General features: G+C 48.0%; 3 protein-coding genes across 3 annotated transcripts in view; 1 reads left to right on the forward strand and 2 right to left on the reverse strand.

Moving 5' to 3' along the window:
* The first annotated feature begins 14,191 nt into the window (after positions 1-14,191).
* Positions 14,192-24,176, forward strand: AQP11 (aquaporin 11). The gene is made up of 3 exons (XM_061351373.1): positions 14,192-14,966; positions 20,926-21,042; positions 23,402-24,176. Exons 1-3 carry the CDS (start codon positions 14,372-14,374, stop codon positions 23,452-23,454), a joined length of 765 nt encoding a protein of 254 aa, XP_061207357.1. The 5' UTR covers positions 14,192-14,371; the 3' UTR covers positions 23,455-24,176.
* Positions 24,177-26,806: 2,630 nt separating this feature from the next.
* CLNS1A (chloride nucleotide-sensitive channel 1A) lies at positions 26,807-38,661 on the reverse strand. Its single transcript, XM_061351374.1, has 7 exons — positions 38,488-38,661; positions 35,939-36,075; positions 33,391-33,504; positions 32,058-32,168; positions 31,460-31,633; positions 30,076-30,160; positions 26,807-27,431 (listed from the first exon to the last, which is right to left on the reverse strand). The coding sequence occupies exons 1-6, from the start codon at positions 38,604-38,606 to the stop codon at positions 30,093-30,095; spliced, it is 723 nt and encodes a 240-aa protein (XP_061207358.1). The 5' UTR covers positions 38,607-38,661; the 3' UTR covers positions 26,807-27,431; positions 30,076-30,092.
* Positions 38,662-46,063: 7,402 nt separating this feature from the next.
* The window catches only part of RSF1 (remodeling and spacing factor 1), a 56,971-nt gene continuing 32,582 nt past the window's right edge, over positions 46,064-70,452 (reverse strand). The window contains exons 6-16 of the mRNA XM_061351381.1: positions 69,396-70,452; positions 68,444-68,641; positions 67,192-67,296; positions 65,570-65,649; positions 64,124-64,178; positions 63,198-63,307; positions 59,130-59,197; positions 57,883-58,090; positions 55,455-55,678; positions 52,586-52,777; positions 46,064-50,886 (exon numbers count right to left, since the gene is read on the reverse strand). The exon at positions 69,396-70,452 is cut by the window's right edge and continues 670 nt beyond it. Of these exons, the coding sequence (XP_061207365.1) occupies positions 50,309-50,886; positions 52,586-52,777; positions 55,455-55,678; positions 57,883-58,090; positions 59,130-59,197; positions 63,198-63,307; positions 64,124-64,178; positions 65,570-65,649; positions 67,192-67,296; positions 68,444-68,641; positions 69,396-70,452 (2,875 nt within the window). The 3' untranslated portion in view covers positions 46,064-50,308. The remainder of the gene's footprint in view (positions 50,887-52,585; positions 52,778-55,454; positions 55,679-57,882; positions 58,091-59,129; positions 59,198-63,197; positions 63,308-64,123; positions 64,179-65,569; positions 65,650-67,191; positions 67,297-68,443; positions 68,642-69,395) is intronic.

Genomic DNA, 70,452 nt, shown 5'->3' on the forward strand with positions numbered 1-70,452 from the left:
AGCTTTTCCTTGTTTTCTTCTCCAGAGCCTGGAAGTTAATGTGATGTCTAAGAGGATCACACAAACAGCAGCAGGTTGTAAGGCCCACTTAGCAAGGAAAAAGAAATCCCAGTGCATAAACTTAAGTTCCTTAAAGAAATAAATCAGCTCAGGAAGCAACAACCCCAGTCCCCAGAAGCTGTATAGGAAGTTCTCTGCTCCCCTCTTTTGGGTCTCCTAGTTTTGTGGGGTTTTTTTAGCAGCAGAGTTATGTGCAGGTGTTCAGGGTGAGCAGAAATGCAGCTGAATTCCTGCTTTGTAGGGTGTAAGGAATGCTTGTAGCACATTCCAGCTGCTGAACAAGCCTCCCGTCTGCCCAGTGCCAAAGGAAAAGGGCTGCTGTTTTCTCTAACAAACAGTGTGGAACTGCTGCCAAAACTTCCTTCTCTCCCCAGACCGACCCTTTCCCTCCTGATTTCCCATCCTACCTGTCCTGCTTTTCACCCACTCCAAAGGCTGGCAGGAGCCCACCTGCTCCAAAGAAGGAGCCCCAGTATTCCACCTCCTTCCCAGAGCATTTTTCCAAGCTACTGGTGTACAAATCAGATGGATAAAACCAAGGCTGACACAGAGATTTCCCTTTTAACTCCACTCTGCAAACCACTTCCCAAACAAGCTGGCCAAGTCTTGAGCTACTTCATATAACTGAAAACTGACCTCTTGTAAGCTTAGAAGCACTATATAAGAGTGGAATTTTCACTGGCACAGACCTTAGCAGAGTCCAGGTCAAGCCATCAGTCACTTCATCCCATCCATCATAGACTAGTGTATCCAAATCACAAAGGGCTCAAAGCACACAGGGATGACATCCTGACATCTGCTGCTCACTGACCCAGGTGGAGCTTGGCAAACCCAGGATATGGTCCATCCTCACCCCCTTGCTGTTTACTGCATGTTTTCCATGAGCCTTCCCCTCCCAACCTGTTGGTTTGATGTAGATAACGTGGCACAAAATCAGTTTAATGGGTGCATGGGGTGTAATCCTGCACTAACCCAGATAAGTGGGGAAATTTGAGCTCACTTGTTTATGTCACCATTCTGGCCATAATCCTCATTTTTGCCTATTTGACTCAGTTTTCTTTGTGGCAACACACCAGGTACTTCATTGAAGTCCCAAGTGATAGAATCATAGAATTAACTAGGTTGGAAAAGACCTTTAAGATCATCAAGGTCAAAGATCCTATTTTTCTTGTCAAAAAGCAGTTACTTTACACAATAAACATGTGCCCTTGCTCTGATACTATTTTCATTCACCCCTTTAGCCTTTTACCTCATCTCCACTTGCCTCTGTATTCTCCAGATCTCTTGCAAAGCCTCCACTTCATCAAGGCCAGAGTAATGGGTCCGAGAGGTTTAGTGGCTAAGCTGCAGTTTGCTGTTCCTCTGTAGTACGGCCAACAAAGAACCAGCACACTCGAGACCTCTATTCCACAGAGATTTGGGTTTTCCTATAAAGTAAGTTGCCTTTCTGCTTGCAATGCAACCCCAAAGAAAGCATTCTCTAGCAGTGAAGTCACAATGTCAAAGCGTGGTTTACACTTTGACTGCAAGAGGACAGCTTTGCTGCCTGTGCCCACTGCTTGTGCTTGCTGTGGTGTCACCTTCTGTGGCAGGGAGGAGACATCATTGGGAACATCTCCTTTGTATAACCAAGTAATCATTTAAAGCATGATCACTGGTACTTACTGCAGGTCAAAAGAAGGCAGCTGATGAAAACCAGTTTGTCTGAGCGCATGAGATGACTTTTCGTGTTGTTTCAACTGGGATGGAAAGATCTGAGCCCATGGTTCATCCACACGCCTGCAAGCAGAGCCAAATCCTCCTGTCAGTCACAAGCTTGCCGCAAGCATTAGACCAGAGTCATTCCAGGTGTAACCCTACAGCTTTCCACACATAAGTTCCTTCAAAACATAAATCAGCTCAACAAGCAACCCCAGGCCTTGAAAACTCCGTGAGAATTTCTCCATTCCCCCTTTAATTTGCTGTTAAGATCTAATGTACTGTTGTGCTTTTTTACTCTCAATGAAGTTTTTATCCAGGCTTTCTAAAAACTTCAGTGGGCATCATAACCTCCCTGCGTTTATACCATCACAGAATGGTTTGGGATGAAGGGACCTTAAAGCTCATCCAGTTCCAACCCCTGCCACGGACAGGGACCCCTTCCACTGGAGCAGCTTGCTCCAAGCCCCTGTGTCCAACCTGGCCTTGAACACTGCCAGGGATGGGGCAGCCACAGCTTCTCTGGGCACCCTGTGCCAGCGCCTCAGCACCCTCACAGGGAAGAGCTTCTGCCTAAGAGCTCAGCTCAGTCTCCCCTCAGGCAGGTTCAAGCCATTCCCCTTGGCCTGTCCCTACAGGCCCTTGTCCCAAGCCCCTCTCCAGCTTTCCTGCAGCCCCTTTAGGCACTGGAGCTGCTCTCAGGTCTCCCCTTCAGGAGCCTTCTCTTCTCCAGGCTGCCCCAGCCCAGCTCTCTCAGCCTGGCTCCAGAGCAGAGCTGCTCCAGCCCTCGCAGCATCTCCATGCCCTCCTCTGGCCTTGCTCCAACAGCTCCATGCCCTTCTTGTGTAGGATCAGAGCTGGATCAGGACTGCAGGGGGGAGGTCTTCCCAGAGCCCAGGGAGAGAATTCCCTCCCTCAGCCTGCTGCTCACATTCCTTTTGATGCAATGTATTAAACACACCATACAAGCATCAAGAAGCAGGGGGAGTCAGAGCTGCCAAACACTGTGCTGACTTTGAAGAGCTGCACCTGGAGGCCTGAAGGCAGCTGGAGCAGAACCAGTGTTGGCATCCACATGGAATGAGCTCCTCTGACAAGCTCCTGACCTGTGAAAGCCCTGCTCTCCCAACTCCCTCACAGGGGACTGCAGCGTGAAGAACAAGGCATCCAGACTGTCCTTGACCTCCTGCCTGCTGGAGCTGGTGAGCCATGGTCACTCAGGCATCCTCTGGGAAGACCACTGTAGCTGTGTCATGTGTGACAAAACCAAGCAGCTTATCTAATACTGTAAGAAATGCAGAGAAGACAGAAACTTCCATGGCCACTTCTGCATGTCCAAATCACGCTGAGCTCTGCGGGAAGGAGAAGAATGGATGTCTTCAAAACCACAAGCATGTACAACAAAACACTATTGCAGTTTCTATTGTCTGTTCACAGCACTCTGTTAACTGCAGCATATTAACTGCAGTATTTAGGATAATTAAAGGGTTTGTATTACAGATTATTCCTGACCGTCTTCATCACCACAGAATCGTCCTAAGGTGGTAACAAAGGACAGCAGAAATGGGACAAAGATAACAGGTCTCTTGCTCTGGAAAGCACACAGTCTAAATAGACAAGGCAGGGCCTGCACCCTGCTATTCATGTTCCCAAAACAAAGTTCATGCAGCTCAGGTTTCCAAATGAAGGCCAAGTCAGTAGGAACTGAAAAGTCTGAGCTTCTGACAATGTGTTGTGACTGCAAAGCCTCAGAACGCTCGCCCAGGGCTTCCAGGCTCTACCTCTGTCCAAACAATACAGCACATTAATGACAAGGATGCTAAAAGAACACTAATGAAATTGGCAAATCTAAGCATTGGAAGGCTGTGAAATGCCAAAGCTGCACCACCTTCATTAATCCCCTTTGCATATGGGTTTTAACGTCTGAGTTGGCACTGCTTTTCCACAGCCTTCTCATTTGGTTCACAGAACACCACTCACTCAAGGGGAAAACGGTGTCATTTGTGTCCCAAATTTAGGTAGCCTGAGTCTGAAGCAAACTGAATCTCCTTTTGAAATCCACATCTTACCATGATGAAGGTACAAGGATGTGGCACTAATCCACCCTTTAAAGCCGCGGCAGCTCAATTCCTTTTTCTCTCCTTATTTCATGCATGTTGCAATGCGCTATTCACTGTAAGATGAGGACAAAAAATATTAGTTTATTAGATAGCTTTCTAGTTTTCCATCATTACAGAACCTCAGCATTCCTTCCTTGGTTTTGTAATACCCTAGAAGGGGAGGGAAATGATCTCTGCAGTGCTATAGGGACCAGCTCTTGCTCAGTCTCAGTTTCTCACTTCCCCTACATCCTGTCATTCCCATTTTGTCTGTCCAAAGTCTCTGTCCCCACGCATACCATACTGTTCAGGTCTAAGTGTCTCTACTCCCCCTCAGCTGATCCAACACCTCCATAAGGCCAGTCCTAGTTCCCTGTTCGTGTCCCCTTTCTCCCACCACCTTCTCATGCAGTCTCTGCCACTCTCCCACCCACTGTTTGATGCTGCTGTTGAAGCTCAGCACACCTCCCCTCAACACAAGAAGTGGGATTCTTTCTTCAAAGGCTTCTGACTTGGCTTCAATGTAGGTCAGTTTTTAGAGGCACAGACTTTGTCCATCCTCCTGCCAAAGGGAAAAGGACAAAAAAGAACTTCTAAGATGTTTTAAGGCTGAAAAACAATCTGTTCTTCTCTTTTCATACTGGGAAATGGCTGAAAAGCTCAGACTGAAATGTCAGGGGGAAATGAGGATGAGTCAGGCCAAAACAGACCTTTGGCTGAAAAACATTAGTGTTGAGCAAAACTACATAGATAGACTCAAACAGAGGCCCCATTATAACTGGTTAAAGGAAAGTAATTACTTTTATTGCAAATTATGCTTTTTCCATGGTCTTATGAGCTGAGATTGCCCTGGTGAGATATCAGGTCATAGAATCATAGAATAGTTAGGGTTGGAAAGGACCTTAAGATCATTCAGTTCCAACCCCCCTGCCATGGGCAGGGACACCTCACACTAAACCATGGCACCCAAGGCTCTGTCCAGCCTGGCCTTGAACACTGCGAGGGATGGAGCATTCACAACCTCCTTGGGCAACCCATTCCAGTGCCTCAGCACCCTCACAGGAAAGAATTTCCTCCTTATATCCAATCTAAACTTCCCCTGTTTCAGTTTGAACCCATCACCCCTTGTCCTGTGACTACAGTCCCTAATGAAGAGTCCCTCCCCAGCATCCCTACAGGCCCCTCATGCAAGGTTATAGTCTGCTGACTGCTGACATCAGTTCATTACATTGATCTCAGACTGTAAACTCCGAAAGGGGGAACTGGGTTTTCACCTCCTCGTGCTGAATCCTCACCCAAGGGGATCCATGCAGCTAATGATCATGTTTTAGATGTGTTTCGAATGGACTGCATCCTTTAGCTGCCTTTCCTTTTGTCCTCCACACTCTCATTTCATCAGAGCGTGCAGGATTCATTCTCCATTTAATATTACCAAGTCTAGTTCCTTGGGCCAAGTCTGTATCCCGGAATCTGAAGCATTTATTATCCTTGTTACTGGTGGTTTACCAAGTTGAGATTGGAGAATTGGTCTGGAGCAGGCACTTTTGCAAACACTGATGCAGAATCCAATAGAAGCAAGGTTTCAGGTAAGCCCGAGCTCATTAAATAAAAGCTCAGACTCAGTCTTGTTAATGTAGAGATACCTATGAAAGAAAAGATGCATCCTTCTCCCTTTGCTGACCTTCAGGGCTGCAGGGGGGGTCTCCCCTTCACACAGCAGAGGGGCAGGATCCCCTCCCTGAGCTGCTGCTCACGCTCTGGGGGTGCAGCCCAGCACATGGGGGGGTTCTGGGCTCAAGCGCTCACTGAAGCCGGGTCATGGGGAGCTTCTCCTCACCCAGCACCCCAAGTCCTTCTCCTGAGGGATGCTCTCAATCCATTTTCCACACAGCCTCTATTTGCTTCCCCCGCTGCTTGGAGGTTGTTAGATTTTAGCAGAGAAAAGAATTACTGACAGTAACTGAGCCCATGCATTTTTTAGCTGTGATTCTAGGAACAAACTGATAGCATGAGTGGCAAGAAAGCCTTGAATCATGAATTCGTGTCCTCTGCTACAGGAATCATGGGAATCAAAGCTTAAACTAAATGTGTTTGAGTTTTTGCTTAGCAATCTTCTCCTACTTAGCATTTTACACTTACATCTTTCTGTTTGTTCTTGTGTCTACATTGTCTTTTACATTAAACAGGTCATTTCTCTGTGGAGCATTGGATTGATCCATGTATTCTGCATGAGCACTCAGAGATGTTTTAAGATGCAACCGTATCCTGGGCTGCATCAAAAGGAGCGTGACCAGCAGGTCAAAGGAGGTGATCCTGCTCCTCTGCTCTGCTCTGGTGAGACCTCACCTGGAGCATTGTGTGCAGTTCTGGTGTCCTCAACATAAAAAGGACATGGAGCTGTTGGAACAAGTCCAGAGGAGGCCACGAGGATGCTCAGGGGCTGGAGCAGCTCCTGTATGGAGACAGGCTGAGAACACTTGGGGCTGTTGAGCCTGGAGAAGAGAAGCTGCGTGGAGACCTCAGAGCAGCTTCCAGTGTCTGAAGGGGGCTACAAGGATGCTGGAGAGGAACCTTCATGAGGGACTGTAGTGATAGGACAAGTTCAAACTGGGGTTGGATGGGTTCAAACTGAAACAGGGGAAGCTCAGGTTGGAGATAAGGGAGTTTTTTACTGTGAAGGTGGTGAGGCACCAGCACAGGGTGCCCAGAGAAATGGTAAATGCTCCATCCCTGGCCGTGTTCAAGGCCAGGTTGGATGGAGCCTTGGGTGACATGGTCTAGCACAAGGAGTCCTTGCTCATTGCAGGGGGTTGGAACTGGATGCTCTTAAGGTCCTTTCCAACCCAAAGCCTTCTATGATTCTATGTTATGCAGTGCTTCCTATATGATGATCCAGTTCTCCTTTGGTTTGATATAGTTTTCCAATTTCATGTCACCACTAAGCTTATTCAGTAGATTCTGTCTTGTCTGAAAATTACCCCTGAAAATATTGTTCATTTCTTGTTTTCGTGTTTTGTTTGTGTTGTCTTTGGCTTCATTCTACGCACTTGACAAGCCGGGAACCACAAGGATGTAATTGGAGCAACGTGTGTGTGTTTAAGCAGCACGGTTGTGATTGCTCCTGTCACTTTTCCCATTGAAGAGTTTCTATCAATCACCTTTTAAACTGTCATAGCTCAGTGTTGCTTGGCCACCGGGCAGGCTGGGAACTGGTGATGATATTCTTCAGTGATATTCCAACTGAACTGGAACCATCTCATTCGTTCAGTTCAGAAATGCCACCCACGTTCTTAGATCCATGTTTCTCTGACCTATGGAAAGCCCTTTCAGTCACACACTAAACTGTGTCCCGAAATCCTGAGGGTAGAAATGGGAGAAAAGGAGTGTTCAGAACTAAAGTTTCTCTCCTAGGAAACTAATGGCATTACAGCAGTTGTGCTGGCTGAATGTGACCCCAAACCAAGCTTTGTTTAAAGGTAACAGAAGGAAGTTCAGGCTTCAGAGACTTTAACACAGCACCTCTGGGCAGACTAAAACTCATGCAGAGGTAGAAACAGAAGAACTGAGAGGTGGCAGCTTGACACAGAAGTTGGTTCAAAGATTTAGTGTCTCAATGCTCTCCTTCAGGTTACCTCTTATTATCTGTCTTGAAGGCTGATGCTAACATCTTGCTGAGGAAAGGAATTCTCTTGATGCTGAGTGCCCTCATCTCACCCGGATGCAGACTTGCAAAGCTCCACTTGATTCAGCTTGGGCTCAACACATCCACACAGCAAAGACGTCCTTGTTTTGGGCCAGAAATAAGCAAGCAGCAGCAGCTGAAGGGAAAGAAGAACCAACCAAATCACACCCAGTCACCAGAGCACAGCTTGTGTGTTCTCTATACACGGGCTATCACAGGCCTCAGGTTTATCAGTAGCTTCAAGTGATCGGAGGAGCAGGTCCATACTTCACCTTGACCTTGTGATCATGGTCATTTAACTATCTGTTCATTTACTGCCCAGTAAAATGAGTCATTTTTTACTGCCTCTTGTACCAGTGCTGTGAAACACACTTGTAATGTTCATGTACTATTCCAAGCTCACTGTTATTACTGTTACTGGGGTTACAGACTGCACCTGAGATCTGACAACACCCAGCAGTGATGATCCGGGCATCCATGTATTAACACTGGAATTTGACAAGTAGAAGGATGCAGACAAGCAGAGCAGGCATCAAACCACAACCACAACACAGAATTAGACTGCACCTCTCTTGACTTACATGCTTTGCTACCAGATTACCTCATATCTCACAGCTAAATTATGACTGCTATATAGAAGATCACTCAACACCTCTTCTGACACTGGAAAATAGACATATATTACAGCATAAAACATAAGCTAACAAAAGATGTGGCAAACCCCCATGGGAAAAAGCACTGATGTGCTTGATTGAAATGAAGGATGCACAGGTGTGTTAATAAAGCTCTGATCTTATTCAACTTCCAAAGCAATCCTGGGAATGTCCGGATAAACAGGCACGAGATGTCTCCTAGAAGCACCAGCTTCACTAACATAAACTTCTGCCACAGGGAGCCACTCGCTCAAGTTGATCTTCCTGCCTAACACTCAAGTTTCCCTCTGCTTCAGCTTCACTGCATCAGAAGCATACAGTGAACAAATGCATCTCAACAGGGCCTCCAGCAAGGATGAGCTTCCACAATGCTCTCTCTGAAGGAAACCACAAAGGACACAGCCATGGTACAGAACACAGAAACATAAAACCAGGTATAAATCAGAGTCATGCTCCTTTTCCACAGTGCTACAAGCTCTTTGGCATCAGCAGCAGACAACAGCAGAGCTAGCTACAAGTTGTGATCATTCCCTGTCTTACCTGTTTCTTCCCTCACCTTTGGTCAAGCTTGCTGCTGCTGCAGCCCTCTGATCCAAACCTTTCTTCTCTTCAGATCTTTCACCACCTGCTCATAAGGGAAAGCAGAGCTCTCATGTGCTTTCTGAACTACTACCATTGTGTTGGGAGGCTGCAAGCAACACGGAGCCATTATCACTAACAATTGGGAGCAGGAGAACAAACGAACTCACTTCTTTCCCACAGGGAAGCTCCTGGCCCATTTGCTAACATACCTTTGCTGATAAATGCTTTCATGCTTGTCAAGCAAACGCCACGTCTGACAGCAGGTTCAGATGATTTATACTCCAACCCACAGCTTACCTGCAATGAAACCTGGATTCAAGAACTGCTTCACCTGAGGCAAACCCCAGCAAGTGCAAAAGGAAACAGGACTGGTACAAACGCTCCTGCTCACACGGTGAGGGCCACTGACACCCCACATCTGTGAAGGACAAAGTCCAAAGTGAGTATGAACCAGGCTGAAGATGTTTTCATAGAGCTCAAGTGTTTTGCTAGGAGCAAAAGCAGGGTGCTAAGAAGCATGTGGAGTCCAAGGTTCTAACTCAACTCTATTTGAATAGATGTTAGTGCTATGTGAGACAACACAGTCCTTCTTAACCTTCTTTCTAGCCTTGAAACTGGATTTGTACCAGTTTGTTGGTTTGGAGACTGTTGTTCTGAATACACTTGAAAAGCAGTCAGTTCCCCTCAGGGCCTTAGAATCATGGAACCAACGGGGTTGGAAAAGCCCTTTAAGCTCATCCAGTCCAACCTTTACCCCAGCACTGCCAAGGCCACCACTGCCCCATGGCACTGAGGCCTCGTCTCCACGGGGTGTGAACCCTTGCAGGGCCGGTGCCTGCAGCCCTGCCCTGGGCAGCCTGTTCCAATGCCTGAGCACCCTCTGGGGCAGGAATTGCTCCTCAGCTCCATCTAAACCTGCCCTGGTGCAGCTTGAGGCCGGTTCCTCTTGTCCCATCCCTTGTTCCTTGGGAGCAGAGCCCAGCCCCTCCTGGCTCCATCCTCCTGTCAGGCACTTGTAGGGAGCCATCAGGTCCCCCCTGAGCCTTCTCTTCTTCTACTGGCTTTTTAGCATTTACAATTCTTGGAAATATGGATCTAAGTTACCTTTTCTAAACAAGAAATGTATGTTTATAAGCAGCTAAACCCCCCTGTGCATGGATCTTAAGGACAACTTCACACTTTTACGAGGTTTAACTTATATTTAATGTTAAAATATCATTTCAAACCGATGGTGCCCTTGCAGGAGTAGCAAGCTACTGGGGAGGAAACAGAAAAGGGCACTGCAGAATTACTTAGAAACATACCTGAATCATGGAATTGCAGCATGGTTTGGGCTGGAAGGGACCTTAAAGCTCATCTAGTTCCAATACGCCTGCCACAGGTTGGAACTGGATGAGCTTTAAGGAACTAGATAAGCTTAAAGGTCCCTTCCAACCCAAACCATCCTGTGATTCTTAACTTCCCTCCCATTACTGCTGCCTAAACCCAACAGGGTTTGCAAATCCCAGTTTCAGGCTGGGCCTAATCACTATCATTACACCCACACTGGTAAATTAAACAAGTCTGGGACCAGTCTCTGCCCCTGGGGCCAACTGGCACAGGATGTCTAACATCGAGTCTATGAGAGCCTGAAGAAGTAATCAGAAACACACTGGGGGTGGCAGCATGTATCCCCCAAACCATGCCCTGGAGTATTTTGGGAAGCTGCTCATTGGCCCAGGCTAAAACCATGGAAGGATTAATGAGAGTCAGTAGAAACAATGGAGCTCCAGTGCTCAGGAACATCCCTGATGCTGTTTGGCTTGCTGGTATCAGCAGAGATTTCAGGAACATGGACATTTTTCATGCTTTGACCTGCGCTAATACCCTCACCGGCTCCTTAAAGCAACAGTCTGCACATGCAGGGGCATTTCTTGCGCTGATATCAAGCACTTTTAGATCTATCATCCAAAAAGCTCATGTGTGTAGCGAGCAATTCCCCAGTGTCATCATTCCTGGCTCCTTCCTATCACCCACCCACCAGGACCCACAGCAGTGAGTGCAGCAGAGCTTCCCAGTGCCCTCTAGAGCAAAGTCTGGCACCGTCCTTCAACCCCTGTGAAGAGCAGCCAGAAAGGGGAAACATCTTCAGCCTCCACAGCCCCTTGCTAAGGAAAGCTGTGCTCCTGCTTGCCAGGGCCTGTGCTCGACGAGGCTTTTCTGTTTGGAGGCACTAAGGGTTCCTTTAGTGTCTGTATCTAATTGAGTTCAAGGGAAGTTTTCAATGTCAGTGCGAAGCTGCTTCATTTGGGGGGAAAACCAACAAAACCACAGCATGGAAAACAGGAGCACAGGAACTCCCTGAGACACATTCAACTCCTTTGCAAGGATTCATTAACATTAAAGTGGTTGGAAGCGTTTGCCAGCCTCTTCCGGCACCATAATGCCCAATTTCACCCCTGCAAACCCCATCCAAGTGTTCTTGGCACGTTGTACCCACCGAATGACTCAGCCTGCCATAGGAAAAGGAAGGAGATCAGGGAATTTTCGGAAGGAAGGGGGCTGAAGCCGTACACAGAGCTAAGAACAGCTAACTGCGTAACTGCTGTGGGAAACGCAGGAAATATGAGGGCTTGGGCAGAGGAGGAAAGTAGGAATACACACAAATAGGAAAGGAAATGCAAGCACTGATATGCACGGAAGGGAAAATGAGGGGAAAGGATGTGGAAGGGTCTGAAAGGAGGGGAAGAGAAAGTGGGGAGCATCAGAGAACAGGTAACGGAGCAGGCAGGAGAATGAGGGAATCTGGTACATGGAGGGGACAACCTGGAATGAGAGCCACACAATGATGAGCCCAACTTATTTTGTTTCAAGAAACTCAATGCAAAATGAGTTCTAAAGGGCATTACCGGTTTTAACATTCATTTTTACAAGTTACACGTTTGAGGGCTCGCACTGATGTAGGGAATCCGTGATGCGGCTCTAGGAGACCGGCAGCAGCAGTTGTTTGGAATGACACTACCCTCTGGTGGTCAAACCCACGGTTCTATGTACACCGGGAAGGTAAAACACCCGCTGGAGCCGGTCGTACAGGGAACTGGGGTTTGTTTGACCCCTTCTTCGTGCTGTTGGTGCCAACTACGCTTAAAAAGTACCTAGGAATACAACCAATTCCAGCCCACACTTCCGTGTTCCACCTTGAGAGCGTGCCTTGAACTGGCACATTCACCCTATTGCTGTGTTTGGAAATGACACATTGATGACTGGCCGTAAGCAACTGTCTGAGGTGCAAAACCAGGCTGGCAATAACTTGTGTTCTCTGGCAACCTGCAAGAACAGGAAGAACACAAATGGCTGTGCTTCACTACATAACACCACGCTGGATTCCCATATTATACAATCATAGAACAGTTAGGGTTGGAAAGGACGTGAAGATCATCCAGTTCCAACCCCCTGCCATGGGCAGGGACACCTCACACTAAACCATGGCACCCAAGGCTCTGTGCAGCCTGGCCTTGAACACTGCCAGGGATGGAGCATTCACAACCTCCCTGGGCAACCCATTCCAGTGCCTCTCCACCCTAACAGTAAAGAACTTCTTCCTTAGATCCAATCTAAACTTCCCCTGTTTCAGTTTGACCCCATCACCCCTTGTCCTATCACTACAGTCCCTAATGAAGAGTCCCTCCCCAGCATCCCTATAGGCCTCCTTCAGACACTGGAAGCTGCCCTGAGGTCTCCACGCAGCTTCTCTTCTCCAGGCTGAACAGCCCCAACTTTCTCAGCCTATCTTCATACAGGAGCTGCTCCAGCCCCTGAGCATCCTCGCGGCCTCCTCTGGACTTGTTCCAACAGATCCATGTCCTTTCTATGTTGAGGACACCAGAACTGCACACAATGCTCCAAGTGAGGTATCACAAGAGCAGAATAAAGGGGCAGGATCACCTCCTTCGACCTGCTGGTCACGCTCCTTTTGATGCAGCCCAGGATACGGTTGCTTTCTGGGCTGCAAGCGCACACTGAAGCCGGCTCATGTTCATTTTCTCATTGACCAGCACCCCCAAGTCCTTCTCCTCAGGGCTGCTCTGAATCTCTTCTCTGCAAAATATAAGGCAGAAGTTCTTTACTGTGAGGGTGCTGAGGCACTGGAATGGGTTGCCCGAGGAGGTTGTGAATGCTCCATCCCTAGCAGTGTTCAAGGCCAGGTTGGACAGAGCCTTGGGTGCCATGGTTTAGTGGGAGGTGTCCCTGCCCATGGCAGGGGGTTGGAACTGGATGATCTTAAGGTCCTTTCCAACCCAACCCATTCTATGATTCTATGATCCTATGTACCTGTTCTTCCACAGTACAGCTACAGAACATCCTTGCTGGGAAAAGCACTTGCTTCAATTCAGGGGCTTCAGGAAGGTGCTTCAGGACTTTCATAATGACCAACACCATCAAGTCTATTGCCTTACCTCAGTCACCTTTCTTGACATCTGATCTTGTATAAACCAAAAAGCCAGATAGGAACGACTCTGCCAGTTTCGCCTTCCCTCTCTTTACGTTATCATTGTAACTGCTGGTTTTAACCCCTCCTGGTAAAAACATCCCTGTTTGTCACAGCCAAATGATCCTCTTGGAAGCTGGGCTTCCCCAATGCTCTTTTACTCCCAAACTTACCAAGACCTGATGTGTTGATGGCTCTGGATTTCATAGGGTCATAGAATCCAGACTGGTTTGGGTTGGAAGGGACCTTAAAGCTCCTCCAGCTCCAACCCCTGCCACGGGCAGGGACCCCTTCCACTGGAGCAGCTTGCTCCAAGCCCCTGTGTCCAACCTGGCCTTGAACACTGCCAGGGATGGGGCAGCCACAGCTTCTCTGGGCACCCTGTGCCAGCGCCTCAGCACCCTCACAGGGAAGAGCTTCTGCCTAAGAGCTCAGCTCAGTCTCCCCTCGGGCAGGTTCAAGCCGTTCCCCTTGGCCTGTTAATTACTCATTAACGTGAATTAACACACACAGAGCCCCTCAGCGCCGCCGTCCCGTGTGCGGGACCGAACAGACACCCCGACTCCCGTCCCCCCCCCGCCATTTCGTGCCCCGCGCATGCGCGCTCCCGCTCCCCTCCCGCTCGCTGCCGGCGGGCCCGGCTGAGGAGGAGGCGGGGGCCGGTTCCCCTCACCCCGCTGAGGGGACGGAGCTTCCCCTCCAACCGCTGCCGACGGGGAGGCCGCGCCGCCGGCTCCACTGACGGGTTGGGGCTCGACTCCGGTTCCGCCGGCAGCCGGGACCCGCCTTAACCGGCTCCGCTCTCCGGCTGGCTGAGGGGAGCTCGCCCGCCTCACCGCTGAGGGAGAGCGGAGCCCCCTTCTTCCCGCCCCGTCATCTTCAGCACCGCAGAGGGAGCCCTTTCTCCTCCCAGGAGGACGCGGGGATCCCCCCGAGTGCAGGCGGCTCCCTGCCCTTTGCTCCCGGCAAGCGGCGGGTGAGTCAGGCGCCTCGCAGGCTCCGAGCAGGTGGGGACCGAAGCTGGCAAGGGAAAGGGGTGGGCATTTCCCTCCCTCCTCCTGCTTGCTTTCTCTCCATAGGTGGCGGGGCTGTAGCGGGGTGAACCCCTCCGTCCTGTCAGCCTCTCGCCATGGCTGGCGGTGGGCCTGGGGTCTCGCTCCTCTTCATGGCCAGCGTCGTGGTGGCCGTGGGGCTGTGCAAGAGCCTGCTCCGCCGCCGGCTGTACTCGGACCGCCGCCTTTTCACCGTCCTCACGGAGCTGCTGAGCACCTTCCAGATCTGTGCCTGCACGAACGAGCTCTGCCTGCTCGCCAACGTGGAGCCGAAGCCTCACGTCGCGCTCAGCCTCACCTACGGCTTCACCGTCCTGCACGGCCTGACCCTGAGCGGCAGCGCATGCAACCCCTGCGGCACGCTGCAGCCCATGTGGAGCGGGGGGATAGCGCCCAAGGCGGGGGCACTCAGGATCGCGGCGCAGTTCGTGGCCGCGGGGCTCGCCAGGGTGTTCATGCGCTGTGTCTGGAGCCTGGGGATGGCAGAGGCGCATTCCGGAGCCCTCGCACAGGGCTGCAGCAGCCCCATGCAGACTACAGTGATGCAGGCGTTCTGCATAGAACTGCTCTTTTCTGCCGTTTTCCAGCTGACCTTGCTGCGAGCGGAAAGAGTTAACCCCAAATACAGAGTGCATCTGATGGCTCTTCTCATCACCATGCTCGTGTATGCAGGTTAGTCTTTGGTTTTCTCTGTTCCTGCAGTGAAATTGTACCAGAAGGAGGGGGGTTATTGACTTGAAAGCGGTAAGATGTAAAAGTATTGTTCTTTCACTACAATGCATCAAGGAGAGGCTGGTCCAACATATGCAGAGTTTATGTAAAGTTTCCCTGATTTAGATTCCAGGCAGGTGTGGGGCTAAGAATGAAGTGAGGTTTGAATGTAAAATAGTGTCAAATCCACAAGGAAAGGTTTTCACACAACACTGTTAAAATAGCTCAGTGAAGGATCGTTTCGTAACCCAACTTGATCCAACGTGAGAGATTTCAGTGTGCGCTGATTCCTAAAGGCATTGCAAAAGGAAAACAGCATGGATTGTGCAACAGCAGGGTACGGACGGGTGTGATGTGGCATAAGTTCTGCATTTAAATAATGCATAATTCCTAGCAGTGTGATTTAACTGTGTTAAATCCTCACAGCAGAAGCAGGAATGATCATCTGTAGCATACATGCAGAAATGGTAGAATACTTCGTGAAACCAGGTGTAGAAAAGGGAATATAAATCAGGTGCCTGTTGTATGGTGGCATTGACAAGAGCCTGGTGTCTCTGTGGTGCCCTGTGTATCCATGTCCTTGCCTCTGCCTGGTTGCCACTTCAGGCTTCCCAGTGCAGCAACACTGTTACTTGGGCAGCATCAGATGAGTGGGAAGGAAGTGGTGAGGGGAGTCAGTCCCAACTTCATTCCACAGCTGATGCTCCCTGTTGCCCCCAGTGAGTACCAGAGTTGTGTCCCTTGGCACCCTGCAGGGTGTACTGGGAAGGAGATTCTGTAGTTTGGGGTACGGGGAGAGGGGTGGTTATAGAAGTGCTTGTGCTACAACCCCCATCACAGTCATCTAGGAAATGATCAAATCCGGTTATGAGAGAGGGAAATCACTCTCTTACCAGTGAACATCTGGGGTGTCCCTGACATCTGGTGTAAAAGGTTTAACTGTATTATGCTATCAACCATAATAGTATATAGTAGAATAAAGTACAGGTGAATTTTCAGCTGTATTAATGAAAAACCCCCTTTACTCATTACGTTTACCTGAAATTAGCCAATACCTGAAAGATTAAAAGAAACCCATAGAGAATTCTAAGCATTAACTTGGCAATTTGAACTACTTCCTAATACTAATTTTGAAGGCAGAGGGAAGGTGTCAGTACATTTTAGCACATCAAATATATTTCTGAATTCCTCATTTAAAGTGTAGCCAAAAGTCATCCTCCCTCTTTTACAAGGGTAAAAGGCTAGGTTCCTGGTTCTTAACATTCTTTTCTTACTTAGCAAATAGTCATATAAAATAATATGTGTCACATGGGCTTTCTCTTTGCCAGTTCATGAAAAGGATTCATGCCCCTGTCACTGGCCAGGCTGGACTCAGACATTTCTCTAGCAGGGGAAGGTTGTGCACCTCCTTCTCTTCCTTGTCATAAACATGGACTTGTTACGACTGTCCAGTGCAATTGATCCCCATGTACTTCTAGGAATCATCAGACCTCCTTTGCCCTCCTCAACATGCAGAGTTTGTATTTGTGTACAGAACACCCTGTGCTATGTGGACAGTTTTCTTTCCATTTCTTTTAATTGAGCGTTAAGTCTACTATAAAAATGCATATGCATTCCAGAGAGCAGATCCTCAACCTAGTATTATCCCATACTTAGTGGAATCCCAGAGTGGTTTGGGTTGGAAGGGACCTTAAAGCTCAGCCAGCTCCAACCCCTGCCACGGGCAGGGACCCCTTCCACTGGAGCAGCTTGCTCCAAGCCCCTGTGTCCAACCTGGCCTTGAACACTGCCAGGGATGGGGCAGCCACAGCTTCTCTGGGCACCCTGTGCCAGCGCCTCAGCACCCTCACAGGGAAGAGATTCTGCCTAAAAGCTCAGCTCAGTCTCCCCTCAGGCAGGTTCAAGCCATTCCCCTTGGCCTGTCCCTACAGGCCCTTGTCCCAAGCCCCTCTCCAGCTTTCCTGCAGCCCCTTTAGGCACTGGAGCTGCTCTAAGGTCTCCCCTTCAGGAGCCTTCTCTTCTCCAGGATGCCCCAGCCCAGCTCTCTCAGCCTGGCTCCAGAGCAGAGCTGCTCCAGCCCTCGCAGCAGCTCCATGGCCTCCTCTGTACTCACTCCAACAGCTCCACGTCCCTCTTGTGCTGCAGCCTCAGAGCTGGATCAGGGCTGCAGGGGGGTCTCAGAGGAGCAGAGGGCAGGGGGAGAATCCCCTCCCCTAACCTGCTGGCCACACTTCTTTTGAATCTCATTCTTTCTCGTTCACTCTGTTCCAAGCTTCCTGGGGTTTGCACTCTGCTGTACACTCAGCTTCAAAAGGAAAGGTGGAAAGTGCTGTCCTTCCCCTGTTGTAGGCGTGAACTTGGGTGTTTCCTCTTCACTCCTAAGATGTTGATTGAAGCCTCTTGAATTAGAGGAAGGCACAAAATCAGAGATTCCTATCATGGAGCTGTTATAACAAATGTGGGAAAATGCTGTTGCTATGCATTTCTTCCTGTGATGAAGTCACAGGCTTGGACTGTAACAGATCTCCTTTCAGTGGGAGGTTAGGTAGGTACTTAGACACCAAGAGGTTCTCAAAGCTTTCTTGGTAGATCTTTTCCTTTTCCCGCATCTACACACACATTCCCCACAATACACTCCATTCTCCTTAAATCTACAATATAAAACCATGTTGATTTGGGTTTTACACTCTGATTTTAAGACCCCATCAGTTGTGCCTTCAGGGCCTGTGCTTATTACTTATAAATGAACCAGAAACATTAGAAAATACACCTCAGCCATAATACATCACATTTCATTCTATGAATTATGTTCTACTATGGATTTGAAAGCTGTAGGTGGAAGAATTGGTGTCTAAAAAGGGGCTGTAAGCAAGAGTATCTCCAATTCCAATTTAGTTTGGGTGTTATTTTGAAGGATACCCATATCCCTGTGGCTTATCCCAGTCCAAATGTATTGATACACATGCAGGGCTCAAAACTATTCAATTACATTTATATGGTGACTGAGTAAAGGTGGGGGAAAAAGTAAATGTTGACGTGTCACTGTTGTGTGTACCCCATATTGGTACTTGGGTGTGCAACAAATAATGTCAGATTATACAGGAGCTGCAAAATTTCAAGCCGTTCCTTTAGGGTTTTTTCTACTTTTTCCTAGTTAAAAATATTTGGATCTTTTTTAACATCCAGTCTTACACAGACCAAATTTTTACAGCACAACCTGTGCAGAAAAGCTCCATTTCTGCATTTGCTGTTTCTTCTCCAAACTAGAAGGGAAAAGAGAACATTATGTCTTTGCATATGAAGGGAGTGATTCAGAAGCTAAGGATGCAGACCATATACATGTTGCTAAAGACTATCTTTGGATATTTCCTTTGGGAAAATATTTAATTAGAATAAGAGTAAAAATAGAATCATAGAATCATGGAATAGTTAGGGTTGGAAAAGACCTTAAGATCATCCAGTTCCAACCCCCTTGCTATGGGCAGGGACACCTCACACTAAACCAGGTCACCCAGGGCTCTGTGCAGCCTGGCCTTGAACACTGCCAGGGATGGAGAATTCACTTCCCTGGGCAACCCATTCCAGGGCCTCAGCACCCTCACAGTAAAGAACTTTTTCCTTATATCCAACCAGGCCCAACTTTCTCAGCCTGGCTCCATACAGGAGGTGCTCCAGTCCCTGATCATCCTCGTGGCCTCCTCTGGACTTGTTCCAACAGCTCCATGTCCTTTTTATGTTGAGGACACCAGAACTGCACACAATGCTCCAGGTGAGGTCTCACGAGAGCAGAATAAAGGGGCAGGATCACCTCCTTCGACCTGCTGGTCACGCTCCTTTTGATGCAGCCCAGGATACGGTTGCTTTCTGGGCTGCAAGCGCACACTGAAGCCGGCTCATGTTCATTTTCTCATCGACCAGCACCCCCAAGTCCTTCTCCTTGGGCTGCTCTGAATCTCTTCTCTGCCCAGCCTGTAGCTGTGCCTGGGATTGCTCCGACCCAGGTGTAGGACCTTGCACTTGGCATGGCCAAAGTGTAAATACACCTTTTTGAGGGCTTTTTCATTTAGAAGCAGTTTTACAATGAAGTCAGAATTGCATGAAATTGGTTAAATCTTTCTGAGCCTAAAATAGCACAGTAAAAATTACATATATATATTAAATTCCAAGTTTCTTCCTAATTTTGGGTTTGCCTTTAATAAATTCAGGTGTTAAAATGACTCTCGTGTGTGGAGCACTAACTACTTCATCTTTTTTCCTGTGTACAACAACATAAATGTTACACCTCTTTTGCCGTGAAGTCTGGTGCACAGACTGAGATGTCTAAAAAGCATTTTAAAATATGATTATACAAGTGGCCCCAGCCTATGGTTGATAATCCAGTCGTTATTAGTCATGAATATTGAAGAAATACAGCAGCTAAACGTCTGTTTTATGTTCACAAACAGCAGCTGCATCCTGATAATGAAATTCTACTCTTAAATGTCTGTTTGCGGCTATAAAAGCAGAAGCAGTGAGTTCAGAAGTAGATGGAATGACTGTAGATGGCCTCCCTGGCAACCATGGAAGTTCTTCATGTGTCGAGTGCACAGTCACAGACTAAATGTGCAAGTGTGCAGTAAATGTGAGTTGCACTGGAGAACGCATTTAAACCAGAGTAAACTCAGTAGATCAACAAAGATTAAAACCTTCCTGACCTGGAATAACAGTAAAAGAAATCATAAGGAGACAGTTCTGTATAAATATCTGTATGTAGAGGCTATATTCTATAGAGAGAAATAGAACAGAAAATGGCAAAGACCTCACTAAAGCTTTTGGCAACTGATGCTCATACAAACAAGGGTTACAGCAGGTGGTATTTGTACACAGGGGGAGTGCAGAGCTTATCTGGGGACAATCAAGAAGGAACTTTAAGAAACTAAACACAATTAGATTTGATGGGATCAGATAAAACAGATATGGGGTGTTTAGTAACTCATAATACAGAAATACAGAGGATTTTGCTGTAATGCTTTTCCTGCATGACTGTGATGAGAGGAACATGTGTCAGAATGGAAACATCTGCAGGTTCATCTGCTGTGTAATTACAGTTTAGTCCCCACAACGTAATGTGTTTGGATCTAGTTATTTAGAGAATGTCGAGGCAACTTCATTTACATCTAAATCAAGGACTTTTCAGTCTCTCATGCTCTGCCACTGAGGAGGGGCACAAGAAGCCAGGAGGGAAGCAGAAACAGGATGCCTGACCCAAACTAGCCAAAGGGATATTCCATACCACAGCACATCATGCCCAGGATAGAAACTGGGGGGTTGGCCTGGGGCAGGGAACAACTTCATAGAATCCCAGCCTGGTTTGGGTTGGAAGGGACCTTAAAGCTCATCCAGTTCCAACCCCTGCCATGGGCAGGGACCCCTTCCACTAGAGCAGCTTGCTCCAAGCCCCTGTGTCCAACCTGGCCTTGAACACTGCCAGGGATGGGGCAGCCACAGCTTCTCTGGGCACCCTGTGCCAGCGCCTCAGCACCCTCACAGGGAAGAGCTTCTGCCTAAGAGCTCAGCTCAGTCTTTCCTTTGGCAGGTTAAAACCCATTCCCCCTTCTCTTCTAACAGTGTGCTACAGACCAGAAGAGCTTATCAGCAGAAACATTCAGCATGAGCCAAACCCATCTCTTTAAAGAGTATTTGCTAGGGAGAGATAAAGGGGGTTACAGTCTACACTTCAGGTATTTTAGAATAAAAGTTAACTCTTAACCCTGCCATCAGGTAAGTAACGCAGAAGAGTTTATCCATTCAAATAGTTTCTGCTAATTAATTTTATTGCAGGATGTACATTGCTTTTAGTATTGTGTATGTGCATTTCAGTATTAATTTAGAATAATTGTTAATAAAGATTTGATTCCATATTGTTTGCATTTTACTGCAGGTGGAAATCTCACAGGAGCAATATTTAACCCAGCATTGGCTTTGTCATTGCACCCACACTGTTTCTATGAGAAGTTTCTGAGCTACTCGCTAGTATACTGGGTAGCACCGTCCTTGGGTAAGTTCTTCATACTTTATGTATGTGAGGAAGGCTTATTCCATACCTGGTTCAGAAATCAGGAACTGGTGTTCTTCACTTGATAGGCTGCTTTAATGAACTGCAGAACGTAGTCAATTACATCATAGAATCACAGAGTGGTTTGGCTTGGAAAGGACTTTAAGATATCCAGTTCCAACCCCCTGCCATGGGAGGCATTTATGTAGAAGTCATTCAGAATCATGGGTTTACTCTGCACACGCATGCTGTGGATTTCAAACCTGTGTAATGCTCTGTGTGGAGCAGCTGTAGTGTTCTGTTGTGACTCAAGCATCTGAGACTGAGTTCTAAACACCAGTTTCACTGACAAAATAGTATCTGCTGTTACAGTAAGTTCATTTTAAGAAACAACCATATTAGGTTAAATCATTGCTTAGTTTAGATGCCATGTGTAGATGAAGCCCTCAGTGACATGGTTTATTGCTGGACTTGGCAGTGCTGGGGAATGGTTGGACTTGATAACCTTAAAGATCTTTTCCAACCCAGCTGATTCTATGTTCAAAGTCTAAGTACTTCTGGGACACTCTGGGCAAGAAAATGTGCCTACCAACCAACCACACCAGCACAGTCCTATGTGGGAAAAGGTTAGTGTTTAGGTAGGGTTAACTGGTTAGTTATAAACCAAAAGCCATTTACTCTAGATCCTTTCAGAGCTGCCTGTTGTTTGGGACTTTATACCTTGGTCTTACAGTCCAGCCTGTTTGAGGTACATTGCAAATGCTCCCACTGACCAAGGGCCCACTTGTAGATTCCACCAGAGTATTAAAAGGAGAAGAGGCCTGGAAGTGAGTATCAGCCTGATTAAGTTCAGGAAGAAAAACATCCTGGTTAGCACAGTTTCTGTCTTGCTACAGAACATAGGGATGAGTAATTAAAAAACCCCATAGGTATTAGCACAAGTGCTTAAAAATGCTTTCACAATTATGTTATAATACCAAATCTTTCTTATCTCCATAGTGTCTAAACGTTGCAGTTCTCATTCTGTTGTTTTTTTCCCCCAGTTGTGGTTGGAAACAATCTCTTCTCAATTCAAGAATAAGCAATATGTATAACTAGATTTTCTCTAACTTAAATGACAGTTTTAATTTGGAAGCTGTTGATTTTGAGTTGTGTGCGGATGAAACTGCTCCGTGCTGTTGGCTGTTCACAGGTAGTTCCTACAGCTCCTGAGCTTGCTGTGTAGGGGGTATATAAAGAAGCTGTCTGCTAATCCCGAGTTATTCCCTGGTTGTTAATCCTATTAGGGGGTGCCACGGCAAGGAAGGTACAAGAGGACATGAAACATAAACAGGAAACATCTCAAAGGGCACCAGTTAAAGACCTTCTTGTTTGAGTTTATATCTGTGCATGTTCTGCTTGTGTCAAAAACGGAGACATGTTTTAGGCTAACTAAAATTCACTTTAATATCATTTTGCTACATTAAGATACCCAAGCAGGGTATGAACAAGCTGTTGATAAGTAAGATAAAAGCCTGTGTGCTGTTCCAGTTGGTTGCTAGTGAAGTGTTGTAGGCAAAGCTGGTGTGAACATCACCTGGTCCTGACAGAACACATGGTACTTATAAAACTCCAGGTTTAGCTTTGTGTGTGTTGACTGATGTCTACCTGAAATCACTTGGAGCTTTTCCAGGTTGTAAGTGCCTGGGATCGAAGGTTTTGGCAAGTGATCTAAACAAAGAGGAGGTGTTCTCAAACACCATCTCCTACTTACTCAGCAAGATGTATCCTGCTCTGCACAAAGCCTTCAGGTGATTTTTGACTTCAGACAATCAGATGTTAACTCAAACGGAACCATGTCTTGAGGGATTTAGAACAGGATTAGGGAGAAATGCTACAGTCTATAACAATTCATCAACAGTGATTCATCATTAAAGAAAACACACCTCACCACCCTCAGAGGGAAGGACTTTTGCCTATAATCCCTTCCAGTAAGCTTTCTGGTGATGTAGGGAGCTTCATAAGGTACAAGTTCTGGGTGAGGAGTGCTGTCAACCTGACACTCATTTCTGGGACAGAATACAGTTTTATTCCAGGAGAAACAAAAAGGTCTTAAACTGTATGCAGGTGCCCTTTTTTGGACTCTTATGATCCTTCTGGGTCCTTCCTAACTTGAGATATTCTGTGTTTCTTAATAAGAACCCATAGTCTCTATAATGTATTTTTCAGCTTCAAAATAAACTTTAAACTAGAATGATCTTCAAAACATACTCTTCAAAAAGCCCAATTCACTGTGCTGTACCCCTTGACATCCCCTAAAACCAATGTGGTTATCTAAACAGATGCTGCTCACAAACTCACCCTTGTGATTTCTCTTTTCCAGGTACAATACTTGTGGCTTTTATATGGGGTGAAATCCTCCCCCGGATCTCCTGAGCCATCAAATCCTGACACCAAGCAGTGACACTGAAATAACACCTTCAACATCTGCAGATGTGGAGCTGCCAGGAAACTGCTGACCTCAACGTCCACACCACCTTTCAGCTGTACTTCCAGACTTCATGTTTGAAATCTCTGACTTCCAACTTTGTATTCAAACACTTTAGTAATAGCACACTGGGATCTTGAGATACGTGCCACCATTAAACCCTAGGAATGTGAAGGACAGTTAAAACACTGCAACGTTGTCACTTTAACCAGAAGTGCCATTTGCTGACGTTTATTACAACAGTTTGCAAAGCTCATTTTAGAGACATACTCAGTCCTTGTAACAACTGTGCTGGATTTCTTCCCATAGAAGGCACCTGCATAAAAAAGGAGCTGAAGATTTTATCCTTCCATTGACCTCATCATACTCCTCCTTGCAACACAGGAGAGGAAGAAAGGCTGCAGTGTTCCCTAGAAGAGGCCCCATAGCTCTATTCTAGAGACACCTTACACCAATATTAACAGTCTGTAGGACCAGCACTAATAACTGAATGCAGGTAAGTAACTCCTCACTTCCTTTGGGAAGGCTCTGCCCCGTCCCATCCCACTGCAGTTGGGTGAATGTTTCTGTTGGTTGGAAAAAGCAGTAATAAAGTACCATAAAGTTCTGTAGTCACACACACAAAAAGGGCATTTGGGGCAAAAAAAAACCCCCAAACTACTTCACCTGAGATCACACAGTAAAATAGACACAGCACATAGGGATGAATCATGTGGAACTTGATTTCATGTAACTCTTACCAGATGTTTCTCTTTTAATAAATGAATTTGCAATACAGGTAAAGAAGTGAAAGAGCCACATACCCCCTTTACACCCTCCAGTGAAGAGAACACCACCAATAGGTACCATCCCCTGAAGTCCTCTTTGTAGCATGAGGTGGTTTCTTCTGAATGCATCTTAATCTATATGCCAGTAGTTTTTAAATTGAAGACTTTATAGTTAGGAGGTTTGGGAGGGGAGGTGGTTAACCAGTTCTACAAAGCTACCAGTAAGAACAGCCCAGATCCTGAGAGAAAGGGGAGGAATCAGACAGGTCTAGTTGGGTTTTATTCTGCACTCAATGAACCAAGTCTTGACTGGCTGCTGCTGTCAGCTGCCTTTTCATGCAAGAGCTGGGGAAGTAAACATTCTCATGTCATTTCTTCCTTGTGGCAATAAAATTTTCTCTCATTTTAATTATCCAACATACCTCTAAGGGTTATATTGCAAAATCAACCATTTGAACTTGAAACTTTGGGATTCATACAAGAGTCTTACCCACGACCCTGTATTCAGTCATTGAACTAAAGCAGCCTGCTAATACACTGATGACAGCTACAACTGCTGGGTGATCAGTCAGCAGCTCTTGGGTACTAGCATGAGTAAGATTAATAAAGGAGACTTGTCCTCAGTAAAACTGACAGCAGGAACTACACACACCACACTGTGAGCACGAGCAGACGCGATCTTTCAGCTGGTTTTACATTCATCTGCCTGTTTGTAACTCAACCGTGGAGGGTTGCTAGAACAGAACCCAGTGTGTCAGACCACTGAAAAACATATCCTTTTAACACAGTATGTACTGCTTCTAAACAGATCCTTTGGGAGGATCCTACTTCTCACTATGGCTTTGCTGCCGTTTTACCTATTTTAAAGTGATCCATACACTGGAGATAATTTTTTCCCTCCCTGGGACTTTGCCTTCATTGGCTTACTCAGGCTGTTATTAACCTCGTTTCTTGCACAAATAGGCCTGACATAATGAACTGATTTGCATGTCTCCCTTGAGCCTGTGAGGCCCACAGGGAAAAAGTCTCGAGAACAAAGGTCATCAGGCATAAAAACAGGCAGCCAGGGGAAAGAGAAAGTAGAGATAGAAACCCACAAGCAGCCAGGATTTACTGGCTTAGAGGCCAGCTTCCACCTCATTGATGACAGCGTGTGAAAGCAAAGTCCATAAAGCACAGAGGTCAGACTCAGAGCAGCCCTGAGGAGAAGGACTTGGGGTGCTGGGTGAGGAGAAGCTCCCCATGACCCAGCTTCAGTGAGCGCTTGAGCCCAGAACCCCCCCGTGTGCTGGGCTGCACCCCCAGAGCGTGAGCAGCAGCTCAGGGAGGGGATCCTGCCCCTCTGCTGTGTGAAGGGGAGACCCCCCCTGCAGCCCTGATCCAGCTCTGGGGCAGCAGCACAAGAGGGACGTGGAGCTGTTGGAGTGAGGCCAGAGGAGGCCATGGAGCTGCTGCGAGGGCTGGAGCAGCTCTGCTCTGGAGCCAGGCTGAGAGAGCTGGGCTGGGGCAGCCTGGAGAAGAGAAGGCTCCTGAAGGGGAGACCTTAGAGCAGCTCCAGTGCCTAAAGGGGCTGCAGGAAAGCTGGAGAGGGGCTTGGGACAAGGGCCTGTAGGGACAGGCCAAGGGGAATGGCTTGAACCTGCCCGAGGGGAGACTGAGCTGAGCTCTTAGGCAGAAGCTCTTCCCTGTGAGGGTGCTGAGGCGCTGGCACAGGGTGCCCAGAGAAGCTGTGGCTGCCCCATCCCTGGCAGTGCTCAAGGCCAGGTTGGACACAGGGGCTTGGAGCAAGCTGCTCCAGTGGAAGGGGTCCCTGCCTGTGGCAGGGATTGGAGCTGGAGGAGCTTTAAGGTCCCTTCAACCCAAACCATTCCATGATTCCAATTTATGTATACAAAGGGGCTAGTGAAGACATTCTTCTAGAATGTCTTGTATAACACTGAATACCCAATGTATTCAGCAATGTCAAGTTCACACCACTATTAAACCATCACTAATTTGGCTGCAATTCTTACTGAATATTCATCAAGGGTAGTTATAATTTTCACGTACCTTGAAATCACACCATGTCCCAACGTGCTGAGCAGAGCAGGACCATTCAAAGCGGCTGCAAGAGTGCGGGGCTGGTAAAGAAAACTGCTCATCTACCAACATATCACTACTGAAAACCATCCACAAGTCAACTTGAAATCAAATGAAAATCAGGAACAACTTTCATTTGAATGCTGGGAGGTGAAACACTTGAATGTGCTGACACTGCCCCATGGCAAAGCTACCAGCAGCCAGAGCTGAAGCAGGGAAAGTTGCAGCAGGACCAGGCTTTGGCCATCTAAATCTGGGTTCCCAAGTTTGGGATGGGTCAGACTAATTCTGTATTACAGGTGCCCTCTGAATACGTTCTGCCCCTTTGTTCTCACATGCAGGTGGCCCAGGCTTCACTGGACTTTGTACTCTACCAGAACGTGCCAAACCCAAAGGACGTGGGCTCAGAGTCACCAGTTGCTGAAGGAAAGGACTGAGAGCTGCAGCACTGAGCTGGTTGTGAGATATAAAAGAAATCTTAGTTTATTTCACAACATTGTTAACATGTGATACAAAGACACAAAACAGTTCCCTCTTTCAGGACTTTACACTCTTAGTCCATCTCCTCTCCCACCCAAACCCTGCTCTCAAAGAAATGAAAGGGATAGCACTGAACGGACCCCAGTCACTTGAGGGGCATTACATGTAGCTTTGCTTTCAGTCCCCGGCTGACCCTGTGTCCTTTTAGTCCAGCTTTGTAACATTTCTAGTCCCATTTTACCCACCTCAATGAACAGGTACAAAAATATGGGGAATTCCAGGACAATCTAAAATTGTTCTACTTACAGTTGGATTTCTCAAGTCCCAGAACTCCTACAAAGGCTTCTCTGAATGCCCCCTGATTAGCCCCATTCAAGTGTTAGATGCAAAGAGGTTTTATTGGGTTGGTTGGTTGGTTGTGGCTGCTTAAATAACCCCATAGTGGTCACAAATGTCAAACCCTGGTTTAAACATCTATAAAAGCATTTTTAAGACCTTGGATGTCTGAAGCTTAGGTCATTAAAAGAAAGGTTAACTCCTGATAGTCACTGCCATGCCTTCAGTTTTACAGCTTATTCTGCAAGTGCCACAAGAGGAATCTGAAAGATACAAGACACCAGGTTTACATGATTAAAATAAAGGTTATTTATCTTTACAAAGTCATAGTTACTCATTGTTTGCAGCACAGGGGACAGCACTTCACTGCAAACCCACTTTGATTTTCACAAGGGCTGAACATCTTTGGCAGCAGCTCTAAGCTCGGGTCAGCTAAGGACAACCCACTGCACCACCATGCACAGCCACGCTGGTCACTCCAGAACAACAAACTGCAACTCGTGATGTGCTCATTAAACACCAGTGGAAGCATCCCACGTGAACCAGCAGCAAGCCTCCAGGGCTTTGGTGGGTAACTGCCACATCTCATTTGGGTAATGAGCAGGGATAGGCAACATGAGCAGCCCACAAGGGCATCGCTTCAGCAGCAGGGCAGTGTTCTGCTCCCTAACAGGTCACCACCAACATGTTCTTGCACAGTGGTTTTGTGGTTCAGAGGGTTAAATGGGCTCACAGACAAGATCACAGCAGTGATTCAGCACTAAGATCAGAAGAGCATGCTCCCTCTCTGCTGTTTACAGAGTGTAGAACTAAGCTGCCCTCCTCCTCATGCTCAAACTCATTAGCACAGGTCTCTAAGAGCTGTTCTTGTCAACTGGCACCTTCAGTTATTTATTGCTGCTGTACATCCCAGAGTTCTGAACTTACTTAAATAACATCATAAATGCATTCAGGCTGGTTTAGAAAGGCCCATCAGACCCACAGCTCCTGAGCTGCTACCTGGAACTGCGTCACTGCACGTGCACATCACTTGATCAGCCCTGGCAGGGACCAGCTCCTCAGCTCTGACCAGTAAGGACAAGGACAAGCAGGACAGCAGACTCCCTACCCAGTCACCTCTCACAGCATTAATCCCCCCCAGCCACCTGCAGCCCCACGGAAGGCACAGATTAAGCAGCAGGAATAACTCCTCTGACCAAAACAACTGCTTACAGAGTGGATTTGGTGCTTTGCTAGGAGATCAGTCAACACCACCTCCACCAGCACTTCAGGCTCCTTAGAGACCTGCCACCAGCCACTAACGCTCCTTAATCCTGACCAAGTATTCAAATACACATTCAAATTTGACTTTTCAACAGCACAATTAAAACACAGACCAAAATCATCTTGGAGATGGAATCATCAGAGCCAAGCTTCCCATTCACTAATATGCTCTTCATCCACAGCTGAAGAGTTTCCTTTATCAACTTAAGTCCAATGGGGCAGCCAGTATCTTGACTTTTATGGGGAGAAAGAACTCCCTGTACTGCAAAGTCCTTCCCAGGGTGGGCAAGGTTTGAGCTCTTGCACTCAGCAATAAACACTAACTCAGGACCCACAGCAGTGGTTGACATCAGTGAGCACAGAGCTACTCAGAGATTTACTGCAGGAGTATTAACAGCAAAGGCAAAGGAGGAGCAGAGGAGGGAAGCAGATGTGCATCACTGCTCCACAACAGCCTCTCTCAGGGGCTGCAGCCTCTCTCCCAGTGTAGTCCCAAACCAATTCCTGCCCCATTTCCACTGAATTTTTCAGCATGTCACTTTCCTGTGTCCCTTTCCTCCCCTGCCCTTTCCTTCTTCCTCCCTGACCTTTCATACACTGCCCACAACTGTTTTCTCCAGCATGCCAAGTGGGATGGTTCTGTGCCTGGCAGCCTCTCCTGAGAGAGGCAGAAGAACTGGGACAACACACCACTGCTTCAGCAGCACAGGCAAACACTGCATTGGTGAGCACTGCTGCAGCAGGGCTGCAATCACCACCCTGTTGTGCCTGTGCATCTCCATACAGTCCCAGAATGAGCTGCTCTCCATCTCCTCCCAGTGCCAAGGAAACACTGGCATGTCTGTAATGCCACCAACAGGAGAAAAGCAGTGCAGGTGATGGTCACTGGCACAACCACCTAAGCAGGGTGTTGTCTCCAACAACCCCATCCAGATTGCTCAGTAGCTTTAGCAGCAACTGTTCCTGCTCTGCTGCAGTAAAGGAAGAGATGCACTGTAGTGACAGCACAAGGGGTGATGGGTTAAAACTTAAAGAGGGGAAGTTTAGATTGGATATAAGGAGGTAATTCTTTCCTGTTAGGGTGGTGAGGCACTGGAATGGGTTGCCCAGGGAGGTTGTGAATGCTCCATCCCTGGCAGTGTTCAAGGCCAGGTTGGACAGAGCCTTGGGTGCCATGGTTTAGTGTGAGGTGTCCCTGCCCATGGCAGGGGGGTTAGAACTTGATGATCTTAAGGTCCTTTCCAACCCTAACTATTCTATGATTCTATGACTCACAGCACTTGTCAAGTGTTCCATCCCATTGGAAGGCCTCGGAATTCCTGCACACTGAAATAACAGACACTAAGGCCATAACTTCCTAGCAATAGCTCCAGCATCTAAGAGCCTTTGAGATGGGACAGTTTAATGAAGGGCTGAACTTCCAGACAGGCACCTCCGTGCAGGTGACTGTTTACACCAACAGGCAATCTTGGACAGATCACTGAACATCTTTCCACATCTGCACTAACTACAGCTACCTTCTCCTTCTCTAAGCCACCATCATTCCAACATCTTCCTTGCAGGAAATCTGGGATCATGTGCATTATACACATCACAAAGACAGAAGGCTCTGCATACTGAAAAGGGTTGGAAAGCATGACTTACAGCAGCACACGGCCTCCTCAGTGATCGACTTCTGCATCTTCAAACTGCCCTGCAACTACCGGTGCTATGTCCACCTCCATCCCATCTGAAAACAGAACAGCCAAGGCTACACACCACCACACACCAGCGGGTGATGTTAACACAGCAAAGGGAGCGGGTGCCCTCTGTTGACAGGAGATGGCCAGGACAGGAAACTCCTCTGCAAGGTTCTATGGAAACACTGATGTGCTCCCAGGTGTGGGTTTGTTCCAGCTCCATCAGGTGGTCACTTGAAGCCATCACTGCTTCCCACCACCTCATCTCACCCCATCTTACTGAAATGACTTAAATGCCAGAGTTAAACTATTTCATCTTTAAATGAAGTTTTAGTGTAGCAAATGGCTGCGTGATTCCTTTGAATAGCTTTAACCGTGCTCTAACAGGAGCCAGACTGCAGAACCACTGCTCTCATCCGGGCCTTAGTATCTTTCCCGATGAATCTTGTGGACTTCTATGACAACGCTGATGTGGGGTGAGTGGTGGATGCTGCCTACCTGGATTTCTCCAAGGCTTTTGACAGGGTTTCCTACAACCTCCTCCTAAAGAACCTGATGGGTTATGGTCTGGACAAGTGGTCCATGCAGTGGGTGGGATCTCGCTGATAGGTTGCACCCCAAGGGTGGTGATGAGCAGCTACTTCTCCAAGTGGGAACCTCTCACCAGTGGGGTACCCCAGGGACTGATATTGGGTCCAGTGCTGCTTAATGTCTTCATAAGGTATCTGAGTGATGGGACCAAATGTTCCCTGATGAAGTCTGCTGATGACACCAAGCTAAGTGAGGAAGCAGACACTTGGAAAGGGGGAGCCACCCTGCAGGATGAGCTGGACAGGCTGAAGAGTGGGGTAACAAGAACCTGATGGAGCTCAGCAAGGCCAAGTGTCACGTCTTGCACCTGGGAAAACCCAGTCCCAGAGTGCAGCACAGCCTGGGATGTGCCTGGCTACAGCAGCTCTGGGAAAAGGACCTGGAGGAAACAAGCTCCATAGGAGTGAACAGTGAGCAGCTGTGGCAAAGAAGGCTCAGGGGAGACCTTATCCCCATGTTCCAGTATTTAAAGGGTGGCTACTAAGATGGAGACTCCCTTTTTACATGGAGTCCCATGGAAAAGACAAGGGTGATGGGCACAAGTTACTCCTGGGGAGATTCCAACCAGCCATTGGAATAATCTCCCCAGGGAGGTGGTGGATTCCCCAACACTGGACACTGTTAAGACAGGGCTGGGCAGGGTGCTGAGCCATCTAGTCTAGGTCATGCCTTCCCCAAGAAAGATTGGACCAAATGATCCTCAAGATCCTTTCCAACCTGGAATTCTGCAATAGTATGAAAACAAAAGCATTTCTTACCTTCAAACTCCCTTATTGAGTCTTCTGTTCTGACTCCAGCCATGTTGTACTGGCTGCTGACAGACTGGGCTAACATGCCTTCTAACCTCTCCAGCGTGGCCTGTCCTTCTGCAGTTAAATGCGACAACCCTTCTTCATAGGTGTAGAAGCTGGGGATGTCACCTTGCTGTAGCTCTGTGGAGACAAGCTGGTGTTTATCAGGGGTTCAGGAGCCTGCATCAAGCAGGGGAGGAGGAACAAGAAGACAGGTAAATTATGTTCAGATGAGCCAGCTCAGACTAAAAGGCTGCTCACGTCAGTTACAGAGCAAACACAGTGATGTGAACTGAGCACACACCTCTGCAAACACATCCACCGGGACCAGCAAAGGTTGATACTGGTGTCTTGGGGCTTTTGAGCACGAGAACAATGTTTTTGCTGAATTCCAGTGATTTGTGACAAGATTCCCTTCAGATTTTGAGTTGGTTTATGTGCCTCTCGCAAATTAATGTTTCACCAAGAGGAGCAACGAACAAGAAACTTCTAAAGAGACCAAACTATGACAGGCAACAGGTATGGAGGTGCTGGCAGGTATGCCAAAGGAAGAAGTGTTACAAACCATGGGCCTCAACATCATACTCCTCCCCTTCATAGTCGTTGTCTGAATCTTCATCATCTGGGTCTGGATGCAGAGCTTGGCATTCACACATAGCTGAAAACATGGCTTCCACTGCAGGGACACAAACACACACAAACCTCCCTTGTTTATCCATCAATAGCCACCACAGCAGGCAAGAGAGACGGAAAGAGCAAAAAGACTAAGAACATTCCTTTACGAGAACCCCCACTGAATGTGTATTTGAAACAGCACCCCACAAGCTGCAGCCAGGCAAGAAACAAAACAGGTTTTCCAGATCCAGCCTGGAGCTTTACCCTCTGAACAGCATTTTCCCATTTATTTCACAGAATCCCAGACTGGTTTGCGCTGGAAAGAACCTTAAAGCTCATCCAGCTCCAACCCCTGCCATGGGCAGGGACCCCTTCCACTGGAGCAGCTTGCTCCAAGCCCCTGTGTCCAACCCGGCCTTGAACACTGCCAGGGGTGGGGCAGCCACAGCTTCTCTGGGCACCCTGTGCCAGCGCCTCAGCACCCTCACAGGGAAGAGCTTCTGCCTAAGAGCTCAGCTCAGTCTCCCCTCGGGCAGGTTCAAGCCATTCCCCTTGGCCTGGCCCTACAGGCCCTTGTCCCAAGCCCCTCTCCAGCTTTCCTGCAGCCCCTTTAGGCACTGGAGCTGCTCTAAGGTCTCCCCTTCAGGAGCCTTCTCTTCTCCAGGCTGCCCCAGCCCAGCTCTCTCAGCCTGGCTCCAGAGCAGAGCTGCTCCAGCCCTCGCAGCAGCTCCATGGCCTCCTCCTGACTTGCTCCAACAGCTCCACATCCCTCCTGTCTTGGGGACCTTTATAAAGGTGTATCTCTGGACCATTCAGTCTGTGTTATCCACTATAGGATTCCCACAACATCTCACACATAAGATTCTTGACTCCTGGATCCAGCTGTATGCTCCACACCAGATGGGACACAACTGTTTCCCAGTGGGAGCCTCTGGGCATCAGCATGTTCCTAATGAGACTGTTGCTGACTCAAGTCTCACTGAATTTGTATTTCATCAGCTGTTTCCCATACAGGTTCTCTGCAAATGTGCATAGATAAGGTTATCTTTGTTGTCTATTTGAAGTCTCTATTTTTAAGCGTTGGAATTTTCCTTGAGAAGCAGCTGCTTGAATTATTGCAGCTTCAGGCGGGATAAAACACTTTACTTTGCTCTTTTCAGCACACAGAAATCAAATTATTAGAGAAGGACCCTAAGGGATGATATCATTCCCATCTCTATACCCCACTGTCTTCCACATACAGCCAGGACTTTACATTAGACCAGTTTTCCCTCTTCACTTACAGGCTGATTTGTCACTAGGTACAAATCTGAACTCTGCAATGGGTTCAGCATCATCATCGCTGTCTTCTTCCTCCTCCTCCCCTTCAGCCACAGGAGCCTCTTTTGTCTCCGCCTCTTTAGGAAATGGAAAGATTTAAGAGAAACATGTTTATTTCTGAAAACACAGATAACCACATCAGAAACCTGGAGAGGCACAAACCAACCCACTCCCACCCACAGGATGGATACGATACATGAGGTCCTCCCACAGCACCTCAACACCACTTGTCATGCAGAAGCAATTGTCATGCAACAGCCACAGGATTATTCACATACTGCAGGAAAACTGCCTGATTCTGAACCCTCACAATCCCCACTGATTATCATAGAACCCCAGACTGGTTTGGGTTGGAAGGGACCTTAAAGCTCATCCAGCTCCAACCCCTGCCACGGGCAGGGACCCCTTCCACTGGAGCAGCTTGCTCCAAGCCCCTGTGTCCAACCTGGCCTTGAGCACTGCCAGGGATGGGGCAGCCACAGCTTCTCTGGGCACTCTGTGCCAGCGCCTCAGCACCCTCACAGGGAAGAGCTTCTTCCTTGTATCCAAGGATATCTTCCTTATATCATTCCCTTGCACAATGCTAGGTACATGTATTAGATCACCTGAACTTGAGGGATCCTGAGCATCACTGTCATGAAAGCAACAGCTCCCAGCATGGCCTCTCCTGGAGCACTGTGAGGTTTACAGAGCATCTCTGCTTGATTTCAGACATTCCTAGCAGGCCAGCAGGATGCCAGAGGTAGGAAATACACCCAGAGCTAATGCCAACTGTGCAAAACCCTGTTTCCCAGCCTCTGGGCACTACATACACAGATAAGTAAGCAACAACTTGACGGTTTTCTTTCCATAAGTATAAACCCCATAAATGTGGCTGCAGTTGAGCCCTCTAAGCTAGGGACACTGCACTGACAGCCTCAGAAGTGCACTAATTATGTGCTACAGAACAAGAGGAATACAGTCAAGGCTGTTCCACTGACAGTGCCTTTTATCCCACACAGAACTGGCATCACCAAGACCAGGAAGAAGCCAAGAAGCTGCCAGGGAGCTGCTCCCAAAAATGAAGTCTCCAAGGAAGCTGCACAACCCTTTTCCAACAGCCACCCGCAGGCTCAGCGTGTCACAGCTGAGCCCAGCTCTTTGTTCTCAGTGAAGTCAACCTCCGAGTGCCTTCTCCCAAAGCAGGGCTGAGGCTGAGGCGCACACACACACATACAGAGCACAACCCAAACTTCCAGAGGAAGAACTAAATGTCCCCTGCCCAACAAAGAACAGAGACTCCTGCAGCCAAACAAGTGGAGAGGTTTGAGTGTGAGATGATTCAGCAGTTCAGAACTGCAGGGCAGTGATGGCATCATATGGAAAAGACCTTTAAGATCACAGACTTGACAACTAAACAGATCTACCTGCTGGAGAAGATGTACTGTAGCCAGAGCCCATGTATTTAAAACCCACCCACAATAATCAGTCTGTTAAGGATCTATAGATATGAACCGTCTCAGGATATCCATATTTTCAACCACCATTGTCAGAATGAATTCAAAGCTAGAAAACAAAATCTTTTGTCACACTAGGCTCAGATTACTTCAAAATAAACACAGTTAAAGGAAAATGGGGAAGAGCCACCACGGGGTTGGACACATAAATGTCCTCTTAGTCATAGTCCTCGTTATTTGCAGTGATGGATCGTCAGAGAACGTTATTAATGTAAGAGGAGGAAATAATGAAGAATATTAATAATGTAAAAGCCCTCTGCCTCCTCAGTATTGCAGAACTTTCAGGTTACAGATTATTTAAAGCACAATAAAATGCCAGATTTGAACCTTAAACTACAATCACTAACAGGCATGAAAGGGAAAGAGACCTGCTCAAGACTCAACGTGCATTACTCTTCCATTGACACGGCAGTTTATGACACACTTAAGATATTGATAGGTCTGCCAGGACAATTAAAAACCAAATACACATCAAAAACTATAGAAAACCCTCACACAAATAATCAAAGAGACAGTTTGTTTTCTCCAGGTCACAGCAAGAATGGTCAAAGCTTCTGGGGGAAACAGAGATCCATTCAGCCTGGTGATGTGAGCTATTCCATGGCTTTTAAGCAAGCTGTGGCAGATGAGTGAAAGCTTCCAGGCTAATGTGAAACAGTAGGAATTCCTCAAGTCTGGCGCTGGCAGCACCATTAACATACATTCCATACAGGAGAAATGATACTCAAGCTGGAATCACAGGGGGAAGGCAGAGGAAATGAACTGTTTAAAGTGGTTGTAAGGGAGTAGACAACCGATTCCAGGAAGCTCCAGTCATAGAGAACCGTGCTGAGAGCAAAACACAACTCTGACAAGACAAGGGCAAAACTCTACTGTAACATTTATCCTTCAGAGAATGAAACAGAAAATACTTGAACGCAGAATGGCATTTTTAAACCCCAAACTCACTGGTTTTGAAGGGGAAATCATGCCACACAGGACCATGTGGCAGCATCAACCAATGCTCCAGGCATACCTTCAAATCTGGCGTTCACCATGACGTACAAGTGCTCCCATGGGAAGGCACTCAGGTCCCTGGAGACAGCGTGTAAACTTATGGTGGGATAATCCAAGGAGAAGCCAACTCCGGAGTTTTCCAGCCAAGACAGGCGACTAACAAGGAGAAGGGGAAAAAATAGACAAGTTAGAAACTAACAGAGGAATGCGATGGACCCGAGTCACACCTGCAAAGCAACCCCAAAACACTGAGTAATTATGGACACAGCATTTACTCCACTCTTGGGGAACACACGGTCCTGGACATGCCCTAATACAGTAAGTGATGGCTGAGGTAAAAGAAACCTGTTCTTACAGGACATGAAGCTCAGCACTAACCCCTGCATATCCCCCACCATCACTTCATTTTCTCCTCCCTGTAGATATCTGTCATTCCAAAGAGAACTACAGCAGCTTGAGAGTGGGATTTGTAACTCAAACTATCACATGTTCTGTGGTTTCTATTACTAGTGTAATCTCTGGAGGATTACAATGGCCTGTGTGTAGAAACACAACCAGATCTATGATCAGCAGAGCTAACACAGACAGGCTGTAGGGTTTTCTCCCCTCACAAGCTATGTACCATAGCTTGTGCTTCCCCCTGTTCTCACTTTAACCACTGTAAGAGCCAGCACAGGTTGTCACAACTGGGCTGCTGCTTCCTTCATATCCTGAAGATCAGTGTCCTTCCAGCAGCCCAGAAATCAAACCCCATCTAAATCTGGGTGTCTGTGATGGATGAACTCACACAGTGCTCGGAAGTGTTGAGGGGCAGGAAGTGAGACTTCCCCTTGTGCAGAACTTGGTGTTTACAAGTTTTTGCTGAGGACAAAAACCCATGGAAAGGTCACAGAAGATTCCTTGCCTCGGGAAGTCAGGCTGAGAGCAAGAGTGAAGTGGGAGCAAGGAATTTCCTTCCTGGCCTCAATGGGGCAGCTCTCGATGCTTACAGCTCTTGATGCAGAGTCAGTACAGCTTCAAAGCCACATTGTCCTCCCTGGTGGCCAGTTCTTGTGCTGGTGCCCAGCTTCCCCCCAGCACAGCCCTCCTGCAAACACCAGTGGTTTTATTCATTACCAGCAAATGCCTCCAGTAAGAGCCCTGTGATGTGCTGAAACATGCTGGGAGGAAGCTGGCAGACGTGTGTGCCTCACACAAAACTCCACTGACAGCAAGTTACAAGGCAGCTCAACATTACACATGCTGAGAGGAGATGCTGTATGAACAGAAGCCCTTGTATCTGCAAGCAAACAACTGAACAGAACAGAGACTGGAAGCACAGAGAGATCCCGCTCCAAGAGGAACACCAGCAACAAGCTAAGGTGGGGAAAACCCCTCTCAAATAATATTAGACACTGTGTAAATGCTTTGGTTTCTAATGGTGCTAAAAGCCAATTCAGTCCTCACTGCACGTTTTAAATGTTTCTGTTCTAACCACATTGTTCTGCTGCAGAAATACATTCTATTTAGAGGGGTTTTCCACGAGCAAGGAAAATTACTTTAATCAACAAACCGTCTTCTAGAACTGTACAGTGCAGGAGGAGTTAAAGGAAACTCTGAAGTGCTCAGGTAACATTTTCCAGAATAACCAGCCTGATTCCTGCCCGTTGAGAACATTCAGTGTCCACATGATTAATGTGACCAAAGAGACTTGACAGAACCACAGCAGTTACTAACAGCAGAAAACCCACAGCCACATCACCCGCTCCTCTGTCAAGGGAATAAGGGTGCTGGGGTTTGGATGCACTGGCCAGTGGGCTCCCGTGCTGTGCTGTTCCCTCCTGTGTTGTTTAAAACATAATTTAGAGCAGGAACAGTGGGAACCCCCCTCCAACCTGGCCTTGAACACTGCTAGGGATGGGGCAGCCACAGCTTCTCTGGGCACCCTGTGCCAGCGCCTCAGCACCCTCACAGGGAAGAGCTTCTGCCTAAGAGCTCATCTCAGTCTCCCCTCGGGCAGGTTCAAGCCATTCCCCTTGGCCTGTCCCTACAGGCCCTTGTCCCAAGCCCCTCTCCAGCTTTCCTGCAGCCCCTTTAGGCACTGGAGCTGCTCTAAGGTCTTCCCTTCACACAGCAGATGGGCAGGATCCCCTCCCTGAGCTGCTGCTCACGCTCTGGGGGTGCAGCCCAGCACACGGGGGGGTTCTGGGCTCAAGCGCTCACTGAAGCCGGGTCATGGGGAGCTTCTCCTCACCCAGCACCACAAGTCCTTCTCCTCAGGCTGCTCCACGCAGTCTCCCTCAGCTTGGGTTTGTGCTGGGATTGCCCCGACCCAGGAGCAGGACCTTGTTGAACTCCATGAGGTTCACACGGCCCCATCTCTCCAGCCTGTCCACGTCCCTCTGCATCCCTTCCTTTCCCTCCAGCGCCTCGCCCGTTCCACACCGCACATAAAGCCCACGCGCACACACAGCGCTCCCGGCCTGTGCTCCACCATCCCTCAGGGAGGCCCCTCACAGCGCGGCCTACGGGGGTACCGAGCACCATCACACCCACCCCCGCCCCACAGACACCCCGTCCCCCGCTCACCTCTCGGCGATGTACAGGGTGCCGGCGCCCAGCGACCGCCCCGCCAGCACCACCTCGGTGTCGGGCTGCTGGTGCCGGACACCCTCGGCCGGCGGCGGGAACCGCTTGAGGAAGCTCATGATGGCGCCGCCGCCTTCCTCCGCCAGCGGCCCGCGGCGGAACCGGAAGTGCCCGTTCCGCCGGGGCCTCTCTAGAGCGCGTCTCGATGGTGCGGCGGCGCCGCCATCTTAGACTCTACTGTGTTGGAGGAGCCCTCTAACCTCATCCAGTCCAAGCGCTCCTCAGCACTGCCAAGGCCACCACTGCCCCATGGCACTGGGGCAAACTGAGCTCGCTTCATGGCTGCCCATCATGATTCCCACTCACAGCCAGCCCCCAGCCCCCCTCCCTCCCCATAGTATAGCTGCTGCCCCTACCCCTCATGGCTGCCCCTCAGCCACCCCTCACACCCCATGGCCACCCCTGCTCTCCCCTCATACTCTCAATTCACCCCTCATGGCTGCCCCTCATCTCCCCTCACAGGCATCCCTCACACCCCATGGCCAACCCTGCTCTCCCCTCATGGCTGCCCCTCATCTCCCCTCAGTGTCTCCCCTCATGGCCACCCCTCACACCCCATGGCCGCCCCTACTCTCCCCTCATGGATGCCCCTCATCTCCCCTTAGTGTCTCCCCTCATGGCCATCCCTCACACCCCATGGCCAACCCTGCTCTCCCCTTATGGGCGCCCCTCATCTCACCTCAGTGTCTCCCCTCATGGCCACCCCTCACACCCCATGGCCGCCCCTACTCTCCCCTCATGGCTGCCCCTCATCTCCCCATAGTATCTCCCCCCATAGCCAACCCTCACCCTATGGCCATCCCTGCTCTCCCCTCATGCTCTCAATTCTCCCCTCAGTGTCTCCCCCCATAGCCACCCCTCACACCCCATGGCCACCCCTGCTCTCCCCTCATGGCTGCCCCTCATCTCCCCTCAGTATCTCCCCCCATAGCCACCCCTCACATCCCATGGCCACCCCTGCTCTCCCCTCATGCTCTCCCCTCATGCTCTCCCCTCACCGCTCACAGCCCCGGGGCCGTTACTGAGGAGCCGGAAGGGGCTGAGCGCAGAGGCCGCCACCGCCACCCCCTGCTCCGCTCCCGCGGCCCCGCACGCAGGGGGGCGCTGCCCCGCACCCGCGACCATGGCGGCCCTGCGGGTTTACCTCAGGGCCCTGCGGGCCGGCTGCTGCCTCCGGAGGGCTGCGGTGAGCTCCTCGTTACCAGCACAGCGCGGAGGTGGGCACGGACAGCGCCAAAGGAGGGCCACGGGGAGCAGTGAGCGTGTGCGGGCACCTTGTGCTCTGCGGTGACCATTAAGGGATGCAGGAAAGGGAGCTCTGGTGGATGGCCAGGCCCTAATTCCAGAGAGCTACACATGGAGAAGAAATGGAAGGGCACAGGACCTCGGTTCCTTAAAGGCCATGCGGTTGTTTTCCCTCAGCAGGGATGGATGTGGGAGCAGGGGCCTGGTCCTGATGGTGAGCTGCCATGGGACTGCAGATCGCAGTGACGGGAAGGCTGCCGTCCCCTCCTGAGCACCGCTCCTGCTTCTCCCTCTGGATTGACCCCACTTGGGCAGCGAATTTCTTATGGCATCTGCTGGTGCACCAAGAGACAGGGATCACAGCAGGAGGTGAGGAAATAACTGGTGGTGTTTGGTCTGCACAAGTACAGGGGATGCTCCCAGTAACTCCATCAGCTTCAGGCAAACACCTCCATGCTGGCAGATGCTCCCGCTGCAGCACCATGCTCACCAGTGGGTATCGCCCATGGCTCTTCATCTTCCCTTTCATCAGTGTGACTTCACTTACGGAGTCATTCAGTACCTGTGTGTAAAGCCAGTTGGTTCTCACAACCATAAACCGAGTATTAACAGAAGGAGGCCTTCACCTCTTCCTGGTCTTGACTAGCAAAGCAGCACATACTGGGAGTAGAAAACACAGGAAGAAAACCAGGGGAATGAGAACATGAAGTGGCTCTTTTAAGCTGAGCTTTCTAAAAGGCTTTAGGAAGCTCCTCAAACCCATCCCATTTTGGGTTCTAACTGTGCACATTAACTATTATTCATATAAATAATCACCCTGACAGAAATCAAAGTGAATTCCACAAGGAAGTGGTATTTAAACACTGCTGGAATAGCTTAGGAAGAATGGCAGAGGCAGGGCTGATGCGAAAGGTTAACTGATGTACAGGGGTGTCAGGGTTAAGCCGCTTACTCAACAAATGCATGCTCAACACTTACCATGCTTGCCGGAACAGGGTGGGAGGACCAAGGCTATTGATAGGAGGAAGGAACAGGAATCATAGAATAGTTAGGGTTGGAAAGGACCTTAAGATTATCCAGTTCCAACCCCCCTGCAGGGCAGGGACACCTCACACTAAACCATGGCACCCAAGGCTCTGTCCAACCTGGCCTTGAACACTGCCAGGGATGGAGCATTCACGGCTTCCCTGGGCAACCCATTCCAGTGCCTCAGCACCCTCACAGGAAAGAACTTCCGAATCTTTATATCCCATCTAAACTTTCCCTGTTTCAGTTTTAACCCATCACCCCTTGTCCTATCACTACAGTCCCTAATGAAGAGTCCCTCCCCAGCATCCCTATAGGCCCCCTTCAGACACTGGAAGCTGCTCTGAGGTCTCCACGCAGCTTCTCCAGGCTGAACAGCCCCAACTTTCTCAGCCTGGCTCCATACAGGAGCTGCTCCAGCCCCTGAGCATCCTCGTGGCCTCCTCTGGACTTGTTCCAACAGCTCCATGTCCTTTTTATGTTGAGGACACCAGAACTGCACACAGTGCTCCAGGTGAGGTCTCACGAGAGCAGAGCAGAGGGGCAGGATCACCTCCTTCGACCTGCTGGTCACGCTCCTTTTGATGCAGCCCAGGATATTCCCCTTCTCTGGACCCCTAAACCGGCTGAACTCAGCTTTGGGGTTTGGACAGTGACTGAATCACCAGGAACAGGCACGACTGGAGATGAACAGTTCAGGGAAGAGGCATTTACTTCATCTTGAGACCCTCGCCCACAACCACCAGGAGACACTACGTAAGCAAGGACCTTTTACCTCATTGTAATATGAAGCTGGGATAGGCCATGAATATGCATAGGCGTGTTGCATAACCTCATGAATATGTAATAGTTTAAAGGATAAATATGAAGGAGAACAACACTGAGGCACTCACGCCTTTGGAGGAGCGATGCCCCATGCACCACAGCAGCGGGTGGGAAGAGATGGTAACACCTGGAAACACCCACCCACCCCACTTAGTTATAACTCACTGTTCCTGCTCATGTCCAGCCCCTGCTGCCTCACATGGCTGTGTGTTATCAGCCATGGAGAGCCCTTGCAATCTCTGTAGCTCACTGGAAATCACACAGCAGCTCCTTTGGATTGTTCTAAATGAAGATTTAAGTGGTTGGAGTTGAATTAAGCTGCTGCAGTGAGTCAGTACAGCGCTCATTGCCCTCCTGCATACAGAAGTGAGTCTCCTGTCACATACCACCCCTGCAAGAGAAGAGAGGAAAAGAGGTGGTTTAAGACCAGGCTGAGAAGTTGGTTTTGAGGCTGAGGGATTAGAGAGGAGAAACCCAAATCCTCCTTGCTTACAAGATCCAGATACTTCCACCCCCAGTGCTGAGTGTTGCATCTCATAGAGGTTTAGAGGGGTGGGCTTATGAACTGAACAGAATGGCACCATTTCAAAGCTCTCCCCCTCAGTTAGAAGAGCTTTAAACAGTGAGTTAGGATCCACCCCGGTGCCTGAATATTGGATGTCCATGAGCAATGTGGTCCTCCAGAGCTGTGCTCAGAGGCAAAGCAGAGCAGCAGGTACCTCCACAGAGTTAGGAGTCACCATAGGACAGGAGGTAGGACTCGCCACCCAAGGGAGCTTGTTTCTCTGCAGTGATGCCACCGCAGAGCTGATTCACACTGAAACACCCAGAATCTATCAGAAAAGCAAATGTAAAACGGGTTTCACAGCAGTATCACTACAGGAACACACAGCAGCTTGACTATAACCACAGACATAAAGAGTGAAGCCACCCTTTTCATGGAGTCATGGAATCAGAGTGGTTTGGGTTGGAAGGGACATTAAAGCTCATCCAGCTCCAACCCCTGCCATGGGCAGGGACCCCTTCCACTGGAGCAGCTTGCTCCAAGCCCCTGTGTCCAAGCTGGCCTTGAACACTGCCAGGGATGGGGCAGCCACAGCTTCTCTGGGCACGTTTTCTTTGATTCACTTCTCCCTGTCTTTTTCCTGTTAAAGCCTTAAAACATCATGGATTTACATCTCAGCCTAAGGAAGTGAACCTCGCTCCTCTCTCAGTAGCACCACATGGATGTATCTGGAGCAGCGTGGCTGGGGATGGTGCTGGCTGCAGGTCTGACCCGTGCAAACAAACACTGGTAACAACCCAGGTGGATTTCCTCCCTAGTTGTAAGAACCCACCACTAATTCAGCCGTTACACAACTCCAACAGCAAACAGAAAGGATGCTGCAGCACAAGGCGAGCACTGAACTATGGGGTTGGAGCAACATCGCTATGAACTGAGCTATAGAAACTGTGTAGGAGAATGGAACACACACAAAAATCATCACAACAGCACTAAACCCATCAGCTCTTCCCCAGAGCTGCTCAGAGAAGGGAAAGCTCCATCAACTGAGCTGCCGTAACAAACCCAACATAAACCAGGAGTTAGTGACCCATTCCCATGGCAGGCAGAGGGCTGAGATGCAGCGGGCAGCTACTCGTGCGGTGACCACTAAACCCCACTTGTTTCCTCAACACACTTTCTGCACGGCGTTATTTCAACGTTTGTTTTATTATGACAATTTACATGTCATATTTATAGGAAAGAAATGACAGTAGAGATTATAACAAAAAAAAAAACCAAACCAAAACCAACCCATTATGAAAGTAAAGTTACACGAGGCCCCCAAGCTAGAAAATGGCTTCAGGCCCAGCTTATACACAAAGAGTTCTGAGCAGACTGTAGTGAGAGACAACGCTGAACGAGTCAGTAACAAAAATATTGGCACCAGCCTTAACATGAGGATGTCTCTGACTTCATTTACAAGGAATACAGTATTTCAACAGCGGGGGGCTGTGAATCCCAAACCAGGAGCTGTTCATCAACTGCAGTTAAACCCTTGGAGCACTGAGGCTGCTGTGACTTCTGTCTGAAAGCGTTGGAACGCGTCGTGTTCTGCATGCACGTGGTATTCCTGGTGTGGCCAAGGGGGGGAAAAGACAGTGAAAGCACCACCCGATTTATGTGCAACAAGAATAACGCTTCCAGTTTGCTCAGTGGGTCTCCCCATCCTCTCTCTCACACATACACACACACACACACACAGACAGAGCATGGGTCCCCTCAGTCCTTTCTCTTTAGGAAGTTATGATTGAAGAGAGACTGAAAAACCAAGGTTCCAGGACTCACAAGGGTTAAGCTCAACCTAAAGAGCGGCACTTGACGCGTTCGCTTCCGAAGGAAACAGAACTGAGGCCAACTGTGAGACTGGTTTAAGCAGCTCCAGGTTCCTTTGCAAACACAGGAATGAGACAAAACCCTGTTTCCTGTAAGTGGATCTGAAGTTTGAAGAGACCTGTCTGGCAGGTTTGCTCCAGTTCTCACAGGTTCAGTAGCAAGTAACCTGTCCTGTGTTGCTTGAGGACACTGAATGTACCCCGTGTGTCACGTACAGGACCTGTGCTGATGGGAGAGCTGTGGTGCGAACCCACAACAGCGTCACGCACCATCTCCTGCCTGCTGTAGGAGGGTCGTGAAACACAGGGAGGAACAAGCAACCACATTGGCGTTGCCAACAGATTGTTTTCATGTGAGTTAGGGGGAGGAGTACCACTTTAATGAGTATAGTAGAGGAGTAAGATGCTGTACAAGAGGTTTAGAGTCCATATACTGAGTATGAAGTGGAAAACTAAAGACTTATAGCTTTATGAGCTGATTTCCTTTTCTACCACTACCTTGAGTAGCAGATGAGTTATCATTAAGGACTTTTAACTGCTCTAACTAACAAATGGTGCACTGGTAACTAGGCCTATTGTATGTTTTAGTAGAAGGACTTTATCCCCATTGAATCACTGAAGTTCTGACAGACTAAGCTAAGTTTAGTTGTGTGGGACACAGCAAGAGGAACAAACCAAGCAAACTGTGCAGACTCCAGCCACGTCCCCAGAGGTAAACACTGTCATAACACACTGTGGACTGATCCTGGTTTTCTCCACATCCCCATTGCACTGATGGGACATCACCAATTCCCACAAGGAGGGAGACCTCGAGTAGATTTTCCTGTTCCTGTGAAGGTCAGGATGAGAAAAGGTGGGTATCGGGATGATTCTCCTAAACACAGACCTTCCACTGGATAACACAGTCTATAAAGGGGGAGTCAGAAGTCATTGTTAGGCCTATCCAAGACCTGTCTTGCAAAAGGCATGGGTTTGCATACACGTATTTCCATTCCACTTCCCTCCATCCATTCCCCATCTCCTGCTGCTGGTCCAACAGCAGGAGCAAGCTCTGTCTGCACCTGGGGAACCAGTGAGACCGACTATACACAAAGTGCTGCCAAGTGCGCAAGTAAACCAACTGACCGGCCAGAGCAGCTCTGCTCAGCTCTCCTCAGTACCCTTTGGGGCTCTATGGAGCAGCAGCAGATCTATCCACAGACACACGTGCTTCCTTGAGCACGTGTCCCCTCCAACTGCTCTACTGTCCCCTCTCCTGCTCCTCAGCTGGGGTGTGGGGTGCCAGCAGTTACAAAATGATAGTCATAAACCCAAGGTGTAGGACTTGCTTTTCATTGCAGTTCAATCCGGAGCCTTTACACCACAGAGTCAATTATAAACCCCTCTTCTCTATTTTAGTGTTCTATTCTTTCCCCCAGAAGCTGTACACAATCTTCTAAGTGTCATACACAGCAATATACATCTTTTGCAATATACAAAATAAGTTAAATTACTCTGAAGCATTGGGACAACCAAGTCCCAAGCACATGGGGTTTTTCCTGTTTGGAACTCAGTTACTTACACCTAAAGTAAGAGCTTAGTAAGTGAGGAGTGTTTTCAGCAGTGATTAGTAAGCTTCCATACCCCAAGTGCTGCATGTCCAGCTTCAGCTGAGAACTATTCCTGAAGCCAGAATAGGTCTCACATTGGGTACTCAACTATGAAGCACCAAAAATTAGTCATAGAATTCCTTACATCAGCATATAATGGGAAAAACATGATAAATTCTGTTGGATTTACTGTTTTCTGCCTTCCAACATTCTAAGATACAGTCCCTATCGCTTTAGGGAAAGGGAGGAAGAAAAGGCTACTGGGATACGTGGGCTTGATCGTGCAAATCCTTCACACAACATCCTAAATGCTTCTCTTCCTAAGGCAGGAATGCATCCTAAATGCATTGAAGGAATTGCAGTTGGGCTCCTTCACATGAATTGCAGGAGTTTTCCCCTACTACATTCAGAAAGTGACTGTTCTGGTTGAAGATATTTGATCTTTTATATATATATAGATATATATATTTATATAGTTAAGGGTTTCCTATACCCAGTGAATTAGGGGCCTATGTCAAATGTACATACACACCTTGGCTGCTCACTGCACATCATATCCATATGACAATAGTGAACAGTAGTCCCTGCACATGTACCAAACCCCATTTTCAAGGCCTGTGCACTGCTGTTTTGAATGAGATGATACAAATCTCTTCAGCAGAGCATGCTGAGGCTGGCATCACTGCCAGCATTTATTGGAATTCCTGTGTACAAAGTGAATTTAAAAAGCAGATGCCATAAAAATTCCTTTTCCTAAAAGAAGTGAGTGAAAATAATGGCATTTGAAACAATGATTTGTAAGTTGAGACCAGGCTTTGCTATTGAAGAGCACTGAAAAACCCAAGTTATAAGCACCTGAAAGCAGAGGTATAGAATGGACACCCTGACAATGAGCTATCCAAGCTGTTAAACAGCAGCTGGATACTGATGTAGCCCAAATGACCAGGGTGAAGACAAAGCAGAGCACTTCTGCCATATGGTTTATCCTTTTGTGAACAGTGTTTTCCCCTTGAGGTTCTGTGAGTAAGGTCTCTAACCAAGGGTTCAGACACAGCCATCAGAAACAGGAGTGAACAGGAAACAAGCCCAGCTCAGCCATTACCCCCTGTTGTAGGAAGAGGAACTGAGACACGTTAATGCACACTTCATAAACAAGCAGTTTAGGGGGAAAGCATCTCAGTTCCTCTCAGGTGCTGTCAGAACAGAGCAAACCCTTCCATTAAAGAATAAACCCCAGGAAGATGCAGTCATTTCACAACACAGTTCAAGCCATACAAAGTCCAACTGGCAATGAATTGATTGCTCAGCACTGACCTTCCTATAGGATTCCAACATTAGGGGGGGTTTTGTTAGTTCAATGTCATCACTTTCCATGTTTAAACCAAGATGCTCAGGTTTAGAAGAGTCAATAACTAGAAGCCAACTGTGGTGAAACTGAGTTCCTTGCTCTACCACCCTCTGGTTCCATGAACACACCACGTTCATTACAGAGCAGACCTGTTGCTCACAGTCACACGAGCTGCACACGAATGGTGACACAAAGAAGTCCATTTCTCCACTCAATTTACATGTTCTTCCCCTCACCAGTGCTACTTAACCTGCACAGAGACATCAATTCCCTTTCTCCCCCCTTGGTTACACTACAAAGAGTATGCAGTCAAAGAGAAAGCGTTCAGTAGACAACCTGTGTGGAATAAATGCTTCGTGCATTCAGCTGATAGCTGTTGTACTTTTAAATCCATTATGGTGAAGTAATCCCTAATTCTCTTATGGGATTTGAGCCTTCTGTTGGGCCAAAGCCACCTGAAGATCATTACTCAAAGCATTTAACTTCTGATCTCGTAAGTACAGAGAAGAGCACAAGACTATAGGCACCCCGGGAGGACATTTCCACTCTGGAATCACATACACACACAATCACAGGGTGAAGCCTGAAAATGGCATCTTTCCAAACAGAGATTGTACATTTCCCTTAGAAAGGAATGAAAGAAGACTTTGAAGCTGCTAGGACTTTCTGAAGGGCATTTCCTGCAGTTCAAACTCACCCAACATTCCCACTGGTATAAGAGGGAACTCCGGATCCTGGGGGGATGAAGCTGTCTCAGGTACCACAGGTAACTTCTTAGAAGAGAGGAAAGCTGGGTTTTGAGAAGTGAAACTTGGACACAACTTGTCATTCCCTGCTTTTAAAACATGACATTCCTGATGTAAGCTTCAGTGCTCCAATTCTGCTTCCTGGGCTTTCCTACTGTGACATAAGTCCCTAACTCAGTATCTTCCTTGTTGGTGTATTCAGTATCTCAACCCTTTCGTATCTTCCTACGTTCACAATTACTCGCCCACCATGTATTTAACATCTGGGATGACTCTAGAGGCAAGAACGTTTGCTACAGCACTGATCAGACCCTAAAAGGCTCCATCAGGCAGCAAAAGAGATTATGGCACTGCCAAAACAAATGAGAATCCATCACCTGCACATGGACCAGTTTCCATGGCAAGTATTAGAAATGAACATAGAGAAGCAGAAACTATGTTCTTGCTTGGTTTAAAACATAAGTGTATTAGAAACGTAGCAGCACTACATTTATGCATCACTTAAGCAAAGAAAACCACTAGAGTAGCTTAAAATGCTACAATAGGCTCTTTAGAACTTCATCCTGCGCTTCTGTGGCTCTTCACTACCCTGTTTTAGGACTGAAAGCTTAGTTAACAGCAGTTAAGGTGGGAAAAGAGTTAATCTGTAATGGAACCAGGTTCTCACTTAGAGTGATTTCTCATTTGTTTTTAAGGTACAAGCTTGCTTAGCACAGCAGATAGTGAGTTCCATCCGATTCTAGCTCTACAGCAGGATATGTGCACTGCTGGAACCCAGATGAGGAAGAGTCACAGAGTGGTTTGGATAGAAAGAGATGGGGCAACAAGGGCCAGACTTCCAAGGCCAGAAGGCAGGCAGTTTGGGGATGTAGGTTTTCTGGAGAGGTATTTAGTAAAGGCCTAATGCCAGTTGAATGCCAAGAGAACAGAAGTGCTTCATGATTGACTAGGAAATACAATATAATGGAAGGGGATGGGGTGGGGAAGGAGAACTCACTCCTCGGTGGCAGCAGCAGTTCTGGTGCATCCATTGCCGGCAATGGACATCAACACCAGTCAAAAATCCCAATCTCAGAGCCAGAGGATTAACAGATGTGACCTTGTTGGGTTGCAGTGTTTGGCAGATCTGAGCTGTCCGTGTGCTACAACAAACGCTACAGCCTGCATCTGGAGTCTGAGTAAAGAGAAAGCTGAATGCTACCCAAACCACATCAGCTCTGGATACATGCCCCATGTTGGTTGGGGTTGTCTTATCCTTGAGTAAAAGCACAGATCACTTCATGCCCACTCAGAAGGCGATGGGGTGTCTTGGAGCCAAGGGTTTCCTCTCACAAACACTGCCTTCTTGAAACCAGCTGGGTCACAGGACAATTATTAACATGGATTAAGGAAATCCTAGTGGCCAAAGGCCAACGCTACATTCAAAACCCGCTAATAACATCCAGGCAGAGAAGTCAAAGCGAAACAAAAACCACACACAAACCCCAAACAGAAAACCTCCCAAAGGAAAACTGTTCCATTTGTTTACTTCAATTTGAAGTAGATATTAAGGACATGAATGGACCAGTGGTGGTTTAGTTGTAAATCCCTCAATCCTCTGACGCACTGTCATTCTGCTGGTCACGGCTGTTTGCACGCACGGATCTCGCTGGGAATGCTCCAACACGGTGAAACTCGAGCGGCCAGGCAGCTACTGCAGGCTTCTTTGTGTCTGTACAAGCTTCCAGCACGTCAAGATGCCATCCAGCTTACAGATAGCTTCACCTTGATACATCCTCCCTCTAGACACTGTGCATCGAGGAGCATCGGATGAGACAGCTTTCGAGACTGATGGCAAGCGTGTTGGGACTGCCAAAAACTCCATTACAGTACACTTTACTGTACAAACACTTTAAAGGATGTTTATTAGGAAAGTCATAATGGATAGTAGAGTTCTTGTTTATGGTACCTTCTTGGCCTCTAAGGATTCTGTTTGCCTCCAGTATTCAAAATCAAAACTGCATCTCCATGAAGGTGATTACTAAAATGAGCTATGGTTGTTAACCTACAACTCACAAAATGCGACAGTACAGACATTTAATCTTTCACTGTCTGTTAAGTTGTCATCTAAGTTGTGAACATTTAAATATAATATATATCTCATATGAAAAAGCTAAAGCACAAGTGCTTCTGCACCCACCCCTTCCCACCCCCCCGCCCCCCCTGCTTTGAGCCAAACCCACCCCAGCTCCGGTTTGGGCCCTGACCGATTTGGAATGCTTTCTTAGGCCACCCATTTCCACAAATTTGTATGCACTCAAGGAAATATAAAGTCAAAAATATACAAATCTCTTGTTGTTATAAGGTTTTTGTGAGTGAAATTACCCAGGACCATGGACTTGGAAGGAGAAAGGGGAGGAAGGGGTAAAGAGAGAGGGACTTTACAGCAATTCATCTTCAGAGTTCAAAACTGGTCACTTCACAGAAAGACTGCAGGACTGGTGAAATTCTTGCTTCTAAAAAGTGATACTGTAGTGGCGAGTTTTCTAGGAAAAATAAAAGAGCTTTTAAGAACTGGCCCGCTGGTATGAGCTACCGTGGAATAAATTAGCACAAAAAATGGAAGTTTATAACTGTTCACTGTTACAGACGTAATCAACAAGGTCAGTCACTCGCAAGAGTTCATCTTCATCTTCCTCCGGCCCTACCGCCTCCTGCCCGCTCCCCGTGCCGTTGGGCGCCAGGCTGGCGCTGGCTGTGCTGTCCTTGGGGGCTTGGGTCTTCTCGGCTGGCTTCCCAATCAAGTTCTCAATGGTTTTCCCTGGGCTCTGTCCGTTGGTGGAAGGCAAATCCACCAGGCTGTAGTCCAAAGGGCTCTCTACTTTCCCTACGTTATCAAAGTCATCTTCGTCGTCGCTCTCTATCCGGTAGCAGTGCTTCTTGCTGTTGTCTTGAGGAGCCTGTGCTGCTGGCAGCTTATTTGCAGGAGCAGGTTTCTCTGTGTCATCGTTGGCGTTTTCAAGGCTGTCTTCCTCGTCCGTTTCGATCCGGTTGAGCCGTTTGCGGACAGGCCGCCCCTCGTCCTCCTCCTCCTCCTCCCCTTCCTCCTCACTGTAGTCGTCTGTACTTCGCCGGCGCTTCCGGATCAATCGCTTGGACTCCTTTGTGGATTCATCATCTTCAGAGTTCTTTGATGTGTAGCTCTCTGGAAGAAGCAGCACACTTAAAGCCATCAGCAAGTGAGTGCAGTCAGAACCATCACACTATCTAGCCTTCCTCTTTCACATGCATTCAAAAGCCACATCTCGCTCACCCCACACATTTCTGCCTCCTTCCCCAACCAACTCAGAACTCTTCCAGGCTTTTTACTGTTTAAACAAACTGCTCAAGAAGCAAAGACAATGATCTGTTGGACTGCAGTGACTGGACAAGGGGTGATGGGTTCAAGCTTGAACAGGGGAAGTTTAGATTGGATATAAGGCAGAAGTTCTTCACTGTGAGGGTGGTGAGGCACTGGAATGGGTTGCCCAGGGAGGTTGTGAATGCTCCACCCAGTGTTCAAGGCCAGGTTGGACAGAGCCTTGGGTGCCATGGTTTAGTGTGAGGTGTCCCTGCCCATGGCAGGGGGTTTGGAACTGGATGATCTTAAGGTCCTTTCCAACCCAAACTATTCTGTGATTCCGTGATACTCTGTTTCCAATCTAAGGCTTTGGAAGTGGGTGTAATTCCCCCTAAAAGTGGTAACTGCATACCAGGAATAACAGATCTGCATCCCTGATCTAGTTCCAGGGATGGGGCAGCCACAGCTTCTCTGGGCACCCTGTGCCAGCGCCTCAGCACCCTCACAGGGAAGAGCTTCTGCCTAAGAGCTCAGCTCAGTCTCCCCTCGGGCAGGTTCAAGCCATTCCCCTTGGCCTGGCCCTACAGGCCCTTGTCCCAAGCCCCTCTCCAGCTTTCCTGCAGCCCCTTTAGGCACTGGAGCTGCTCTAAGGTCTCCCCTTCAGGAGCCTTCTCTTCTCCAGGCTGCCCCAGCCCAGCTCTCTCAGCCTGGCTCCAGAGCAGAGCTGCTCCAGCCCTCGCAGCAGCTCCATGGCCTCCTCTGGCCTCGCTCCAACAGCTCCACGTCCCTCTTGTGCTGCTGCCCCAGAGCTGGATCAGGGCTGCAGGGGGGGTCTCACAAGATACTGTACGGTTGCATTACCTACCTGTTTCCCTTCATCTAAGAGCAAACTCTCACACTCTGTAAACTCAGGTCAAAAACTACCTACAGATCAGAGCTGTTCACCCTGTCAAGCACAGCCGATTCGCTGGGGCTGCCTGACAGCTACTGCAGCTTGTATTGCTCCGTGTCTCTAATATCCAGACCTGAGGTCTCCAAAGCTGGCACCCAGAATGAAGGACACCCTACATCAGTGCTTGCTTTTGCAATAGCTAATTTCACATCAAAATGCACAGTGGTTACTCATGTGTGACTGACATTACCAAGATGTGCTTCTCCATGCTTCCCAAAGCTCCTTCAAACAGGAGATGGAATGAGTCTGAACCACGAGCACACATGCACTCAGGGCACCAGAAGCAACATCCTTTCCCTTACAAAAGAGAATCTTTAAAGGCTCATGGGATGAAGGTTTGTGACCCCTTAGCAGAGAAGTGGTGAAACAAGTTATACCAGAGCCAGTTTTGGAATCCCAGCACCCTGTGCCAGACTCAGTAAACTCAGACCTGGAAGGGACACCGATGCCTATGCTGTGATTGGAACAGTGACTCATAAAGCACCAGCGGACTGAAACATTAAGGAACTCTAGAAGGAATAGCCTCCAAAAGCTCTGTTTTATGTACAGTTTTCTCTTGATGCCCATGCTGAACTAGACCAGCTGCTGCAAAGAGAGGACTGTTCGTTTTACCTTCACTGTCCGAAGTGGAGAGCCGGCGTTTATGGACTCTCCTTAACTCCTTCCCGTATCGGACACTCTTCTGTGAGCCATCACTTTCTGAATCCTCCTTATAATTGACTTGTCTCTTCTGATTCCGTCGTGATCTTCTCCTCCTGGTTTCCAGGTAATCATCGTCGCTGTAATCTGTGTAATCACCGCTCTCTGTGCAGAAGGAAACAGCAACGTGTGTTATCCCATTAAAGCAAAACGACTTAGATGAGCTTCAGACCAGCACCAGTAACTCCATTGTGCTCTCCCAGCACAGGAGGCTCATTATCCTGACCCATTCCAGGCTCATGCCTCAGTCTCCCTATTCATCACCAGCACAGAATTGGTGATGATGCCCCATCCCTGGCAGTGCTCAAGGCCAGGTTGGACACAGGGGCTTGGAGCAAGCTGCTCCAGTGGAAGGGGTCCCTGCCCGTGGCAGGGGTTGGAACTGGATGAGCTTTAAGGTCCCTTCAACCCAAACCATTCCATGATTCTATGATTTTCAGATCTTCTCACAAAGCCTTTTCCTGCCTCCCTCCAACTCCTCCAGAAGGTACTCTCCTTCCAGTGTTTTTATTCCTTCATTGCTATTGGAGTCAAAGAATGCCTCCTCTACAGTTCCTGAGAGTTGAAACAACCTTCCTGGATTGGAGCTGATGATGCACATTACCCTGGGAAGTCCCTTCTGCTTCTGAAATGTAAATACATTAGTTATAGAGTTGAAATTAACAACAAGAATCAGTCTCCCTAGAGCATAAGTCTGCTTAAACCAGAAGCTGTATGTAGGACACTTAGCAGCATCCACAGCTCTTCCTGCACCAGTCTATTGCACCTACTGCCTTCAAGCATTAAATAGCCTTGAATCAACTTTGACTTGAACCAGCTTTTTCAGTGTGCCACAACCATTTACCCCAGAACACAGGTCTGTGAGTGTCACATACTGCTCCTTAGTGATTGCCATGAGTCAGTGATCAAAGTGGCATCCTCTTTACTTCCTCAAGCATTAGAGGAAGAATCAGAGCGAGCCAACAAGAACCACCTTCAGGAAGGAAGTCCACTGATGGAGACTGAAAACAAAGCCACTCACAGGGAACCTTACTTCCTCAGCTCGAAATAGGCTTAAAGCAGTATCCTGGGGGACCACAAAGGGGGTGAAACAGAGAAACACGTTGTTAACATTATACTCTTGGATATCTATGGAATGACACTGGGATCAGCTGGGTTTACCACAGTTGTCTGTCCCCCAGGAAACAGTACTTGCTCCTGTGTGTTACAGATGAGCAACTACTTTAGACTTCTGCCCCTATCGTCACTGGGAACAGCTTATGGTTAGATGCACTCAGGGCAGGAAGACAGCAACTCTTTTAAGTGCATGTAGCTAAATTCATCCATCCGTGCATGAACCCTCCTTTTGGAAACCAATACTTCAAAGCACCTCATCCAACATATTCATCTCTATTCTAGAGAGGCCAACACATCCCTGGGAAGGTAACACACTCTGCAAGCAGTTAACACTCCAGTGTACTTAGCACCTTATATTCACAATAAGTCAAAGTAAGTGCTTATGTATCTGGCACTTTCCAGGACTGGGTCTCGAATGAAGCAGAAACGAGGAGACAGTCCTCAGAGGAAGATACAAGTCAGGAAAAGGTTTAAGTATCTCAGGTACTATTCTCACACTTCAAACTGCACACACAGAAGACAATCTGCTTGAAGGGCAAGCAGAATAAAGTGAATAAAGTTCTCCTGCAATGGAAGAGTCTTCAGTTACTGAAGATCAAAAAGGACAATTATGGGAGAGAGATTCTGGGCTGCATCAAAAGGAGCGTGACCAGCAGGTCGAAGGAGGTGATCCTGCCCCTCTGCTCTGCTCTCGTGAGACCTCACCTGGAGCATTGTGTGCAGTTCTGGTGTCCTCAACATAAAAAGGACATGGAACTGTTGGAACAAGTCCAGAGGAGGCCACGAGGATGCTCAGGGGCTGGAGCAGCTCCTGTATGGAGCCAGGCTGAGAAAGTTGGGGCTGTTCAGCCTGGAGAAGAGAAGCTGCGTGGAGACCTCAGAGCAGCTTCCAGTGTCTGAAGGGGGCCTATAGGGATGCTGAGGAGGGACTCTTCATTAGGGACTGCAGTGATAGGACAAGGGGTGATGGGTTCAAACTGAAACAGGGGAAGTTTAGATTGGATATAAGGAAGAAGTTCTTTACTGTGAGGGTGCTGAGGCACCCAGGTTGCCCAGGGAGGTTGTTAATGCTCCATCCCTGGTGGTGTTTAAGGCCAGGTTGGACAGAGCCTTGGGTGCCATGGTTTAGTGTGAGGTGTCCCTGCCCATGGCAGGGGGTTGGAACTTGATGATCTTAAGGTCCTTTCCAACCCTAACTATTCCGTGATTCTAGGATTCAAGGTGTTATCATTGGCTTTCAAGCCAGAACTTGAATGCCCTACAAGTGAAGGAATTTTCTCCCATACAAACAGAGGGAAAATGTTTCTTTCAGAAGCTTTTTCAAAGCTGGTGGGAAGGTTTTTGTGTAGCTATGAAGCATATTTTGGCACCACCCTTTCTCTTCCCTGCGCTCATGTGCCCAGCAGGAAGGTACGGGGTAGCTGTAACTATACACAAAGGTGAAAGCTTTCATTTTAATACGTAACTGCTGAAAAAGGTTGCACCCAGAGCCCAGTGCCAGCTTCCTGCAGAATATTCACAACACAAGTAGCAAACTGCTTTACAACAAAGACGACGTAACTTGACCAAAGCAAGGCAACAGGTTCACATCAGTCGTACTAGCAAACAGAGAGTTCCACTCTTCCCCTCTTGAGTGCTGAATATGGCAAAGATGTCTCCTACTCACCAGATTCTCTGCTTGAATTCTCCTCGGAATCTTCATCTTCATCATCTTCAGAGTATTTTTTCTTGACTGTTTTCCTTCGTAACCTCCTGCTTTGCCTCATGGGCCTGGAGAGGTGTCGCCTGGAGATGCGGGCACAGAACTCGGAATCGCTGTCTTCGTTTGACGGGGGGTCATCTTCACTCTCATCCAGGTTCTCCTCTGATATAACAAACTCGTCCTGAGATCTGATCAAAGAAAGACCACAGACAACACAGGTAGATATTGGAAATAGAACTTGGATTTTACAAGTGATAGATGCAAAATGTTTCTGTTGTTAAAGATCTATCCATGAAATATATCCGTGTATGTAGGATTTCCCATGCAAACATCATGAGGTTCAATAAGGCCAAGTGCAAGGTCCTGCCCCTGGGTCAGGGTGATCCCAGCATTAAACACAGGCTGGGGGAGCCTGGAGAAGAGAAGGCTCCTGAAGGGGAGACCTTAGAGCAGCTCCAGTGCCTAAAGGGGCTGCAGGAAAGCTGGAGAGGGGCTTGGGACATGGGCCTGTAGGGACAGGCCAAGGGGAATGGCTTGAACCTGCCCGAGGGGAGACTGAGCTGAGCTCTTAGGCAGAAGCTCTTCCCTGTGAGGGTGCTGAGGCGCTGGCACAGGGTGCCCAGAGAAGCTGTGGCTGCCCCATCCCTGGCAGTGTTCAAGGCCAGGTTGGACACAGGGGCTTGGAGCAAGCTGCTCCAGTGGCAGCGGTTGGAGCTGGATGAGCTTTAAGGCCCCTTCCAACCCAAACCATTCTATGGGTCTGTGGTATCTGAACACAAAGCTGCTGCTCTCATGTAAAACCTGCATCAACTTCTGACACTCCTGTCACTTCCAAAGTGAGCCAGTGCTTTTCTAACCACCGTTAGGCACTGCAGGTTCACAGTCCCCTGCATGTGGCCACCAGCTGAATGTAAATCCCAGTATACGAATACGTATATGAATGTAAATCCCAGAAGACACTCAGCGGAGGAGGGAGCTGACAATGCATGAGCACACTTTAACTGATCGATGCAGTATTAGTTCTACCCTCATGGATTGGAAATGTCCAGCACATTCAGCTCAGCACATTAATGGGTGGAAAACAAAGCTCCAGACTGCATCTGTGTTGTATACATTATTCACACTTAGTAAACTGACACAGTGAGAGGTGTACAGCTTTAAATGTTGATGCTAAAAAGCCCAGGCCTCATGCTCCATTAAGTGTCTACACTGAGGCATAAAGAATGTCCAAAGTTAGTATTAATTTTGTTAATGTCAGGCATTTCCCAGACGGAATGATGAGGAAATTCACAGAAAGAGAGTTTCACTCAGCCAGAGCAATGCTCATTTAGTGTTTAAAGCTTTACATGTACTGGTTTCCTATAGTATAAACTGCTTCTCTGGCTGATTTCAAACTCTATCTCCTAGAAAGCAGAAATCAGGAATTGAGTTCAGAACCTGCATGTCAAGGTCTGTATGCTCTAAATGGGGACATTTTCCTCTCCTAATTTTTGATCAGTCACAAGAATAATCCCACAAAATTGGGCATATTTCCAAAAGGAAACAGCCAGGCCCATTTTAGCTACATCTCTGTTAAGGATTTCTGCTGGACGGTCACATCATAACAAGATTAAAAGAGAGACACTGAGGGGCTGAAGCGGGGCCAGGGAAGGGCAGCAGAGCTGGTGCAGGGCCTGGAGCCCAAGTGTGATGGGGAAGGACTGAGGGACCTGGGGGGTTCAGTCTGGAGAAGAGAAGGCTCAGGGGGGACCTGATGGCTCCCTACAACTGCCTGACAGGAGGATGGAGCCAGGAGGGGCTGGGCTCTGCTCCCAAGGAACAAGGGATGGGACAAGAGGAACCGGCCTCAAGCTGCACCAGGGCAAGTTTAGATGGAGCTGAGGACCAATTCCTGCCCCAGAGGGTGCTCAGGCATTGGAACAGGCTGCCCAGGGCAGGGCTGCAGGCACCGTCCCTGCAAGGGTTCACACCCCGTGGAGACGAGGCCTCAGTGCCATGGGGCAGTGGTGGCCTTGGCAGTGCTAGGGTAAAGGTTGGACTTGGTCATCTGGAAGTCTTTCCCAACCTAAATGATTCCATGATTCTATCAGTCAGAGAACTGGGCCCATCTGCTCCTTCCCTAAGATAACCATGTCCAGAAAGCCACAGCACAGCCTCAAACACACCAGTAACACTTCCACAACAGGTTTTGCTTAAAATACAGACGGGATGATCTCAGTGCATGGATCTGGGGTGCTGCTTTTCCAGCACAGTGACATTCCCTTAGGCCAGGAGCATTTTTGCTGGCACTGTGCAGTGCTATTCCAGCACCAGGCTCCTAATCATTGTTTCAGGGGCACTGCAGAGAAACAGGAGGCTGCAGCAGTGGTGGTGGAGGTTAAATCAGACCTACCCATCACTGATCTTGAATTCCTCTTCACTCTCCTCCTCATCCAGGTTACTGTCACTGTCCAGGTCATTGAGTCGCCGTCGTTTCTTGCGCCGCGCCGCAGCTGCCCTTTGTGGTCGCTTGTTCTCTTTCCTTTCCTCCTCTAGGATTGTGGAGATGTCTTTTCCACGGTGACCTGTGATATTGGACATGTCCTTGCCCCTGCCAATGCCTGAATTCAGTGAGAGAAAGGGGAAAAAAGAGCAAGTTTGGGTTTTGTTTAACTTTATACATATCTTCCTCCCATGCCTTCAGGTATTTATCATGCAACGCTCTGTCTCGACCACTCTGTGGTCACTTGGACATACTGAGGTCCACACAGAGGGTGTCAGCATTCTGACACTCAACCCAACCCACACTATTACCAATGCCAGTGCCTTTTGAGTAGGGCAGATGTCAGAAAACACATCTTCATCATAACGCTCAACATCCCTCTTGGGAGGTGAAGTGTTTAAGTTGTGGTTTGGCCATGGAGTGGGGTTCTGAAGGGCTGGTTTTACTGTTGGGACTTAGTTATGTTTATTATATGGATCTTGTGTTACACACCCTCAGAGACCTGATTTACTGATTGCCCATGTGCATCCACCAAGCTTCTGAAAACTGGTGTCTTGGTGGAGATGCCACAAGCCAAGGAACTGAGGGATAACGCTTCATGGCAGCTTTCTGCAGCAAGCTGAGGTGATGCAGAAGCACAAACCCACCTGCACTGCCAGATACTGCTGAAGATCTCCCTTTTGGTCCTCTATGTCACATTAACAGGCCCCAAAGAACATAATTCCACTCTATTCATGTTCAACTGAGAAGTGCTTATAGAGCTTATCAATACTTAAGATGACTTTGGAGACCCAGGTTTCAGGGGGCCCAACTGCAGACCCCAGTTTTTACAGAGGACAAATGCCAACAGCACAAGCTGCCATCCCAGTTTCTAATCAAAACCCTAGCAAATGGATTATAAGGGTTTGTCATGCTTATTCATTGCATTTAGGTATTGAATGTAAAACTCAATTTAACTAGCAGGATCAAATACATTTTGGCAGCCTGAGATGGCCATTCCCAAGGGAAATGATTTCATTTGATTCCAAAATTACAGCAGTATAATCTGTAAATCATGGAGTTTAAGGGAGAGGATGATATTTGTGGCTGCTTATAATAAAACAAATCTCAACCATTATCACCACTGCAACGAAAACCAAACAGCATCAGTAACATACCTCCTCCATCAGCCTCCTTGATATCATCTTCAATGGCTTCATCAATTGCCTCATCAAATTCATCAAACCTAAAAGGAACAACTTTCATTTACCACTCTGAAGTGAATCCTGATGAAATTATACTGTGAAAACATACTGATGTAAAACTGCTCTAAGAAATGACAGTGAACAATGGGCTGGGTATAAAATAACAAAGGTAATGGGCTGGTTGATGATCAAATAGCCACTTTTTAAAGGTGTGGGGTCTAGTTCTACTTGCTAGCAGCTTATTTACCATTGCCTGGCTGTCTTACTCCTAATGTATGTGAAGAGAAAACCACTCTCCCTTTCCATGACACCCCACTGAATGTAACAATATATAACTGCAGTGTTCTGTAAGATGCTCTCAGTGGCATTTTTCACACAAAGCATGAGTCATTTATTCCACACCTTTCATTAGAAGACACACAAACACCAGTCTGCAAAAGAGACTTTTAAGCACCATTAAAGTCAAAGGAAAGTGATTCATCCTGTCTGAATCTTCCTTGAAACCTTATTTCAGAGAGCTCTGTGCTCCTCTTTAATCTCATGGGCATTTCACTTCATGGATCTGCACCCTCCCAAGGTGAACAGATAAAACATAGTGTACACAGTATCACTGAATCACAGAATCCCAGACTGGTTTGGGTTGGAAGGGACCTTAAAGCTCATCCAGCTCCAACCCCTGCCATAGGCAGGGACCCCTTCCACTGGAGCAGCTTGCTCCAAGCCCCTGTGTCCAACCTGGCCTTGAACACTGCCAGGGATGGGGCAGCCACAGCTTCTCTGGGCACCCAGTGCCAGCGCCTCAGCACCCTCACAGTAAGGAACTTCCTCCTTAGATCTAACCTGAACTCCCCCTGTTTCAGTTTAAACTCTGTAATTATATATAAATAAGCTGTAATGTTACAGAACTAAAGAGAAGAACCAAAAGCCAGATCTGGTTTAGTGGAAGGTGTCCCTGCCCATGGCCAGGGGTTGAAACTGGACTGAGCTCTTAAGGTCCCTTCAACCCAAACCATTCCATGATTCAAATAAGTATTTGAGTGTGTTTGTCATGCAGCAACATCTATAAAACCACCTGTTATCTCTGCACAATGAGTAACTCATTTAAAGGGAACAGCACTTGGAGGAAAAACGATCCAATGCTTTTATACAGATGATTTCAGTTTGCTTCTCCAGTCAAATCTCACCAAAAAGGATCATTCCCTGTAACACCACATGGATGTCTTGACATCTGACATGCAAAAGTTGACAATTTATGGACTACAGCTGGCAGTGTGCACTTGCAGCCCAGAAAGCAACCGTATCCTGGGCTGCATCAAAAGGAGCGTGACCAGCAGGTTGAAGGAGGTGATCCTGCCCCTCTGCTCTGCTCTCGTGAGACCTCACCTGGAGCATTGTGTGCAGTTCTGGTGTCCTCAACATAAGAAGGACATGGAACTGTTGGAACAAGTCCAGAGGAGGCCACGAGGATGCTCAGGGGCTGGAGCAGCTCCTGTATGGAGCCAGGCTGAGAACGTTGGGGCTGTTCAGCCTGGAGAAGAGAAGCTGCGTGGAGACCTCAGAGCAGCTTCCAGTGTCTGAAGGGGGCCTATAGGGATGCTGGGGAGGGACTCTTCATGAGGGACTGTAGTGATAGGACAAGGGGTGATAGGTTCAAAATGAAACAGGGGGAGTTCTGGTTGGATATAAGGAAGAAGTTCTTTACTGTGAGGGTGCTGAGGCACTGGAATGGGTTGCCCAAGGAAGCTGTGAATGCTCCACCCCTGGCAGTGCTCAAGGCCAGGTTGGACCGAACCTTGGGTGCCATGGTTTAGTGTGAGGTGTCCCTGCCCATGGCAGGGGGTTGGAACTGGATGATCTTAAGGTCCTTTCCAACCCAACCCAAACTATTCTACGATTCTGTGTTATTTAGATGCAAGATTTTCTCCTCATATTTAAACCCCTAATGTTTTAGATATGAACACTGACAACTGGACAAGACTTTCATTAAAGATTCAGTTTCTCAGTCACGAAAGAAAGATTACAGTTGTATTTCTCCTACAGCAGAAGAGGCGAGGAATAACTCCAGCATTACTCTGTATTCCAGTAACAAGCAGAAACCACTCTCTCCTTTAAAAATAAGGTGATGGATTTTCTGGTCTCTTTATATATTCCCTAAGAATAATGGCATGTGATGTGCAAGGCAGGTTTACACCCCAAGGCAGTAAGTGAAACTATGCCATCAGTAAGATTAGTTCCACCTCACTCAAACCCCCATTTTCCCTCCACACCACTAAAACCCCAACCTCTTTAAAATGGAAGATATCACTTGATGCTTTCAGATCACTGCTACCAAACACCCTGGGCTCCAACGTGAGCTGACAACAGCCTGCCCTTGAGGTGCAATGGATCATCGCTTCTGCTGCTGCCGTCTTCATGCAGCAGATCTTTGCTAACCTGCTCAGAGGGCTCGACAGCTCACTGGAGTGATACAAAGGGATTACAAGTCTCTAGAGAGCACAGTGCCACACGATACACATCTGTCTGTCAGCAGGGTAAGGCATTTCCCTGCTGAAGGAAAGCAGACACGATTGTCAGTGACACCAGTGGGACTTCACTGTGGGCGTGTAAATGTGAAGTGACACACTGACACGTGTAGTATTTTCAGCAGCTCTAAGTTAGGTTTATGATGGAGTCTGTAAGAAATACTCTCTCATTTTTGTATCAGAAAAACATTATATGAAACATTACTTGGATTTGGGAAATCCAATCCCAGAGTGCAGCACAGGCTGGGATCTGCCCGGCTGGAGCAGCTCTATGGGAGAGGACCTGGGGGACACAAGCTCCATAGGAGTGAACAGTGAGCAGATGCAGCAAAGGCAACAGAATGCCGGGGGACATCAACAAGGACATCACCAGCAGAGATACAGATGTCATTGTCTCACTGTGCTCAGTGCTTGTCGGTTTTCCACCCTGGGAATACTGTGTTCAGTTTTGGTCCTGTTGCACAAACCAGGTGTGGATGGGCTGGAGAGGGGCCAGAGAAGGGCCACAAAGGTGATCCAAGGGCTGGGCAGAGAGTGAGGAAAGGCTGAGGAAGCTGGGACTGTTCAGCCTGGGGAAAAGAAGGCTCAGGGAGACCTGATCCCATGTGCCAGGAGTTAAAGGGTGGCTGCAAAGAAGATGGAGACTCCCTTTTGACAAGGAGTCCATGGAGAAGACAAGGGGTGATGGGCACAAGTTACTGCTGGGATGATTCCAGTTGGACACAAGAGGGAAATTTTCCACACTGAGGACAACCAGCCACTGGAATAATCTCCCCATGGAAGCAGTGACTCCCCAGTGTTGGGCACTGTTAAGATTGGGCTGGACAGGGTGCTGGGCCATCTAGTCTAGGTCATGCTTTGCCTGGAGAGGTTGGAGCAGATGATCCCTGAGGTCCCTTCCAGTCTGGGACCTGTTTCCAATATCCTGGAACTTTCATTTACCAATTGCATGTTTATTATCACAGTTCCTCTAAACAGGTACAGACCATTTTTAGATGAACTGTCTTATTACTGCACGTTCTGTTTCATGCCACTTTCATGCTGGACAGAGCCTTGGGTGACATGGTCTAGTGCGTGGTTTCCCTGCCCATGGCAGGGGGATGAAACTGGATTGTCTTAAGGTCCTTTCCAACCCAAACCATTCTGGGATTCTAGGTAAAGAAGCCCTAAGTGGGCTAGGAAAGAGAGGAATATAAGGCTTTTAGACACAAGCACAAGTTTCCCTTTCAACTGAAAGGAAAGGTTTGATTCAAATCCTTTAACATACTGCAGGAACTGCAGCAACACCCAAACCTTCTCCAGCATTCCTGAACAAAGCACCACATGCATTTCTTCCCTGCCTCATGCCTTCACTGCAGCACCTCAGATGCTTTTGCAACCATTAAACTTAACCAGCATTGAGAGGAAAGAACAAAACCCACTTTAGTTGGGCCTCTCATTTAAATGTACCAGGGTGCAGGTGAAGTGGTGCTTATAAAGAAACCAAGTTTGACTTCTCTTTGCTCTACAAGGTGCTGACCTGTAGCTTATGCACTTCCGGGTTCGGGTGGATCTCCTTTCAAGCAGCTTTGATTTGGGCTTTTTGGAATCTTTCTTCTTCTCTTCGTGACCTTCGGGTATTTCTGGCTCCTGTTCACATAAGGCAGAAGGGTCAAAAAGCTTCATCTCCCCCCCCACTCCACACCCACTGTGCCTGAGCTCATGATACTGGTAGTTCCTATGATCCATAAGGGGGACAAAGTTGGCTTTATTACAGCCAGTTGGAGTGGAAAGTCTATGTTTAAACCAAAACGAAGTCACGCTTTGAGCTCTCATGCAAAGAACAGTTTCTATCACTTCAGACAAAGGCCTCTGGCAAAGACCTCAAGTGAATCACTTTAAAATGTATCTAAGAGGTGAGAAGAGGCTCTTTTCCACGTGAATAAACCCAGATTTCCTCTTCTGTAAATGGAAACCATATAAAAGCACGTTAATAAACCCCTAAATGTTTATAACCACAAGTTCAATCCATATTTGAGGGAGGCAAACATTACGCCTCTAATACACACAGCATATTCCCTCTGAATCATAAGCCAGGAACATTTGTTCCCATCCATTCCATGACAATTAGACCTGGATAATTACACAGCAGACACCAGGGTTAAATAATTGCAATCCCACCTTTATAACCTATAGACCTGCAAAGGGCAGGGAGGTGATTCTGTATCCTCCACTGACAGAGGACTCCATGGAGCACCAGCTGGCTCTAACACACACCAGGAAGCTCCCTTGGTTTCTCAGCTAAATTTAGTCTAAACCAAAGGGACTACAGTTAGTTCTGACCTCCATAGAGATGGATTTCTCTTCCCAAGATGCTACAGCACCTGTTAATGCACCACTGAGGAATGTCTGCCCTGAGAAACTTGGGATATAAACCAGTACTCCAACACAGACACAGTAACCTACCTGAGGTGGGATGATGTTCTCAATACTGATGCCCACGTACACCAACCGCTCTTTCCTTTAGGAGAGAAAAAGGGAAAATGAGCTTACAGACTGTAGATATTATCAAATAATGCTGTAATAAGCACTGCTTGAAGCTCGTACTATCTCTAGGCAGAAGCATCCCAAGAGGATGTTCCAACTGAAATCAGTTATTTTAGTTGGAATTATGTGCTAAAACTCCTCTGATTACATTTTCCCGCCTGCATAATGTGGGAGATTCCACAGAGTTCTGACAAACAGTACTTGAAGATTGCAGCCAACACAGAAGTGATCAAAGTGGGGTGTAAAAGGCAATAAAACAACTGAAAGAGTAATGTGTCCAAGATTATGTGGTCAGATCCATAACCACGACCAACTGGACTCTGAGGGTGCTGAGGCGCTGGCACAGGGTGCCCAGAGAAGCTGTGGCTGCCCCATCCCTGGCAGTGTTCAAGGCCAGGTTGAACACAGGGGCTTGGAGCAAGCTGCTCTATGGAAGGTGTCCCTGCCTGTGGCAAGGGGTTGGAACTGGATGAGCTTTAAGGTCCCTTCCAACCCACACCACCCTGGGGTTCTATAACCTTGGAGGCACTGAATGATAAAACAAGGAACTCAAAATCACACCAATCTGGAAAAATGACAGGATGCAATTCCAAATGGACACGTGCCAGATTTTAGACCTGGGCAGGAACAAACAACTCCAGAAACACTAGGGAACAAACTTGTCCTGGGGGGGGGGGGTGGTTGGAACTGCATGATCTCTAAAGTCCCTTCCAACCCAAACCCTTACATGAGTCTATGAAGTAAGGGGCTACGTAGCAATTCTTTGCTGGAGGAGAAGAGTCTGAACAAAGATCAAGTCAAGCTGCTCTGGGAACAACTATGATGACAGATGGACTACAGCAACTGCAGAACCTTGTCAACCTGGCAAAGTTTAACAGAATCCAAAGCAACAAGACTCAACCCCCACATTAATCTGGATCTTTGTAACAAAGCTGGGACTTTGGATGGGGCTTGGAGCAAGCTGCTCCAGTGGAAGGTGTCCCTGCCCGTGGCAGGGGGTTGGAACTGGATGAGCTTTAAGGTCCCTTCAACCCACACCAGTCTGGGGTTCTGTGACTCTATGACTTAACTTTGCTTACAGCAGGAGCTGTACACTGGGCTGACAATATAACTGACACATGCAGCCGAACCATTTACCTACAGGTATGAGAAAGCCAAATTCGTGTTCAGGCACCTTAAACAAACTTTAATACAAATGTATTTGCTTGCTTTTCCCAATTATTGGGCCTGTTCCCAGCACTGCACCACCACCAACCAGTGGGAAGTCAAACCTGGCCTTGCCACTTCCCAGCTCTTTCACAAAGCTCGTTCAGTTATTACCCCCTCTGCAGAGCACTGGCTGTGAACACAACCACACACCAGTACCTGCGCTCCGCACGCTCCTTCTTCTTTAAGACCACATCCAGATCTTGTAGCTGTTCTTCTAATTTCTCACAGAGCAATTTCTGAGGGATTTAAACACAAGATTAGCTTCATTCACACCAACTGTTTTCACGTTCAGATGGTTCAGTCACTACTTCTATATCTGTCTGGAACAAGGGTGAGTTCTTTGCTACACTGGAGGCACCTCTTTGATGAGGAGAACAAAGTCCATCTCCCTAAAGCACTTGTGCTCCAGCATGAGCTGCTACAGCCATGCATCCTCCCAGGAACTGGCATTCACTGTCAGAAACAACATGCCTAAAGCAAGAGGTTTAGAACCTGCACTTCTAAATCAGCACCTCATTTCTGTTGGTATTTACAGCTTTGCCACAGAGAAGCCTGAGGATTTCATAGCCATACATAATATGCACACACAGAGGTACCTGTCTGGCCCTTAATCTTTGGAGAACACAAGAGTCTGTGGACAGCACAATAAAAAGTGGAGATACACTTCAGGGTTCTTTTGTTACCAAATGTCTTACTACACCACTTTATATACAGGTCACTGAGTACGAAAGTGACTTTTCATGGACAAACTGCCTTTTGTTCCATGTTAATGCCCTCATCGTACCCTTTCCAAGGATGATCTTCATGCTTTTACAAATCTGCCATTTCTCCTATTAAAAATCACTTAACACCAACAGAGCAGGGAGATGCTCTACCTACCAGCTGCCATCCCAAACTGGGTAAAGAAAACACTATTATACAGTTAAGATTATCATTACTTAAAGTTCTCCTAAATGCAACTAAAAATCACTGCTTGGTGGCACCACATCGTGTCACGTCCAGTGTGGGTTTTTACAGGGCAACAACCCTTTTTGGCATGGAATCTTCCTAAAAGGGGTTTGGGAATCAGGCAGATTACTCTGAATATGTGCATCAGTGGTTCTCCATCAATTTACCAGGAACAGGAACACACGCTCCCTGCCTTAGCCCTGCAAGTCTGGCTGGTTTACATGTCCTTTAAATGAAACCAGACCCATGCACCTATCTTTTGGCAAAAGCAACTCCTAACCTTCAAGAACATGTTCATGCTTGTCTGTTACTCGACAAAGACAATTTAGGCTTTGCCAGCAGAGGCAAACTATGCTGTGAGACTCATTAGAAACAGCAGCTTTCTTCACCCAGCTCCTGAGCATATGTCTCTGAAGAAGGATCAGCACTGAGAAACAGCTGGCTGCTTTGGCCACTGAGCCAAAGATGGGAGAAGACCAGTGTGGCTGGAAATACCCATCAGCAACACAGTCACCACTAGCAGGAAATGAAAGGGAAGGGAAAACCACCTCACAGAAGTCAGGTTTAATAACGGGCAAGATGGAAGCTGTGGCTGCCCTATCCCTGGCAGTGCTCAAGGCCAGGTTGGACACAGGGGCTTGGAGCTCCAGTGGAAGGTGTCCCTGCCTATGGCAGGGGTTGGAGCTGGAGGAGCTTTAAGGTCCCCTCCAACCCAAACCGTTCTGTGATTCTCTAACATCACCATCCCCACCACTCATCACAACCTATTTTTTAACAGAAGACAGATAAAAGCTGAAGAGCAGAAGAGTGAAGCTGAACAGGAAGCATACATGCTGGCAGGGTGGGCAGAACCACTCTCCATCAGGGATGATCATCAAGGGAGGGCGAAGGCAGGCTGTGTGGTACCCACTGTCACAGGAGTCACACAACAAAATCTGTGGAAACAAAACAAGCCATGAGCATCTTTTGGCATCCACAAGATGTAACAAGCTCCAGAACCACTTCTGCAGCCAACACAGAAGAGCTTTATAAATAGCTTGGACTGCACCAACACCTCCCAGAATCCTGTATCACTTCTCACTGGAGGCTTCCAGGGCCGGGAGTGGGTTTTATGGGGAAGTTTGTATATCACAGTTTTCCATTTTAACACCAGATTTCCTCTTCTTATGTGTTCTCAGGCACTTAGTACTACTGGACTATGTAGCATGGCATGGAATCTGGTAACGCTTTCCAGATCCCAGATGAAGTGGAAAACTCCATCTGGGCAAGAAGCAGTATCCACACAAAGGAAACCTGGTTATTCCTCAAGTCAGGACCATTTTATGTCCTCGACAGGAGAGACAAAATAGGGGCATAAAGAACCAGGCAGCTACTGAGGTTCATATTTACCTGGGTATAACTGGAGACATCCCTATCCATTAAAGCTGAGGAACAAAGCTGGTATAAGCTGTGTGAGTACATACTAGAGTATTTATGTCTAACATCCTAAAGGTGAAACCTTGTCTCAGCTATGCTAGGATACATCACACCCCTCAGAGTAGGCTTGTTCTGTGGATTTATAGCAGGACATTAGGATTTCCCAGGTGAACAGCGGAATTTGTGATGATGTCTACCACTGATGAATGAGAACTGTACCAGGAAGAGGGAAAGCTCACTGTGCTCTTCCTATATGGGATTTTGCTGTACTCGGTCCCCAGGGTGATGTGCAGCTCTATCCAATGTGGATGACTATGGAGCTGTGACCATGCCACAAGACACTAGAAAGGACACATTACACTGCTGGGCTTTTTGATGTTGTCTCCCCTGTGCTCAACGAGAGGCACAAGCTCGAAACCTCACCCAGGCTCTCAATGGGCTAAATTGTGTTATATATATGTCACAAAAGACAATAGCTGAAAGGTGGTAAACAGAATCAATCACTTCCCTTCTTATTAAAGGCAAACTCATTTACTATCAGGAGTTTACCACCTAAAACCTAGAGAGGATTCTCTCAAGAGCCACTGCAGAGAACGCTGCCCCTTTGACACCACCAAATCCAATCCACCACATGCACACAACACCCGACAGCAGGTAACAGCCTACCAGCTCAGGGTGATTGGGAAGGCCACATTTCTTGCACGGCTCATCGTCATCAGCAGGGGCAGCTGCTTCTTCCTCCTCTTCTTCCTCTTCCTCCTCCTCCTCTGAGTTTTTTTCACTCTCTGAGGCCTCGCTTTCATCGTTGCTGGAGTATTTCCACCGGCCGCGTGTCCTCGTACCCGTCCACCGAACCTTGCTTCTCTACGAGACACAGCAAAGGGAAGCACAAAGGAAGCTCTCACAGATCACATAAAACACTTGTGTCTACACTGAATGGATTCATTCCCATCACAACAGCTGAATTTAGCACAGAGCACTGCACTGAATAAAGGGTCTCGTCAAAGAGCCTTCAAACGCAAGCCGGTAATGCAGGGAGAGAAATTCCTATCTCCCTGCTGGAAGACACTCTCAAGGAGCATCTTCCATACGAAGACAGGCTGAGAAAGCTGGGGCTGGAGAAGAGAAGCTGCGTGGAGACCTCAGAGCAGCTTCCAGGGTCTGAAGGGGGCTACAGGGATGCTGGAGAGGGACTCTTTATCAGGGACTGTAGCAACAGGACAAGGGGTGATGGGTTCAAACTGAAACGGGAAGTTCAGGTTGGAGGTAAGGATGCTGAGGCGCTGGCACAGGGTGCCCAGAGAAGCTGTGGCTGCCCCATCCCTGGCAGTGTTCAAGGCCAGGGTGGACACAGGGGCTTGGAGCAAGCTGCTCCAGTGGAAGGGGTCCCTGCCCGTGGCAGGGGTTGGAACTGGATGAGCTTTAAGGTCCCTTCCAACCCAAACCACCCTATGGCTCTATGATGCTATGGCTGACTCTGCTAACTGGAGTGCAAAGCTACTTTCCTTCAACAGCTCACAAAAGGAACATAATCCTCAATACTCAACAGGTAAGTGCATATTCTTACAGGTAAGACTAGGGGTGATCTTTACTCCCAGGTAACCAAACAAAGTTTTACCTTGTTAACCTTAGAATTTGATTCCTTCTCTTGTTTCTTTACATCTTCTTTCCGTTCGGGTTTCTGTGCTGCTGCAGGTTTCTCCTCCTCCTCCTCCTGTCGCTTTTTGTCAGTTTTCTGATCCCGAGTCTCCACAACTTTTGGAGTGGGCTTGGAGATCCTTGGAGACCTCCTCAGCGTGCGGCCAATGCTGACCTCTTCGGGCGGCGTTTCTGCCTTTCTCTTCCGACTGGAGATCCTGATGGTTAATTTAATCCCTTCTTTCTGCCTTTCAGAAGTGATCTCCTTGTTATCTGTTGTGCAGCTTTCTTCTTCAGACACCAGCTTGTATTTAAACTTGCTTTTAGGAACTGGAGTGTCCTTTTTACTCTCTGAGGAGTCCTCTAGACTCGAAGCATGGGCATCATCTGATCTATGTGGCTCTAGCTTGGCAGCTTCTGGCTCTTCCTCTTGTTTTTCAGGGCTGGATCTTTCTTCTTTGCTCTGCTCAGGTTGAGGCGTTTTCCTTTCAGAGCCCTCCTTTTCCAATCCAGAGCTCTCTAAAGCAGCAGGAGAAGCAGGTGCAGGGGGTATGGCAGCAGCTTTTGGAGAAGCAGCTCTCTCCTCAGACTCACCTTTCCCTTTCAAAGGCTCTTCATCAGACAGTGCTGGGTTGGGCAGCTCTGCAGCAGCAGATGCAGGCGGGGACTTCTCTACCTTCTCTAAGCATTCTTTGGGTGGCGAGAGTCTCTCCTGCTTGATGTTTGTGGCTGGTTTCTCTTCACTTGGTTTGGCACAGGTTTCAGGGTTCGAAGGCTCTTCCACTACCACATCAGTGGCTGTGCTGTCGGGGGGTTCCTTCTCCGCAGGACTCGATTCCTCCTTTAAAGGCACTTTCTGATTAGAAGCCTCAGAGCCCGCAGCCCCAGTCTCCTTCAGCACAGTCACTGCGTTCTTCTCCACCTCACCCGTTTTGATGATTTTGCTAACAGAGTTCAGGGGCTCTGACCCCTTTTCCCCACTCTTCCCATTTTTCTCCTTCAAGGAGCTGCTCTCTTCCTTTGCGCCAGCAGAGTGC

This window comes from Neopsephotus bourkii, unplaced genomic scaffold (assembly GCF_033783945.1).
Source record: "Neopsephotus bourkii isolate Nb327-2 ecotype Australia unplaced genomic scaffold, CSIRO-AGI_Nbou_v1 NB_580, whole genome shotgun sequence".
In the NCBI taxonomy this organism is placed as follows: Eukaryota; Metazoa; Chordata; class Aves; order Psittaciformes; family Psittacidae; genus Neopsephotus; species Neopsephotus bourkii.

What these genes read in the sequence shown, in the direction of transcription:
- AQP11 (XM_061351373.1), top strand. Translation starts at nt 14,372, where the DNA reads ATGGCTGGCGGTGGGCCTGGGGTCTCGCTCCTCTTCATGGCCAGCGTC. An exon ending in CACCATGCTCGTGTATGCAG is followed by an intron (nt 14,967 to 20,925) that starts GTTAGTCTTTGG and finishes ATTTTACTGCAG; the next exon opens with GTGGAAATCTCACAGGAGCA. An exon ending in CTGGGTAGCACCGTCCTTGG is followed by an intron (nt 21,043 to 23,401) that starts GTAAGTTCTTCA and finishes TCTCTTTTCCAG; the next exon opens with GTACAATACTTGTGGCTTTT.
- CLNS1A (XM_061351374.1), bottom strand. Translation starts at nt 38,606, where the DNA reads ATGAGCTTCCTCAAGCGGTTCCCGCCGCCGGCCGAGGGTGTCCGGCAC. An exon ending in ACCCTGTACATCGCCGAGAG is followed by an intron (nt 36,076 to 38,487) that starts GTGAGCGGGGGA and finishes TCTCCTTGTTAG; the next exon opens with TCGCCTGTCTTGGCTGGAAA. An exon ending in CTCAATAAGGGAGTTTGAAG is followed by an intron (nt 30,161 to 31,459) that starts GTAAGAAATGCT and finishes TTCTGTTTTCAG; the next exon opens with ATGGGATGGAGGTGGACATA.